Raw genomic sequence first — 72,089 nt, forward strand, 5'->3', positions numbered from 1 at the left:
AAAAACGGAATGAGTTGGTTTGAGTTAGTTTTCCCACTGCACTAAATGAATCCTCCCTCCGTCTCCAGGTTTCTCTAACGGACCGGTTCTACCGGATACGGACGGCATGTGAAGAACAGTCTGATTACGGGGATAAATCTGTGGTTCAACCTTTAATAGTTTGACAATATGTTCTGTAAATGACCTCATTTTGTTGGACATCCTCCATATAAAATCCAAACCACTGCCAGATTATTGATCCAGCTGTTTCTCTCCAGAACTAAACCAGTTCATCTGATTCCTCTTCAGTTTCCGTCATGCATTCAAGGGTGTTGGATAAACCATACTCGCAGTGAATGTTTTATTTGAACAACAATTTATACTCGATGGTTGTGATATCACCATTTTAACTATTGTAAATTTAAAATATTGCGATACATCGAGTATACTCGATACATCGGCCGGCCCTATAGCGAGGGCATCGTGCTTCTCTGGGGTGTTAACTATTAGCAACCGAGGTTGGAAATTACAGAGGCCAGCTGGGAGGAAGCTGCAGGGCAACTAAAGAGACGTATTAATGTTATTAATGAGTTATTAATACGTTATTAATGTGAGAATGCATTAACGCCTCATTCTGTCTGTTTTCTGCGTCTGGAGCTTCAGGTTCTCCAGTGTCTCTGTGATTCTGAACAACCTGCTTTGGGCTTTTATGTTTCCTCACACTGAATAGTTTCTCTCCTGTTGTTTTGGCTTTTTTTAAAGATACTGAGCTAAAGAGATGACTTAGTTTATTCTGTTTGCTGGTTTTCCGCATAAGAACCGGCCCACTTGTTGTTCAGAGACAGTAGAAAAATTGCAGTTAGCTGATGTTTGTATGTGCCTGGTTCTGCTTCTGGGCTCTATAGGACCATTAGAAGCTGCAGTCGGATCCAGGCGGTTGTGCTTCAGCCAGAACCATGAAGATTAACTAACCCTGACTTAACCTGCAGAAGGTCCAGGATTTCAGGAACATGAGATGTTCCTGTAAACATGTGATCCACTGAAGGCTCCTGCTGACCAGAGCGTCTGGACAAGAACACATGGAGCTCTGGACGGGGGATGATTCTCTGAAACCCGGTCTGGTCCAGTCAGAGAAACTCTCTGTGACCTCACTGTGGCCAGCTCCCTGTGACACACACACACACACACACACACACACACACACACACACACACACACACACACACACACACACACACACACACACACACACACACACACACAGAGGGACAAAGAGGCAGTGAAAGATCAGCACATTAGTTAATTAGCCTGCTGAGCTGAAGGGGAGAGGTCGACAGATGGACCGCTGGCTGTGTGTGTGTGTGTGTGTGTGTGTGTGTGTGTGTGTGTGTGTGTGTGTGGTGTGTGTGTGTGTGTGTGTGTGTGTCACAGGGTTAATTGCTGAACGTACTTTCCTGTGCGTTTCCCTGTGGGGCTGAGAACTTTATTACTGCCCTGCTCTGGTACTGTTCTGGTCAGAACCAGCGGGTTCTGCGTTGATTTTATATTTCTGAGGGGGTTTCAGATGTTGGAGACGTTTTCCGGACCCAGTGCTCCTTGTGGGGGCCGAAGCTCCCATGTGGGGAAACACTGTTTTTGGGTTAGTGGTATAGGACTTCGGTGTGAGTTGGGTTTGGTTTCGCTCAGAGGTAAGGGGTGTAGAAATGAATGGAAGTCTGTGGAAAGATAGAAAGACAAACGTGTCTGTGAGAGGCAGATTGAGATATTGATCAGTTTCTGTCTGATTGTCTCATAAAGCTGCAGGAAACTTGAGCTGGGTTCGATCTCCGACTGTCAGCTACAAACCTTATCCTATCCCTAACCATTACATACCTAACACTAACCGTAACCAAAACTCAATTCACACCTTAGTCCTAAATCTGACCCCTGACCCACAAACAGTGATTCCCCTTGTGGGGACCAGGCTTCGGTCCCACAAGGAGCAGCAGGTCCCCACAGCGGAGTGTCAGGGAAATGGTCCCCACAGACTCTCACAAACAAACTCATGCGCACACACACACCCAACTCTCTGCTGGCAGTGTCTCGGATCGTTTTACTTTCGAATCAGGATTTTGGGTTTGGGTTTTCTGGATCCGGGGTGGTACCTGGTCAGTTTCGGTTCTGTCCCCTTTGACCCATTTAAACACCCAGTGCCAGAACCATGCTGCTGACGGTTCTGGGTTAGGACTCTGTTGATTTGGGTCCATCATAAGAGGACCAAAGGGTTGATTGGTTCTGTTGGGGGTCAGCAGCAGATCCAGTCCGGTCTGGTCCAGATAAAGTCCATCAGTTGAATGTGACCCAGACTGACGGAAACCCGAAGGTCAGCACTGCTGGCTAACGCTAAAGCACCAGGATGATATTTAGTAAAAGCTAATGCTAGAGTGCTAAAGTAGTGACATCATTGTAGTCATGTGACGTTCAGGAACAAATCCTCTGAGCGGGATCTGCTGAGGGCTCACAGCCAGCAGTGAAGATGAGGAAGGTGGGCTGCCTTCGTCCTTGGTTATTGTTTACTCTTAATTTTAGTGGAGTTTCATTTTTCTGTTATTCGTTTCTATTTTGAAAAATGCTGACATTGCACAAAATCCCCATAGAGCAACATGGAAATTTCAGATTTTAGTTTTGGTGTTATACACGTCATTTCATGAAAATATATTTAGTACACTATACAAAAAACAAACTTCTGTCCCTTCAAAATAAGAGTCTGAATATTGTCCAACAGTTTTGAAGATTTCTCAGCAGTTGATGAGACATTTTTCAAAAATTCAAACAGGGTTAGCTAAGCGTGCAAAATGTTTTCAAAGTTATCACAATGTGCAAATCTGTTTAGCAGATTAGTGTAATGTGCTAATCGGTTTCAACAGTGTGAACAAACTCCAGTGGTGTTTGAAGTTCTGGTAACAGAAACAGGACAGATTTGATTCTGATTGGCCCTTCAGTCAGTTAGCTAAGCCGCTAAGCTAGATATTAGCTCTGCTAGCATTACTGGAAGTTCAGCTGGAACCAAACCTGAACCGGTTGGTTCAGGTTTGGTTCTGACCCGGTCTCTCTCTGTGTCTCTGCAGTCATGGATCAGTGAAGCGGATCTTCATCGGACCCGCAGCACCTCCTCTTCCTCTCTTGCTCCACCATGCTCCCCTCCTCTCTCTCCTCTCCTCTTCCTCTCCTCCTGCTCCTCTTCCTCCTCCCGTCCCTCCTCCTCCTCCCGGCCCCGTCCTCCCTGGCGTCGGGCCGGGCCGAGTACAGGGCGCCCGACGCGTCCTTCACCCACCTGGCGGTGCACCGACGGACGGGCGAGGTTTTCGTGGGCGCCGTGAACCGGTGGTGAAGCTGAGCGCCGCCCTGCTGGAGCTGAAGAGTCATGTGACCGGCCCGGTGGAGGACAACGCCCGCTGCTACCCGCCCCAGCGTCCGCGCCTGCGCCCACCGGTCGGTCCCCGATCCGTCCGCGCCGACTCCGGCCTGCCTCGCCCTCTGACCTCTGACCTCTCTGCCCCCAGGCTGGAGAGCACGGACAACGTGAACAAGCTGCTGCTGGTGGATTATACTGGGAGCAGACTGGTGGCCTGCGGCTCCATCTGGCAGGGCGTCTGCCAGTTCCTGCGGCTCGACGACCTCTTCAAGCTGGGAGAGCCGCATCACCGCAAGGAGCATTACCTGTCCGGCGCCAAGGAGCCCGACGGCATGGCAGGTAGGGGACTGTGGGGCAGGCTGGGAAACCAGGCCTTTGGATCCAAACCAGCAACCTTTCAGAATGACGCCGATATCGTGAACTCTTCTCTTGAGATGGGAGTTTCAACGGTCAAACATTTACTTCCTGTCGCTGAGCTGCAGCCGTATCCCTGCGCCTCCTCCTGAGCAGCCGGGTCGGCCTTCCCCGGACGCCCGGAGGTTCTCTAACTCCTTTTCCTCTCTCTCTGCAGGCGTGGTCGTCGGGAAGATGATTGGACGGCGGAGTCCAGGAAGAAGAAGCCGGTGAAAGGCAGCAGCCGGCTGTTCATCGGCGCCGCCATCGACGGGAAGTCGGAGTACTTCCCCACGCTGTCGAGCAGGAAGCTGGTGGCCGACGAGGAGAACAACGACATGTTCTCGCTGGTCTACCAGGACGAATTTGTGTCGTCGCAGATCAAGATCCCGTCGGACACGCTGTCCCCCTACCCGGCCTTCGACATCTACTACGTGTACGGCTTCTCCAGCCGGACCTACGTCTACTTCCTGACGCTGCAGCTGGACACCCAGCTGACCCAGATGGAGGCCGGCGGGGAGAAGTTCTTCACCTCCAAGATCGTGAGGATGTGCTCCAACGACACCGAGTTCTACTCGTACGTGGAGTTTCCTCTGGGCTGCACCAAGGACGGCGTGGAGTACCGGCTGGTCCAGGCCGCCTACAGGCAGAAGCCGGGCCGGCGGCTGGCCCAGGCGCTCGGCCTGGGTCCGGACGACGACGTTCTGTTTGTGGTCTTCTCGCAGGTGAGCTCCTCGCGTCTCTTCCTGTGCTGCTGCGCCGCGGTGCGGGCGTGGAACCGGCAACTCTGACCCGGACCGCCGTTTCTGTGTCCAGGGTCAGAAGAACCGCTCCAACCCGCCCAGAGAGACGGTGCTGTGTCTGTTCACCCTGCATGACATCAACCTGGCCATGAGGGAGCGCATCAGCTCCTGTTATCGCGGAGAGGGACACCTTACGCTGCCGTGGTTACTCAACAAAGAGCTGCGCTGCATCCACACTGTGAGTCGGCGGCAGAACGCGTCACTGAGGTCAAAAACGTTTTGGCAAAGTTTCCTTTTTGCGTAAATTTGATGCTCTAAGGGATTGTTTCCTGTTTTTCCATCGTTTCTGGCCTGATGCAGCAACACGCCGCCTCCATCGTGCGCTGGCGTTCGTCTCACAGCTTCGGGGTCTGATGGCGGTGTTTCTCTGAGTCCAATCAGATTCCCAGATTGTTCCGGATCCGCTCCGCAGGGTTCTGAACTCGGCTCCTTTGTAGGCTAGGAATGAAGAACGGAGCAGAGGGAAACGTGTTCAGTGTGAGCTGCAGTGGGGTCATTTCAGGTCGGGGGTAGACGATGTTCGTATTCACGGCGGTAATGGCCTGCAGTCGTTACCATGGCAACCGGGCAGGGAGCCTCAGGAGCGGCGATCTGGGCCGGCCCGGTTCGGGGCGCAATGGGGGAAGCAGAACCGGCCAATCAGCCTCACGCTGATGAAAGCCATAAAACATCAGGACCTGGGCTGAGCAATGGAGGGTGGGGCCCTGGGGGGCGGGGCCTCTGGTGGGGGCGGGGCGCACGGCCCATCTGACCCGCTTCCTTTATCAGCAGCAGCAGGGTGTGTGAATGTGACAGGCCCATTCTTCACTAAGCGTCTGCAGCACCTTGCTGTGGTGTGTGTGTGTCTGGTGTGTGTGTCTGGTGTGTGTGTGTGTGTGTGTGTCTGGTGTGTGTGTCTGGTGTGTGTGTGTGTGTGTGTGTGTGTGTGTGTGTGTCTGGTGTGTGTGTGTGTGTGGGTTTGGGTTCAGCCGGTGAGGAGCTTTCAGTTCTCCTGGCGGTCTCGCATCACGCTGCTTTTATACTGTTTTATTAATAGTTTTAGTTTGATTTTTCCGGTTACACGAAGCTACAGCCATGTCAAATGCTTTGTCCACTTAGTTAAAGACAGATCTGAAAATCTCGTCCCATAAACTCAGGCGACCAGAACAGTTTCTGTGACTCGTATTAAAACTGGACAGATAGAAATGTTAGAGCTGCTAGAGCTCTAACATTTCTGTTAACGTTTTTAGCGGTTCATTGAATTAAATCTGTTTGTTGCTCCTCTCTGCAGTGCAGCAGGTTGAACTCATCCTGCAGGGCCGGTCCAAGGCTGCATGAGGCCCGGGGCAGAGCCTGACTTTGGGGCCCCTCTTGCTGCTAGAACATCAGAACCTCTAGCAGCTTCTGTTGGATTTAATCTGGGAGATTAAAGTAGATTAACTGGCCAACCTGACAACTATAATTACAGTTTATTCATTTGTATTTGTGAACAAACGGCTCAAACTCAAAGATTAACCTCGCAGCATCAGATTGTTGCTATGGTCACAATCTAACTGTGGATGTTGCTCTTTGAAGTTTTACAAAGTAAACTTGCCAGCTCCTTAAAATCTTATATTTAAATGTTAAACAATTTAAAATATTTTACTTTATGCTGAAACCATTAAATCAACTTTAGTAGCATTTATAATCTCAATAAACAAATGTTCCATTTATACATCTGTGGTTTTTGTTCAAATATGATCATTTATGGCCCCTGAAGCCCGGGGGCCGAGGACCCGCTGCCTTCATGTGGATTAAACACAAGTGCAAATAATTAATATTCATTTAATTGCATTTTTTGATTTGCTGTTTTTTCAGACTAGTTGTGGTTTAAATAGTTTCAGTGGAGATGTTTTCCTGTAACATCCAGTAATATTTTTACATTTCCTGTCTAATCAACATCTTTCATACAAAAACACGGCTGATTGCTGATGTAAAAACTAATTGTGGGTTCCTTCAAGCTTTAAAAACTTATCATAACATCTGCAACCTATTTTTCATTGATATCAATAAATATAGAGACTGTAAGTGAAATAAATGAACAGTCAGACATCATGAGATGAAACTGAGTGGATGGGACCTTAAAGCAGCTGCTGTAGCTTCTGGATTTATTCTTATTTTAATGTGTTTCTGGTTGAACTGAGGAAGTTACTGAAGGTTTTCTGTGGAAGAAGAAGAGCTGTTGCTAAGGTTCAGTTTCCTGTGTGGTGCGGCGCGGCTTTAACTCGGTAATGACAGGGTGTTAGCCGACCTCGAACTGGATCTGCACAGCCTTTAATAACTTGTCTCCTCCCTGCTTCATTCTTTCTGAACTGTGGAAGGAAACCTGAAATTTTCCAGGAATATCATCAGCCTGTTCCTGACATGGAGCTCCAGCTCCGCCTGCAGAGAAGCAGAACCATCTCTGGACGATGGCTTAGAAAAGATGGACTTTGCTTCACTGTTTGACTTGTGAACATGAAGCTGCACAGACCTGGAGGTTCCTGGAGCTCCACTGGTTCCTGATGTTTCACGCAGTCGCTTCATATTTAAACTGATGTTTGTGCTAAAATCAGCCTGGCGTTCACAGAGACTGCTGGACTTCTGGAAAGTGACAGAAATCCTCTGAAATCAAAAACTTAAACATTTAACTTTGGACATGGAAAACATTTAAAATATTCAAAAATAAATAAACAAAAACGGAAACAACAATAATTAAAACAGATTATGAAGTTTGTGTCACCAAACTTTGGTTTTAAAAACATATCATTCAGCCAGAACAGGGAAAACAAGCAAAAGGAGCAGGTAGTGCAAACTCACTTTGAGCAGCGTTTTTCAAAATGGCAGCTATTGATTATAAAATGGGAACATTGCTTTAAGGGTTCGGATCACCCTAACCCTACTCTTAATTGTGGATCTTGTTTTAATTTGTCATGCCATTGATTGATTTATTGGTTATGGTGGCAGGTGGGGGAGGGTCTCTCAGCCTCATGGACGCCACCATGACTCCTCCTAACATCTGATCCTGGTTTCGCCGTCTTTATGTCTCCACAGCCAAAGCAGATCGGGGATGATTTCTGCGGCTTGGTGCTGAACCAGCCGCTGGGAGGCCTGAGAGTGATTGAAGGACAGCCGCTCTACGAGGACCGGACCGAGGGCATGGGCGCCGTGGCCGCCTACACCTATGGAGACGACACCGTGGTGTTCGTGGGAACTCGAAGCGGACAGCTGAAGAAGGTAGGAGGCATGGAGGGACGAAGCCGAATTAATGTCTTCCTGGTGCATTTTAGACTTGTCCTGGAGAAATGTCACGTGGTCTGAGAAACTAGCTGAGGGAGAAGCTAGCCGATTCTCGCGGACAGAGAAGATCCTTCCTTGCTGAACCAGGTTGGCAGAGCCGATGGTTCCAGGTGGATCGGGTCGGTGGTTTATCGCGTTGAGCCGGTCGCCGAACCAAGCGGCTCGACGTCTAGGTTGCAGGTCTGTTTTCCTCCAACTGCTTCTGAGTCCTGCTCAGACCTCTGATGCTCAGACCCTCAGCAGCTCAGCCAGGTTCTGGTTCTGGTTCAACAGAAAATAGTGACAATATTCGGCTGAGGAAGTTCTGCAGGTTCTGGAACTATGCCAGCAACCTCAGAGGAGCAGCAGTCCGAAAGCCGTTCAGGAGTCCTGCAGAATCTGGATCTGGCTCTGATCAGCCGGGCGGCGCCGCAGCGCGTCTCGGGTTCCTGCGGCCCGGTGGGTCTGGCAGCAGAACAACAACTGTCCTTACACTCTTCCTCCTGGGACGCCTGGGCTTCCTGCCCCTCCCATCCTGTGACATCACCCTGCCTGACCAATCAGCTGTCAGATAAGCCAAAACTACCGGTCCATTTTTCATGTCTCCATGGAAATGGCTCAAAGCCGGTCCCGCTTGCTGCGGCCAGGCTTCTTCTGGCGCTGAGCTGGAGACGAACAGAACCTCAGACAGGACATACGATCGGGCCTGGAGCGGTTCTGATCGGAGCTACAGCTCCCCTCAGAGGCTGGAAGAACCTCTGCAGGTCCAGAACCAGAATCTTTCTCTTCATCATCATCCTTACAGTCATGTAGCCGCTGCGTCCGCTTGCTGTGATTGGTTGGTGTCGCTTTTATAGGTAGAACCTGTGGAGTAGAATCAGCTGAGATCTGAGTCTGTTTTTGTTCTGATCCGAAATCAGGAGCCGGGCTGCAGTTAGAGCCGAAGAAGCCATGAACCCGCTCTGATTGGTGGGATTGCAGCAGAAAGTTGCACACCTGGGCTCTTACACACACACTCACACACGCACACACACACACACACCCAGACACACACACACACACACCCACACTCACACCTGCACACCCAGACACACTCACACCTCCACACACACACACAAACAAACACACACACACACACACTGAACAGGAAGCTGTCTCTGCTCAGCCTCCGTTGAGGACCAGCTGGTGTTTTTGTTTTGATCGTATCTAAATTAGATTAGAGACGATTTACTGTTGCCTTGGCAACAGAGCAATCATCCTTAGCCCACCCTAACCCTGGGTTGACGGGTCCAGTCCAAGTTTTTGTCGGTTCTGTAAAAATCCAGCACTGAGGCAGGAAACGTCCTTCTGCAAATAAACAAGAGAATGAAATAAACACGGGAGAAGAAGCTGTTCCTGTGTGGTTCTGGTTCTGTTGGACCTGCTGCTGTTCATTGTTTTGTTGCATCCGATGACAAAAAGAAGTGTTGATGTTCTCCAGGTCTGCTAACCCAGCAGTTTATCTGAATGGCTTCATTCCTTGAATCTGGCAGAGGAACAGATTCGAGTCCAGACTTCAGCTCCAATTCGCCTCCCAGGATCCTAAAGGACTCTGGGAGCTGCAGGTCCAAGCCTAGAACAACTTTGACTAAACCTTGAATAAATCTTGAATAAACCTTAAATGAACTTTGAATGTGTTGAAAATAAATGTACTTGAGTAAGAATAGCACTTAAGAAGTTTCTGTCCAAGAAGTAGAAAGTAGAAAGAAAGTCATTGGGTAAAATGGCCAAAATAACCATTTTATCAGATAAATACTAAGTAACATCTGATTTAATATTTTTAAATTATGTCATCAGTAAAAAAACCAAAGTTATGTTAAGTTTGGTACTGCAAAGACTAAACTGAAAAGTGTTTCGTAATGTTATTTTTACTGTCCACCTGAATGCTGTGATGTGAAAGAGGCTCCCAGATATTTTGAATTTGAATCATGTGGATTGGATTTAGAGCTAGCTTTACTTGTAATTTCTATACAATAAAACTTCTCAGATCTACATAGATAGAAATCTATATAAAAATATTGCCCATGTTTTTGGTCCCATACTGGTAGGACTGGTACCGGTTCTCACTCTGCACTGAAAGCTCCAGCCGTCCTGATGGACGTTTGTTTCTCAGACGGCCGGTGTTAGGAGTGAACAGATGCTTTTGATCCGTTTCCTGTTTTTGGTTAGCGTAAACCTGAAGTCCTGGCAGCTGCATCTCACTCTGCTGTTAAATCGTTAATGCTGCCTAAAAAGGCGAGAGTGGCTCATCTCTGCAGGGTGGAAGATCTTTGTCTCATCATCTGTCCCTGTAAGCGTCTCTGCTCTTAGCTAATGCCTCTGGAGCTGTCAGTGTGCGCCGCAGTGATTTACTCTGTTTACCTGACTGTTTGACCCCCCAGTGTGTGTGTGTGTGTGTGTGTGTGTGTGTGTGTGTGTGTGTGTGTGTGTGTGTGTGTGTGTGTGTGTGTGTGTGTGTGTGTGTGTCTGTGTGGCTGGCTGTCAGGCTCTTTCTGCTGCGGTTCTGTTTTGTGTATGTTTCCAGTAATTATTTAATGCAGTGGCTTGTTACTCTGTTTTCCTTTTTTGCTGCAGCTGCCACAGTAATAAATAGAGGCGTTTTTGAAGCAACCTTTAAACGCCTACATATGTGTGTGTGTGTAGTCATATTATTCATTAGGGCCTTTTCTGCTAGTATCAGTTAACTCCTGAAGGCAGCTGAGCCTTTGGGACCAGAGGAGAAACTTGATGTTTATGTAGCAAAGTCCCATTTCTCAGGTTCTGAATCCATCTTGTGTATTAGATTTCAGTCAGGACTGTACTGGCACTGGTACTAGTTAGGCCCAGATGGAGTTCCTGAAATGAGTGGAAGTCAGTAATATTATGGTTTATTATTATTTATTATGGTTTGAGATACAACTGTGAGTGTGTGTGTGTGTGTGTGTGTTCGTGTGTGCGTGTGTGTTCGTGCGTCTGTGTACTTGTAAATACACCTGTTCGGAGATCGCAGTCATTAAAGGTAATATGAGGACTCTTGTGGATACAGGGACATTTTTATTCAACCTGGTTTAGTTCTGGATGTGAATCACTAAAGATTGAATTTTGTTTTTTAGTCTAATTATCTGATAATAACCAGATAATTAGACTCAACTGGTGAAGAACATTTTAAGTTCTTCACCAGTTAAGTGAAGAACTCAACTGGTGAGTTGAATATTCTAGAATTTCTTTCTAGAAAGAAATGTATTCCTTCTAAAAAAGAAGGAACACAATGCACCAATCTGAAGGTTGAAGAACCTGAAGTACAGATTAAAAATTATAAATATGTTTGTCATTGATGCAGTCAAGTTACAATCTTTCCATCTGCTTCCAAAAGTTTTTTTACAGCCACGTGCAGGTAAAAGTGACTGTGGTTCAATCCTGAAGTCAAGCTTTCTGTTATCTTTTCTTCCCCCCACATGAAGCAAATGTTTAGTCAAATGATGTAATATTTTTTAATTTAACAGCTTTTAAGACCCAACTCACTCACTGTGACTACCTACAGATTTCACATGGCTGTTATTGGAAAGTGTCACCATATCTGGCTACTTAAATGAATTTTTTTTATCTATAAACAGATTGCTGAATAACTCAGACATGGATGTTTTTAAAGATTTGCTTCCTTTTTGTCTTTACATGTAAATATTTTTGGTGAATGAAGCAGTTGAGCGTTATGGATGAAAGAAGATGCATAGAAATGTTCATGGTTTGTTTTCCATCCGAGTGCCACCATGTCGCCTGCTTCCTGTCCTGCAGCTGCTGTTATCACCGTAACACAGATCAAGCTGGCTGCTGCTGGAGGCGGTTTCCTAACATACTTATTTGGTTAAATTGTTTAAATCAGACTAAATCTCTGAAATATTGTCCAGAGTAGGGAAGCCTATTCCAGCGAAATGCTTGGTGCTTGCTATGGATGTGATCATCCTCCTGTTTCACCTTGGGAAATGACTTCATCTCTTTCTGTCATCCCCCCGCATAGCGGCCCCTCCCCCTCTCCCAGACCCCTTGCTCTTATTATTGACTTTGTTTTAGAGATAAATCCATAAGACGGTCTCCTAGGAGGCATTTTAGCTTCACGTTAGACACAAATAGTCACATTAAAACCATGTGGCCTGGATGGAAGACTGCAGGTGGTTGTTAAACCTGTGAGAGATTTAAACGGCCACGCCCGATAAATCAGAGCATGTGTAGAAAACCGCTGCAGAGTGTCATAGCATTCACCTTCAGTCTCCAAATTTCACTCATTCACTTCCTGTTGAGAAATTCCCCACAGAATCCCCACCGGCAGAAATCCTTTGGAAGCAAAGAGTGGCGTGTGGGTATGTGTGTTTGTAATACATTGTGGGGACCATTTTTCTGACACATACTATGGTGGGGGGACCTACTGCTCCTTGTGGGACCAAAGCCTCATCCCTATGAGGGAAACACTGTTTTTGCATCAGGGGTCAGATTTAGGACTAAGGTGTGAATTCAGTTTTGGTTAGGGTTAGGATACAAGTTAGGTTTAGGCTGTAGAAATGAATGGAAGTCGATGGAAAGTCCCCACAAAAGATAGCTACATCAAACAGGTAGCTGTGGGTGTGTGCGTGACCTCTGGTGTCACAGCAATTCAAGCAAATCTTTAATTAGTTCTTCATAATTACTGAAATGTGGAAATTGGATTTTAATGGTGGATTATTTCCAGGTTAGTTTTGCAGAAAAATTAATTGAAAAACAAAAACCAGGACATTTCAGCTGATTTAAAGTATAAAACTGTTTTTTGTGTAAGTCTGAATGAAAAACTGTGTGTATTTAAATTATCTGTTAAATGACTAATGATTCCTGTCAGCCTCCTTCTGGTATCACTGACTTCTTTAGTTACTTTATTAGTAGCAAAGCAGTTTTTTATTGCAATACTTTTTTGAACACATTTAGCTAAGAATCCATGTAAAACTACTATGTTCTTATTTACGTGCATATATATTTACTAATGAGTTCATTAAATTGTTTGGGAAGTTAATTGGGACTGAAATGGTTTCAAGTCAAACTAAACTGTTCTGAAGAGCAGCAGGATATTAGAAAATCATGTGATATTTATCATCATGTTGAATTTTTAAAGACATGTGACTTGCGGTAAATAGATGTGCTGTTTCCCTTCAGAGAGCCTGAATGTACATCTACATGATTATCTGATATTTTACTCCAGTCTAAGACTTTCTGTATGATGAAAGTCTTGTGATTTTTCAGGCTTACTGTTGCCATATTCTCATACAGCCATAGGCGTAAATCCCAGGAGAGCTTGGGGGGCCAGACCCCTCTCCCCTAAACTTGGAAAAGTCTAGAATCCCCTCCCCCCAAAAAAAAAAATTATCAAAGAAATGTTTGCATGTACATAATATCAATATGAAGAGGCAAATAAGAATACATTTTTAAGTCCCCCCTCACTTTATTAGAACAATGGTTCAGTCCAAAGTGCAGGAGGAGCAACAGCAGCACTGAACAGCTCAGGCTCCGTTAGAGCCACTGAAGTGAGAAGCTAGCTGTTAGCTGTGGCTCTTCAGCTCAAATAAATACCCTCCAGTAAATAAATACTTATAGCAAAAGACATGAAACACATTTATTTACTTTCACTTCTCAGTGGGAAGAAACGCATTAACAATAAAAATCAAACTGCAGTTCATTATTTCATTACATGGGGCTGAATCATGATAAGCTGCCTCATTAGCAAACTGCGTTCATAGCTTTTTTTGTTAAAGGTAGTAAACATTTCATTCATATTTAATTCTTTAACTTTTATTTAATTAGAAGAGTTTGAAACGGGATGGAAGAGCTGAGCAAGTGACCGACAGCTCAGTGTGGGAGCCAAGAACAGAAGAGAACAAAGAAATTTACAAAAAATTATGCCTGGGGCGAGCTGTGGTGGCGCAGAGGTTAGCACGCCCCACGTTTGGAGGCCTCAGTCCTCAATGTGGACGTCGCAATCTTTGCCGCATGTCTTCCCCTCTCCTCGCCTTCTTTCCTGTCTACTGTCAAAAATACGAGGCGCGAGCGCCGCAAAAGCTCTTCGGAGAAAAAAAATGATAAAAAAAAAGCTAAGCCTTTATTAGTCGCTGTCTTCGATGTAAAGTCAATAAAATGTGAATATTTTTCTATATAAATTCTGGTTCTTTAATTGTTACGTTTAAGTTATGATTCTCCCCAGATATTCATTTCCATCTGCCTGCTGGTTCTCTGTCATCCAGGATATTACAAAATAAAGAAACTTAAGTTATAATTTAAATAGGCCATAACTTGTGTTGGGAGCCATTTCGATGTCAATGTTTATGAGAAATTTTATTAAGAGGAGTTACTCATTAAAGCTTTTGAATTTAGAACCTTAAATTTAAATGTTTTTGTAAAGGTGTAGCAGAGATTAGATCAGTCAGACTGAACAAAACTCATATAGAAGCAATATTTGAATTTTAATTTTACTTCTCTGCAGGCTGCTTACTGAGAATAAAACATGTTTGATGTGCATTACTCGTCATTTTTGGTCCTGCAGCTTGAATGTGGTTTAAAAGCTTTTAAAACCATGTTTTACATTCCATTTCAATGGAACCTCGCTGACCCCCCCAAAATTGCTCTTGAGAAATGTTTCTGTTTGTGGTCCCCCAATAATGATATGGGATTTATGCCCTTGCATACAGCCTTACTGTCCTTTCCAGTAACTATGTGCAATCTGAAGATGAATAGAGAAATTATCAAATCTGATGAATGCAGTTTTTTGTTCAAGGGTAAAGTTCTTTAAAACTCATCACTAAAAGTTTCTAACATGTCAGTCGATCCTCTGTAGATCGGGAGATCTTTAATATCTCTGAATAATTGGTGCGTAACCTCTGTCAGTTCTGTTGTCTGTTCTTATCGATCTGTCCCTGTGGTTCAGCGCACGTCACTCCCCATCTATCTTCACCGAGGTTCTGCTGTTGCTCCGATTCTCAGAACCGGCTGCGTTTGGTTGCCTGGTCATCAGGCCACAGAGTCACGGTCAGAGCTGCATACAGTCGGCTGTAATCATCTATTGTTTAGTTACTCAGTGGAAAAGCAGGCTGGGTGCTAATACTTTTTGGGGGTTGGGTCCAGGGTGTTGGGTGCTACCTGCTCTAGTGCTCTAGGGGACGGTAGAGCACCCTGCCAGTGGCCTGGCATGTTAAAATGTTAAAAGTTACTATAATTTAGAGCTGCATAATCTGGCATCATAATCTGGAAATGGCAGCGCTTGAGGCCAACAGGCAGCTGCAGGAACGGTGCAATCAAAACGACCAGATCGATGCATCAGGTATAAAGCTAGCTGACTCAGTCTTCACTGTCTCTACTGTCTGTGAAAATAAACGAGGCTCAGGCTGGCAGGGGACATGTAAAGCCTGATGGGCCCGCCAGGCTGATGGCACACCGAGGGAAATGCTGAATACTTTTTGGGCGCTCGTCCATTATGTTTCTGTGTAAATCTGAGCCACAAGTAGAAAACAGGTTTGTTGTGACGTCTTCAGGGTCAGAAACTGGGAGGAGCCAGGAGGCAGGAATATCAGCATCTCATGGAGCGAGGAGGGGAAATCTGGAGAAGCTTGGATCTAACCCTAACCTTCACATGATCAGGAAACTCCAGGAGATCCAGCTCCAAACTGTCCCCTGGTGGTAGATCAGGCTGGAGAGAGGACGGAGGATGTCTTCATAAGCCGAAGTCCAGCAGGGTCTCGCTGTCATATTTTCTGATTTGGCCTCTGAACACCACGTGTCACTTCCTGTTTCCTTAATCAGCTCAGCTGTGGGATCTGTCTGATTCCAGCAAACCGGCTCTGAAGCCGATATCCAATCAAAACTTGTCTCCAATTAAGCAAAAGAGCACAGACTGCAGTTGAGCCACTAAAAACCAGTTGGCAATGCTTTGCTTTGATTTGTCCAGACCCTGAGAAAGAAACGACTGGAGGCGTCGTCTAAGCATTTTACATTTGACGCAATCGCCAACGTTTGCAATGTACCGGTTCGACAAAGTGAAGCACACCGGAACTCTTCAAATTTATCAGCTTTCCTTTTTCAGCTCACATAAATCTGATCTCAATCTGTGCCCTCAAAATTACATTTACATGATGAAATGACTCCAAGGGTCTGAAGATGTTTGATAAAAATGACATCATATAATGACAAATCTGAAGATTCAAACATATAAATGTTTGTCAAAAGTTATAATTTGATCAAACAAGTGATTTTAGGGGAACTGAAAATCCTGAATATTTTCCTTCTGATAAAAACATTTATGATCTCTAATCTGATTTCTATGTGTTACTGTGAGCTACAATAGAAATTACAGATATATCTTTGCTTTTCTTGTTTCAGCCTGGAACAAAATCCTAAATATTTGAACTTCAAATATTCATAAATATCTTTAAAAATTCACAAATATCTTTCAACGTTTTAATATGTGTTTACAAACAGAAATAATGTTGGAGGAAAATTGTGATAGATATTGCTGATATTAAAGCTAAAGAGGACAACAATATGTAAAAATGATAAATGAAGAGCTGATTCATTCGGAGGTGGTGTGAGTGCAGACCTTCAGCCGGTTGATTATTATTCGATTGCCATGGAGACGATGGAGCGAATCATGCGGCTCCCTGGAGAGTCTCCATGGTATAGTCTCTAATTTCTGCATGGTGACAACAATGGCTGACTGTTTTTCAGTGGATTCAGTGGATCCGCTAAATCCAGAGGATCCGGTGAATCCAGTGGATCCGGTGAATCCAGTGGATCCGGTGAATCCAGTGGATCCGGTGAATCCAGTGGTGTCATTTCCATTTTGTTTGTATTTCCTCTAATTCATGTAAAGGTCTCTGAATTGCCTTGTTGCTATATAAATAAAATTACCTTAGCAAAGCTTAAAGCTGAAACAGTAAAAGTTTTTTTTCCTTCAGGATTTAAGTTTTAGACTTAGAGGACTGACCCAGTTCCATCAGGCCATGAGGCAAAACTCAAAGTTTGAAGCGGCAAATCATAAAGTCCTGAGAGGTCAAAGGTCGTTACAAGAGGTCAGGTGGTTCTGCAGAACTTCCTGTCCTCAGAACCAAAAACATAATCTTCTAATTTGTCCACATTATTGAGAAGAGAAACAGCAGCAGCTGGATGAAACCTGAGAGCAGCCTGTGTGTGTGTGTGTGTGTGTGTGTGTGTGTGTGTGTGTGTGTGTGTGTGGGTGTGTGTGTGTGTGTGTGTGTGTGTGTGTGTGTGTGTGTGCGCTGTAGTGAAAGCGGTGCAGGTGTTGAGTTTCAGGCCTTGCTAATGTGTTTGTGAATGGCAGTGTGAGGCAGACAGATGGAATGAGCTGAATGGGTCGCTAACAGATACTAATGGTTCTGATGCAATCCGATTTCCTGAAGAAAGCCCAGGTCTGTTCTGAAGGACTGTTCTTAAAGGGCCGGTATCGTTGGTTTTCACTGCCATGCTGCTTTGATTCTTTTATGTTGGAGAATTTCCTTAATTTCCATGGCAACCTTTCAGCTGTTAAAACATCTGGGTGGACCTAGCCCCGCCTTTGAGGTGCAGCTCCTCCCCTCGGCTCCTTCAGACTAGCCAGCAGCAATTAGCAAACAGCTGAGCCCATCATAGAATCTGCTGCTCAGAGCAACACTGGTAAAGATGTTAAAGGGTTAATAGAGGATTCATGTTGGGATGACTTCCTGGAGGCGGAGCTTTAGAGAGAGCAGTTCTTAAAGAGACAGACCCAATTTCAAGGCGTTACATCTGGAAGTCAATTTTATTCAAAGTCATATTTGATATACAAAAGATTTCATAACAACTGAAGGTAAAAATGATTGTGCAGGAGATATAAAATGGGACTATGTGCCTGGAAAAGCGGCCTGGTGCTGCTCCTTTAAAAAAAATCATGATACAAAATGAGAGAAAACTTCAGAGGCAGAAAGTCTGAGTCAGTCTTTTGTCCATGTCAGACCTCTGGATGGAAACTGAGGCAGCATCATTGCCACCAGCTCTGTCCTGTCCACTTTAACCCGACTTCGGTTCATGTGCTTATAAAATCCGATCTGGTTGTTGAGGTGTGAATGCTAATTGACCTCTGACCTCTGGTCCTCCAACGCCAAGCAAACCAGAGACCGCTCCAAAAGCAGGAAGTGGACTACAGCGTAGGGCATTCTGGGTAACCAAAGCTAACATGCTAGCCTAGCACTAGCAGCAGAAATGGCTCCTGGTCTTCAGCCAAAGACTAAGGAGAAATCACTAAACTCTGACGCCTCCATCTTGTTTCATCTGGTGAAGCAGGAAGTTGCTCTCAGTGTCTTCAGAGGTTTTAGTGTCGTTTCCTGCAGTGGTGCAGGCTGATTTGACTCAGAATCACAGCAGCTGGAGGTGAAGCAGATGTTCTGGTTCCAGTAGAACCGGGTCGACTGGACCATCAGAAGGAAAACATCCTATTTGGAGCAACTTCAGAAGATACCATAGAATTAGCTTATTGTAGTTTCTGTGTTTTGCTGTCGTTTTTCTATCTTTAATGGCCTTCTGGCCCAGATTTAGTCTCTGATACATCAACCTCAATTACAGACAAATAAAATCTTTGGAAACAACTTTTAAAAAATTGCAGAAAACAATATTTTTTTGGGGAAATACCAAAAATAAATCTATATAAATGTCTCATTCAATGGATCTGCTGTAGTCCAGTCAGTACAAGACTGAATCTGTGTATTATCAACTGAAAGCACCCACCCAACCACACACACACACACACACACACACACACACACACACACACACACACACACACACACACACACACACACACACATACAGAGGCCAGGTATGATCAGTTCTAGAGTCAGTTTTTCTGAAATGAGTTGCAGCTTTACTCCAACTACCAGACCTCCCTGTTCCCCCCCCCTTGCCAGCCCCTACACACACTCAGAGGTATTACGTTACACAGGAATGTGTGTGTGTGTGTGTGTGTGTGTGTGTGTGTGTGTGTGTGTGTGTGTGTGTGTGTGTGTGTGTGTGTGCGCGCGCGCACAGTGTCATGTTTCCAGCAGAATGTGACCAGCTGAGCAGAATAAACTTGCCATTAAAAAGCTTGTTTAACTCCAGCAGAACCTGTGACAGCTTTATGGAAGTGAAACTGAAGTGTTTACAGTAGCGGTTCTGATTCTGGAACAGGTGGGGTAGGTTGATTCAAGAAAAAAACAAATTGTTCCTTCAAAAAGTCCTCAGAACCGACCCAGTGACGGATTGTTTGAGCCATGTTTCAGGTGCAAACAGCTGCTGCAGGATGCTAATGCTAATCAAGAGGGCTCTGACCGTTCAGCTCACATGACCCCGACATGTTTCTGTTGGTTCTGGAGGTTCTAATGGTTCTGTTGGTTCTGGAAGTTCTGGAGGTCCGGTCCTCACATGGTGGGTAAAGTAGGAACACAGGAAGTGATCATGAGGACCGACAGCTTTCCAACAGCTGTGCTCTTTATCTGTGGCTGCGAGGTCAGAGGTCATGTGTAAGAGAAGGGCCTAGTGTGTCGGGAACAAAGCAGGTGCTGATGGTTAGAATGCCAGCCAAGGGGTCAAAGCTCAAAGGTCACTTCCTGTACTTCTGCATCACTGAGTTCTTCTTCATCTTCTGCTTTTACTCTCATCCCGTCCGTCTTCACATCTCTGGTCCGGTTCAACCAGGCAGTCCGGCCCGGTCGGGATTGGAAGCTTTTTCCAGAACCTTCTAACTGTGTTGCTGCCGTCTCTCTTGCTGCAGTGTCCTACTTTATCGTTTCCTCCCTGCTGCTCCGACTCTTTGTGTGTGTGTGTGTGTGTGTGTGTGTGTGGGTGTGCATGCGTGTGTGTGCGCGTGTGTGTGTGTAACTCGTCAGCTCTAATTAAGCCGGGCTGCTTAACGAGCAGACAGCTAATTAACTACACACTCGTCCTTCATCCCTTGTCTGACTTTCCCTTCTTACACCGTTTGTTCTCTTTCTTTCTATTGCATTTTTTCTTCCTCAGTATTTTATTCTATTTTTTTCTCTTTTTTTCCTTCCATTTATTTGTTGCCCATTTCTTCTTCCTCTTCCTCGATGGTGTTTTTCTGGGTCAGGGGGAGGGGAGGATTTGGGTCTCATTTTAGTTGCTCCACATATTCCTGCTGTATTCAGCATCCCTCCTCCTGCAGTTCCTCCTGGTGATGATGATGATGGTGATGGTGGTGATGATAGTGGTGATGAAGATGATGATGTGATGGTGATGATGAAGATTATGATGGTGGTGATGAAGATGATAGTGGTGCTGATGATGATGATAGTGATGATGATGATGATAGTGGTGATGATGATGATGATAGTGGTGATGATGATGATGATGATGATGATGATAGTGGTGATGATGATGATGATGATAGTGATGATGATGATGATAGTGGTGATGATGATGATGATGATAGTGGTGATGATGATGATGATGATGATGATGATAGTGGTGATGATGATGATGATAGTGATGATGATGATGATGGATGATGATAGTGGTGCTGATGTTGATGATGATGGTGATGATGATATTGGTGATGATGATGATGGTGATGATGATATTGGTGATGGAGATGATGATGTGATGGTGATGATGATTATGATGGTGGTGATGAAGATGATAGTGGTGCTGCTGATGATGATGATAGTGATGATGATGATGATAGTGGTGATGATGATGATGATGATGATGATATAGTGGTGATGATGATGATAGTGATGATGATGATGATAGTGGTGCTGATGTTGATGATGATGGTGATGATGATATTGGTGATGATGATGATGTTGATGATGATGGTGATGATGATATTGGTGATGGTGATGATGATGATGAAGATAGTGGTGATGATGATGATGATGATATTGGTGATAGTGATGGTGATGATGGTGGTGATGTTGATGATGATGGTGATGATGATGATGATGATAGTGATGATGATGATGATGATAGTGGTGATGATGATAGTGGTGGTGATGATGATGTTGATGATGGTGATGATGATATTGGTGATGGTGATGATGATGATGAAGATAGTGGTGATGATGATGATGATGATATTGGTGATAGTGATGGTGATGATGGTGGTGATGATGATGATGTTGATGATGATGGTGATGATGATGATGATGATAGTGGTGATGATGATAGTGGTGATGATGATAGTGGTGGTGATGATGATGATGATAGTGGTGATGATGATGATAGTGATGATGATGATAGTGGTGATGATGATGATAGTGGTGATGATGATAGTGGTGGTGATGATGATGATGATGATAGTGGTGATGATGATGATGATAGTGATGATGATGATGATAGTGGTGCTGATGTTGATGATGTTGATGATGATAGTGGTGCTGATGTTGATGATGTTGATGATGATAGTGGTGATGATGATGATGATAGTGGTGATGATGATGATAGTGGTGATGATGATAGTGGTGATGATGATAGTGGTGGTGATGATGATGATGATAGTGGTGATGATGATGATAGTGATGATGATGATAGTGGTGATGATGATGATAGTGGTGATGATGATAGTGGTGCTGATGTTGATGATGTTGATGATGATAGTGGTGCTGATGTTGATGATGTTGATGATGATAGTGGTGATGATGATGATGATTGGTGATGTGTGTGATGATGATGATGATGGTGATGATGATGGTGATGATGATATGGTGATGATAGTGAATGTGGTGATGATGATGAAGATGATAGTGGTGATGATAGTGGTGATGAAGATGATGATGATGATTATAGTGGTGATGATGATGATAGTGGTGATGTGATGATGAAGATGATAGTGGTGATGAAGATGATGGTGATGATGATAGTGGTGATGATGATGATGATAGTGGTGATGTGATGATGATGATGATGATAGTGGTGCTGATGTTGATGATGTTGATGATGATAGTGGTGCTGATGTTGATGATGTTGATGATGATAGTGGTGATGATGATGATGATATTGGTGATGGTGATGTGATGATGATGATGGTGGTGATGATGATGGTGATGATGATAGTGGTGATGGTGATGATGTTGATGATGATAGTGGTGATGGTGATGATGATGATGAAGATGATAGTGGTGATGATAGTGGTGATGAAGATGATGATGATGATTATAGTGGTGATGATGATGATAGTGGTGATGTGATGATGAAGATGATAGTGGTGATGAAGATGATGGTGATGATGATAGTGGTGATGATGATGATGTTGATGATGATGGTGATGATGATATTGGTGATGGTGATGATGAAGATGATAGTGGTGATGATGATGATGGTGATGATGATAGTGGTGATGATGATGATGTTGATGATGATGGTGATGATGATATTGGTGATGGTGATGATGAAGATGATAGTGGTGATGAAGATGATGGTGATGATGAAGATGAAGTCGTCGGGCCGACTCTGGAACTGGATCCAGTCTTTTTCTGTTGAAAGGTTCTGGTACCCAAAGAAATGGGTCTGTGGAGAATCTGGACCCAGTTCTGATCTGGTTCTGTTTCCTTCATCATGTGTTTTGTTGTTCGGTCGGGCTCACGGTTCTGCTCCTGTGTTTCAGATCCGAGTGGACGGCGTGCCGCCTCCGGCCCAGAACGCCTTGCTATACGAGACGGTGGCGGTGGCGGAGGGCCAGCCCATCCTGAGGGACATGGTGTTCAGTCCGGACCACCGCAGCATCTACCTGCTGAGCAACCGACAGGTAAGGCCCGGTTCTGATCCCCCAGAACCAATGGCCGGGTCCAGAGGTTCTGCTCGCTGTGACAAACCGGACCTTACAGCCATAACAGAGTCCATCCTGAATGCTATTGCTAGTTCTGGTTCTGTCTCCAGGTGACCAGGCTGCCGGTGGAGAGCTGCCAGCAGTACAGCAGCTGCTCCGACTGTCTGGGATCAGGAGACCCGCACTGCGGCTGGTGCGTCCTCTTCAACAAGTAAGATCATTCTTCTTCTTCTACTACTCACTGATTCATCACAGGGGCTCACCTGGAGGACCTGGAACGTCCTGGAAGGTCCAGCAGACTGGTTACTTTGGATGAAAGTCAATGCAAAGACCTCATGAAGATAGAAAGACCCACTGTGTGTGTGTGTGTGTGTGTGTGTGTGTGTGTGTGTGTGTGTGTGTGTGTGTGTGTGTGTGTGTGTGTGTGTGTGTGTGTGATTCCCTTAGGCGTCATTAATGTTGCTCTGAATTCTCCAATCTCTCATCTCGATGTTTGATGTTCAGCATCGAGATCATGCAGGAAGTTCCTGTTCAGAGCTCCATCAGTCAGCTGTTCCTTCAAAGTAAAAGCCTCAGCCACAGGGCTGAGAGCAGACCCAGGAGGCGGCTGGTTGGGTCTCTGAGTGTTTCTCTGAGTGTTTCTGCCAATATAAACTGGAGAGTCTCGGCTTGAAGGTTTCCTGAAGCCATGATGTCCTGACACTTTACTTAGCGACGCCCTCAAGGCTCCGTCTGTTTCCCCTGACAGTAGCTGGTTCTGGTATCCAGCTTTGCTCCTCTTCCTCCTCCTTCTCTCTCTGCTCATCTGCTGTCAATTAAAAGTAAACATATCAGCACTGCTGGTTGGAGATGCTGCTTTCTGCAGACTTCACCTTCACCTGTCAGCTGCTCTGCCTCCATCGCCGCCTTCTCGGTTATCAGGAGATGATAATCAGACAATCAGAAAAAGAACCTGAAGATGGATGGATGGATGGATGGATGGATGGATGGATGGATGGATGGATGGATGGATGGATGGATGATGGATGGATGGATGATGGATAGATGGATGGATGGATGATGGACGGATGGATGGATGGATGGATGGATGGATGGATGGATGGATGGATGGATGGATGGATGGATGGATGGATGATGGATGATGGATGATGGATGATGATGGATGGATGATGGATGATGGATGGATGATGATGGATGATGGATGGATGGATATGGATGATGATGGATGGATGATGGATGGATGATGGATGATGGATGGATGGATGATGATGGATGGATGATGGATGGATGGATGGATGGATGGATGGATGGATGGATGGACGGATGATGGATGATGGATGGATGGATGGATGATGGATGGATGGACGGATGATGGATGATGGATGGATGGATGGGTGATGGATGGATGGATGATGGATGGATGATGGATGGATGGATGGACGGATGATGGATGATGGATGATGGATGATGGATGATGGATGATGGATGGGATGGATGGATGGATGGATGGATGGATGGACGGATGATGGATGGATGGATGGATGGATGGATGGATGATGGATGGATGGATGAATGATGGATGGATGGATGATGGATGGATGGATGATGGATGGATGGATGGGGATGATGGATGGATGATGATGGATGGATGGATGATGGATGGATGGATGATGGATGGATGGATGATGGATGGATGGATGATGGATGGATGGATGGACGGATGATGGATGGATGAATGATGATGGATGGATGGATGGATGATGATGGATGATGGATGGATGATGGATGGATGGATGATGGATGGATGGATGGATGGATGATGGATGGATGATGGATGGATGGATGATGGATAGATGGATGGATGGATGGATGAATGGATGGATGATGGATGGATGATGGATGGATGGATGATGGATAGATGGATGGATGGATGGACGGATGATGGATGGATGGATGGATGGATGATGGATGGATGGAAGGATGATGGATGGATGATGGATGATGGATGGATGGATGGATGGATGGAAGGATGGATGGATGATGGATGGTGGATGGATGGATGGATGATGGATGATGGATGGATGGATGGATGGATGGAGGATGATGGATGGATGATGGATGGATGGATGGATGATGGATGATGGATGATGGATGGATGGATGATGGATGATGGATGGATGGATGGATGGATGATGGATGATGGATGATGGATGGATGATGGATGGATGGATGATGGATAGATGGATGGATGATGGACGGATGATGGATGATGGATGGATGGATGATGGATGGATGATGGATGGATGGATGGATGGATGATGGATGGATGATGGATGATGATGGATGGATGGATGGATGGATGATGGATGGATGGATGGATGGATGATGGATGGATGGATGGATGATGATGGATGGATGGATGGATGGATGGATGATGGATGATGGATGGATGGATGGATGATGATGGATGATGGATGGATGATGGATGGATGGACGGACGGTTTAAATGTCTGGTGACCTTTAACCTCTGCAGGTGTTCCAGGAAGGAGTCATGTGACCGGTGGGAGGAGCCTCAGCACTTCAACACCCGTCTGGACCAATGCGTGTTCATCTTGGTTTCCCCTAGCAACATGTCCGTCACCTCTCCTCCCACTCAGGTGAGTGGCCACACCCCCCGACCCACCTGCGGCTTGGGCTGTGTCGGCTCTAAGCTCAGCCTCCTCCCCCTTTCATCCAGCTGACCATCAGGGTGCAGAATGTCCCGGAGCTTTCGGGCGGGGTCACCTGTGTGTTCGAAGACCTGACGGAAACACCTGGACAGGTGCAAGCAGAAGGTCAGGTGGTGTGCATGTCACCGTCGCTTGAGGAGCTGCCAGCACAAGCTCCTCCTTATGGTGAGACACACACAGTGTGGGTGTGTGAAGGTCGTGTGAAGGTTGTGTGAATAATAATAATAATAATAAATTTTATTTGTAACGCACCTTATATTTCAAAGAAATCTCAAAGTGCTACAGAGATTAAAAAGTTAAATTGTAAAGCTTACAGTAAAACATAAATAATACATACCACACCAAGTGGTACCAAAATAACAGGTTTTGTGAAGGTTGTGTGAAGGTTGTGTGAAGGTTGTGTGAAGGTTTTGTGAAGGTCTGTGAAGGTTGTGAAGGTTTGTGAAGTTTTGTGTGAAGGGTCTGTTTAGGTTGTGTGAAGGTTTTGTGAAGGGTCTGTGAAGGTTTTGTGAAGGTTTGTGAAGGTTTTGTGAAGGGTCTGTGAAGGTTGTGTGAAGGTTTGTGAAGGTTTTGTGAAGGGTCTGTTTAGGTTGTGTGAAGGTTGTGTGAAGGTTTTGTGAAGGGTCTGTGAAGGTTGTGTGAAGGTTTGTGAAGGTTTTGTGAAGGGTCTGTTTAGGTTGTGTGAAGGTTTTGTGAAGGGTCTGAAGGTTTTGTGAAGGTTTGTGAAGGTTTTGTGAAGGGTCTGTGAAGGTTTGTGAAGGTTGTGTGAAGGTTTGTGAAGGTTTTGTGAAGGGTCTGTTTAGGTTGTGTGAAGGTTTGTGAAGGGTCTGTGAAGGTTTTGTGAAGGTTTGTGAAGGTTTTGTGAAGGGTCTGTGAAGGTTGTGTGAAGGTTGTGTGAAGGTTGTGTGAAGGTTTTGTGAAGGGCCTGTGAAGGTTTTGTGAAGGGTCTGTGAAGGTTTTGTGAAGGGTCTGTGAAGGTTGTGTGAAGGTTCTGTGAAGGTTTTGTGAAGGGTCTGTGAAGGTCGTGTGAAGGTTGTGTGAAGGTTTTGTGAAGGATCTGTGAAGGATGTGTGAAGGTTTGTGAAGGTTTTGTGAAGGTTTTGTGAAGGTTGTGTGAAGGTTGTGTGAAGGGTCTGTGAAGGTTTTGTGAAGGGTCTGTGAAGGTTTGTGAAGGTTTGTGAAGGTTTTGTGAAGGGTCTGTTTAGGTTGTGTGAAGGTTTTGTGAAGGGTCTGTGAAGGTTGTGTGAAGGTTTTGTGAAGGGTCTGTGAAGGTTGTGTGAAGGTTTGTGAAGGTTTTGTGAAGGGCCTGTTTAGGTTGTGAAGGTTTTGTGAAGGGCCTGTGAAGGTTTTGTGAAGGGTCTGTGAAGGTTGTGTGAAGGTTGTGTGAAGGTTTTGTGAAGGGTCTGTGAAGGTCGTGTGAAGGTCGTGTGAAGGTTGTGTGAATAATAATAATAATAATAAATTTTATTTGTAACGCACCTTATATTTCAAAGAAATCTCAAAGTGCTACAGAGATTAAAAAAGTTAAATTGTAAAGCTTACAGTAAAACATAAAATAATACATACCACACCAAGTGGTACCAAAATAAACAGGTTTTGTGAAGGTTGTGTGAAGGTTTTGTGAAGGTTGTGTGAAGGTTGTGTGAAGGTTGTGTGAAGGTTTTGTGAAGGGTCTGTGAAGGTTTTGTGAAGGGTCTGTTTAGGTTGTGTGAAGGTTTTGTGAAGGGTCTGTGAAGGTTTTGTGAAGGTTTGTGAAGGTTTTGTGAAGGGTCTGTGAAGGTTGTGTGAAGGTTTGTGAAGGTTTTGTGAAGGGTCTGTTTAGGTTGTGTGAAGGTTGTGTGAAGGTTTTGTGAAGGGTCTGTGAAGGTTGTGTGAAGGTTTGTGAAGGTTTTGTGAAGGGTCTGTTTAGGTTGTGTGAAGGTTTTGTGAAGGGTCTGTGAAGGTTTTGTGAAGGTTTGTGAAGGTTTTGTGAAGGGTCTGTGAAGGTTGTGTGAAGGTTGTGTGAAGGTTGTGTGAAGGTTTTGTGAAGGGTCTGTGAAGGTTTTGTGAAGGGTCTGTGAAGGTTTTGTGAAGGGTCTGTGAAGGTTGTGTGAAGGTTGTGTGAAGGTTTTGTGAAGGGTCTGTGAAGGTCGTGTGAAGGTCGTGTGAAGGTTGTGTGAAGGTTTTTGTGAAGGATCTGTGAAGGATGTGTGAAGGTTTGTGAAGGTTTTGTGAAGGTTTTGTGAAGGTTGTGTGAAGGTTGTGTGAAGGGTCTGTGAAGGTTTTGTGAAGGGTCTGTGAAGGTTGTGTGAAGGTTTGTGAAGGTTTTGTGAAGGGTCTGTTTAGGTTGTGTGAAGGTTTTGTGAAGGGTCTGTGAAGGTTGTGTGAAGGTTTTGTGAAGGGTCTGTGAAGGTTGTGTGAAGGTTTGTGAAGGTTTTGTGAAGGGCCTGTTTAGGTTGTGTGAAGGTTTTGTGAAGGGCCTGTGAAGGTTTTGTGAAGGGTCTGTGAAGGTTGTGAAGGTTGTGTGAAGGTTTTGTGAAGGGTCTGTGAAGGTTTTGTGAAGGTTGTGTGAAGGTTGTGTGAAGGTTTTGTGAAGGATCTGTGAAGGATGTGTGAAGGTTTGTGAAGGTTGTGTGAAGGTTTTGTGAAGGTTGTGTGAAGGTTGTGTGAAGGGTCTGTGAAGGTTTTGTGAAGGGTCTGTGAAGGTTGTGTGAAGGTTTGTGAAGGTTTTGTGAAGGGTCTGTTTAGGTTGTGTGAAGGTTTTGTGAAGGGTCTGTGAAGGTTGTGTGAAGGTTTTGTGAAGGGTCTGTGAAGGTTGTGTGAAGGTTTTGTGAAGGATCTGTGAAGGTCGTGTGAAGGTTGTGTGAAGGTTTTGTGAAGGGTCTGTGAAGGTCGTGTGAAGGTTGTATGAAGGTCGTGTGAAGGATGTGTGAAGGTTTGTGAAGGTTTTGTGAAGGTTTTGTGAAGGGTCTGTGAAGGTTGTGTGAAGGTTTTGTGAAGGGTCTGTGAAGGTTGTGTGAAGGTTTTGTGAAGGTTTTGTGAAGGGTCTGTGAAGGTCGTGTGAAGGTTGTATGAAGGTCGTGTGAAGGTTTTGTGATGATCTCAGCCATGTTTCCTCCAGGGGAGAAGCGTGCGGTCCAGCTCAGCCTGCGCTCCACAGAGACGGGTCTCCGGTTCATCTCCACCAGCGTAGTTTACTACAACTGCTCTGTGCTCGGATCGTGAGTCTCCTCTTCCTCTTCTTCATGTCAGCTGATGTGACCTTTGACACTCGGTACCAATAACCGGTACCTGGGAATCACTACCAGTTTTCGATACTTTTTCATGTTTTGTTTCTTTCTTTTTTTTTACATATTCATTTTTTAATATATCAAAAATATTTTTTACAATTATATCTTTATTGTTTCCCAAGAAAGCATCCTGTACATCACAGTGGGCATTTACATCTCCAAATTAACTACGACATTTGAAATAAGATGTACAAGTAAACCATTGACTCACAACAGTAACATCAAAGTGTAACTGCACTTCCCTGAGAGGGATTTTAAAGTGATTACAAAGAGAGAAAGAGTTAAAAAAAAGAAAGAGAGGAAAACAAAGCAAAACAAAAAAAAAAACAAAAAAAAACAAACACAAAAAGCATACAAAAATATAAATTACCTGCGAAGTATAGCTATCGTTGGAGAGTGGATTGGTAAGAACGTCCATCAGGTCTCTTAATGCTGTACATAGTTCACCCAGATCTGCCACCAGTGATCGAATTGTTCAGTCCTGTGACTGAGAGAGGCTGTTATTTTTTCCATTTTATATATATTAAATGTTATATCCATCCAGTCATTTAAAGTAGGTTTATTGTGTGATATGCATTTTTTTGTAATATTTTTTTTACTTGTTGTTAATAATATAGCCATCAAATATTTGTTTCTTTTTAACAAATATATCAAGACAACATCCAGCTATATATTGTATCATCATAGCTGTGGCACAAATTTCTTTAAAGATAAAATTGTTCAGAGCAACTAATGGAGTATTTTGTCTTTTTGCACAAATTAAAGTCCAGCTGCATGTTTTCCTGTCTGTCACTTTCTGTCACTTGCGTCGTAAATCAACACGTCCTGAACACAGATGCAGGCGAGCTAACGGAGGCTAATGCAGCGGAGGAATCACGCTCTCTTCAGCCTTAATGAAAATCTTGTGCTTTCTCAAAGCAGACGTGTTTCCACCGCTGATCCACCAATCAGAGTCTCCCTCTCTCCTCAGGTGCACTTCCTGTGTCAGCAGCAGCTTTCCCTGCCTCTGGTGTAAATTTCGCCACATCTGCACCAACAACCTGAAGGACTGCTCCTTCCAGGAGGGCCGGGTCAGCAGCATGGAGGTGAGGGTCTTCTGCAAACATGGTGGGAACAAACAGGTTGGATGTGATGTTACTGTGCAAACAGTATCGTGAGAAAAGTTTTGCGATTTGTGGAAACCGGGTCAGTCAGGAAGTTTCAGGATGGACATCTTCTAAACTGGGTCAGAACTGAGACAGAACTGAGACAGAACCCCTTAATCTTTGAATGCGTCTCTGCAGGGCTGTCCCCAGATCCTCCCCACCGCCGACATCCTGGTTCCGGCTGGGATGGTGCGTCCGATCACGCTGCGGGCCCGGAACCTGCCGCAGCCGCAGTCGGGTCAGAAGAACTACGAGTGCGTGTTCAGCATCCAGGGCAAGGTGCAGCGCATCCCCGCCGTGCGTTTCAACTCTTCCTGCATCCAGTGCCAGAACACCTCGGTAAGCGGGCCCGACCCGGGAAGAACCGGTCCGGGCCTGACCCACTGTCCAGGTTCTGCCCATTGGTACTGAAGAGGCAGGCAGAGTTCTGTTTCCTGGTCCTGGATCTTCAGAAACTGAAAATGTCTCCAGGTCCTTGTTGGGCCCGTCCTGGTCCACCGTCTGGACCTCAGTCTTCACCAAGACGGGTCTTCTGAGCGACGACGACACAGACCGTCTATTTCTGAAGATGCACAACAAATGTCGTCCGTCTGCTCATTTGCTCACACACACACACACACACACACTCACAGAGACACACACAGAGACACACACACACACAGAGACACACACACACACACACACAGCATGGTGTGTCTCTCTGTGAGTGTCTCTGTGAGTGTCTCTGTGTGTGAGTGTCTCTGTGAGTGTCTCTGTGTGTGTCTCTGTGTGTGTGTGTCTCTGTGAGTGTCTCTGTGAGTGTCTCTGTGTGTGTGTGTCTCTGTGAGTGTCTCTGTGAGTGTCTCTGTGTGTGTGTGTCTCTGTGAGTGTCTCTGTGAGTGTCTCTGTGTGTGAGTGTCTCTGTGAGTGTCTCTGTGAGTGTCTCTGGGTGTGTGTGTCTCTGTGAGTGTCTCTGTGAGTGTCTCTGGGTGTGAGTGTCTCTGTGAGTGTCTCTGTGAGTGTCTCTGTGTGTGTCTCTGTGTGTGAGTGTGCGCCTGCACACAGACCCTCTGTGTGTCTTTAATTAAATCTCGGCTCCTGGTGGAAATTGTCCATTTAGCCGTAAACTCCCAGAATTCCTGCTGGTTCCGACTCCACAACTAAGACCCGTCTCTCAGCTGGAGTGGAACCAGAACCAACTAAATGCTGCTGGTTCTGCTCAGCCATGGTTCCGACTGTAAATGATCATGTGTAATTTCTGATGTGAAGTCTCGATGTTGAAGGAGGTTCTGGTTCTGGTTCTGGTTCTGCAGTACTGGTACGAAGGAGACGAGGCTGGAGACCTCCAGGTGGACTTCTCCATCGTCTGGGACGAAAACTTCCTGATTGACAAGCCCACCTTCATGAAAGGTATTCCTCCTTCGTCACCATTCAGCCGATTATTGGTGATTATTAATCTGGGGGACAATTAATTTCCAGAACCGCAACAGTGGTCCAGAAGTCGGTTCTGATTCTGCCTGTTGGACTTGTCCGCAGCTTTGCTGTACAAGTGTGAAGCGCAGCGCTCCAGCTGTGGCCAGTGCCTCAAAGCGCCCCCTGTGTTCGAGTGCGGGTGGTGCGTGGAGAGCAGGAAGTGCCTCCTGCGGCAGCACTGCCCCTCGCCGGAGCAGAACTGGATGCACCACGGCCGCCACAACCTGCGCTGCAGCCACCCGCGCATCACCAAGGTGGGTCTGCCACAGCGCCACCTCAAGGTTCCGCTGGGCGCTTCTGACCCGCCGTCTCCTGCAGATCGACCCGCTGACCGGACCCCGCGAGGGCGGCACCCGCGTCGCCATTGAGGGCGAGAATCTGGGTCTGCAGGTCAAGGAGATCACGCACATCCAGGTGGCCGGCGTCCGCTGCAACCCGGTGCCGTCGCTGTACGTCAGCGCCGAGAGGTCAGTGGCGAGTCCAGGTCAACGCGCTAGGAAACAGGCTAGCACACATGTTAACCTGTTAGCTAGCCTGCATTAGCAAACATGCTAAGGAACATGGTAGAAAACATGCTAACACATGCTAAGCAGGCGTACCGCTGACTCTGCCGGGTCTGCAGGATCGTGTGCGACATGGCCGAAGCCCTGCTGCCTCACTCGCCCGGCGGGCCGGTGGAGCTCTGCATCGGCGTGTGCAGCGCCGAGTACCGGACCTTGTCCACCCAGACCTACTCCTTTGTGGTGAGTCTCTGCTGGGCCCACTTAGCTTCTCTGATCCTGGTTCCAGTTAGCTTCCCTTGTAGCAAGCTCAGTTAGCTTCTTAGGTTTAGAAGACAAAAAACTTGGACAGAATTCTGGTCAGAACCGCCTATCCAATCCGTTTCTTGGTTAAACTGATTCCCCGTTTCCTCAGAGCCCAAGCTTTACCCGGATCCGCCCGCTGATGGGGCCCGTCTCTGGAGGAACCCGGCTGACGGTGGTCGGGCGACACCTGGACTCCGGCAGCAGCGTCTCCGTGTTTGTCCACAGGGAGGAGTGTCTGTTTGTGAAGTGAGTGCATCTGGGAAGCTCCAGGTTCTTGAGCAGACGGGAAGCCGGCCCAGAAAAGCTCCAGACCGCCGGCGGGTTAACGGCGTCTCTCCTCCTGCAGGCGCACCAATCGGGAGATAGTCTGCATAACGCCCGCCTCGCCGTCCGGCGCCGGCCCTGCTCCCGTGCGTCTGATGATCGACCGGGCCGAGGTGACCAACGCCGAGGTCAGCTACAGCTACAGCGAGGACCCGACCGTCTCCGGCATCGAGCCCAACTGGACCATCCTCAAGTGAGATCGGTTTCACTGCTGCGCCGCAAACACAGCAGAAACACGGCAGCCAGACGTCAGTAGAGTTTACTGTGAAAAACCAACATGATGGTTTGAATCTGGGAAGGAAAAGATTCACAATTTAAGCAGATAAAAATCTGAAAAGTGCGGTGTGCAAAACGTAGATGTTAGGAACATCTGGACCAATCAGGGCTCTGTTGGAGCTGATCATTAATCAATGTCCAGTTGTAGATGGAAAGCCAGCAACTGAGCCCTCAGAACCAGAACCGACCCAGAACCCTGACCCGTCCCTGTGTGTTTGTCCAGCGGCAGCACGCTGATCACGGTGACCGGGACCAACCTGCAGACCATCCAGGAGCCAAAGGTCAGGGCCAAGTACGGCGGCGTGGAGACCAGCAACGTAAGACGCCGGCTGGAGCTGTGCCTCCTCTTCATCGTTCTTCCTCTTCGTCCTCTTCATCCTCCTCTTCCTCTGCAGTACTGCACCGTGGTGAACGACAGCACCATGACCTGCCTGGCTCCCGGCCTCATCTACAACAAGCCCGACCCGCCAGAGGGGGCGCTGCGGCCCGATGAGTTCGGCTTCATTTTGGACCAGGTACCGGCTGGGTTCTGATGTGCTTCCGACCGGGTTCTCACCGGGTCGTGACCCATTTCCGATCTGGTTCTGTGTGGACTTCATGCCAGCTGTCTCTGTCCTCCACCTGTCCAGGTGTCGTCGCTGCTGGTCCTGAACTCCACCGCTTTCACCCACTACCCCAACCCGACCTTCGACCCACTCGGCCCCGCCGGGATCCTGGAGGTCAAGCCGGGCTCTCCCATCATTCTGAAGGTCAGAGGTCACGGGGGCGATGCGAGGCGTGGCCGGGCTTACCTGCGGCTCACCAGGTGTGTTCTGGTTCTAGGGGAAGAACCTGATCCCGGCGGCGCCCGGCAACGCCCGGCTGAACTACACCGTTCTCATCGGGGAATCGCCCTGCCTGCTCACCGTCTCCGAGAACCAGCTGCTCTGCGACTCCGGACCTGACCGGGGAGCAGCGGGTCGCGGTGAGTCCTGACCGGTTCTGATCGGACCGCCCAGGACGAGGACCCACTGTCCCCCGTCCGGACAGTGGGTTCCGTCCGGACGGGCCCGTCTGGAGCTTTTAGGAACGTTCCCGACGCGTCGCAGGTCCAGTTGGGACCGGTTCTCTTTGAACTGGGACCGGTTCCTCACACCTCCTGCTGGTTTCCCTCTGTGACGCTGGGACCAGTTTGGAGCTCCATGATGAAGACATGCAGATGCTAATCAACCATCATCATCATCATCAAGGGGTCCCATATTTACACAAACGCTCCACGTCGAGTTTAGCCTGAAACGTCGCGCCACATCAGATTCTCTACCACGCAAAATCTCTGAGAGAATATTTCACACAGTCAGGACCCGACCCGCAGCATGAAGCAGGTCGGTCCTTCATCGGAGGAAGAGGAGGGAGCTGTAAAGGTGAAAGTTGTTAGCTGTAGCCACAAGTGAGGCTATTTGGAGCTAATAAAGTTAATTGGAGCAATTTGAGTTAATGAAGCTAATTGGAGCTAATGGTGCTAATTAGAGTTAATGAAGATAATTGGAGCTAATGGTGCTAATTGGAGCTAATGGTGCTAATTAGAGTTAATGAAGCTAATTGGAGCTAATGGTGCTAATTGGAGTTAATGAAGCTAAGTGGAGCTAATGGTGCTAATTGGAGTTAATGAAGCTAATTGGAGCTAATGGTGCTAATTGGAGTTAATGAAACTAATTGGAGCTAATGGTAATTGGAGTTAATGAAGCTAATTGGAGCTAATGGTGCTAATTGGAGTTAATGAAACTAATTGGAGCTAATGGTGCTAATTGGAGTTAATTAAACTAATTGGAGCTAATGGTGCTAATTGGAGTTAATGAAGCTAATTGGAGCTAATGGTGCTAATTGGAGTTAATGAAACTAATTGGAGCTAATGGTGCTAATTGGAGTTAATGAAACTAATTGGAGCTAATGGTGCTAATTGGAGTTAATGAAGCTAATTGGAGCTAATGGTGCTAATTGGAGTTAATGAAACCAGTTGGAGCTAATGGTGCTAATTGGAGTTAATGAAACTAATTGGAACTAATGGTGCTAATTGGAGTTAATGAAGCTAAGTGGAGATAATGGTGCTAATTGGAGTTAATGAAGCTAATTGGAGCTAATGGTGCTAATTGGAGTTAATGAAACTAATTGGAGCTAATGGTGCTAATTGGAGTTAATGAAACTAATTGGAGCTAATGGTGCTAATTGGAGTTAATGAAACTAATTGGAGCTAATGGTGCTAATTGGAGTTAATGAAACTAATTGGAGCTAATGGTGCTAATTGGAGTTAATGAAACCAGTTGGAGCTAATGGTGCTAATTGGAGTTAATGAAACTAATTGGAACTAATGGTGCTAATTGGAGTTAATGAAGCTAAGTGGAGCTAATGGTGCTAATTGGAGTTAATGAAGCTAATTGGAGCTAATGGTGCTAATTGGAGTTAATGAAACTAATTGGAGCTAATGCTGCTAATTGGAGTTAATGAAGCTAAGTGGAGCTAATGGTGCTAATTGGAGTTAATGAAGCTAATTGGAGCTAATGCTGCTAATTGGAGTTAATGAAACTAATTGGAGCTAATGCTGCTAATTGGAGTTAATGAAACTAATTGGAGCTAATGGTGCTATTTGGAGTTAATGAAACTAGTTAGAGTTAAGAAAGCTAATTGGGGTTTTTTGGAGTTAAGGAAGCTAATTGGAGCAATTAATTGCAGCTAATTGCTGTGATGTCAGAACCTCGCCAGATAAATTCTCCATCAGATGACAGAACGTAGTTTCAACATCTCAATAAGATCCAGAAAACCACTGTAGTTATTATAGAGCTGCAGATTCCAGATTGTGAACCTGAATTCAGGCTTCGCTGGCAGCTTTTGATGCATTATGAACATCATCAATTATTAGACATCATAGTGCCGTTATTAATTCATCGGTTTGTTCAAACTGGATCAATATTTACTCTGCAAACAGGAAACACTTTAATCAGCTGAGATAAAGACTCACCTGAACGCCAGCAGGAGCGCAGAGTTTTATCAACTGGAAAACTCCGTCAATCTTTCATGAGTCGTTAATTATTTGAATGCTTATGTAAAATTTTTTATCCAAACAGATTTTAATAAAGTTAAAGCAAACAGCATGTTTATATTTTGTTCTGCACAAGTGATTTTTTTTTCAGTTATTAGCCGAAAATATCCGTAACATAACTAAGAAATTTACTTCTGGATATAATAATAATGCCTTATATGTACATCTATGTATATACATATAAGGACATATTAGTCAGTGTATATTCTTAATATTTTGCACAAAATGCTGTGGTGGCACAAGGGTTAAGCCCAGTGGACATATGGAGGCCTCAGTCATCAACTCGACCGTCGCAGGTTCGATTCCCGGCCTGGTGACCTTTGCATTGCCCTCTTGCTGGTCAATTCACTATCAAATAAAGGCCATTAGAGCCAATAAAAAGAGAAGACATTCATTTAAAATATTCCCATGAAATGAATTTAAGGCCTGTTTTTACAGACAAACCTGAGGTCACATGACCCTTGACCCTAACCTGCCTGTTCTCTTGTAGATCCAGGTGGGCGGTCTGGAGTACTTCCCGGGGATTCTCCACATTTACTCCGACAACACGCTGACGCTGCCCGCCATCATCGGCATCGGCGCGGGCGGCGGCGTTCTCCTCATCGCCATCATCGCCGTGCTCATCGCCTACAAGAGGAAGACCCGAGACGCCGACCGGACGCTGAAGCGCCTGCAGCTGCAGATGGACAACTTGGAGAGCCGGGTGGCGCTAGAGTGCAAAGAGGGTGGGTGGTCGCTTGTCTCCATCGCCCTCGGTTCACTGGTGAATATAACTTCCTGTCCGTCCCGCAGCCTTCGCCGAGCTGCAAACCGACATCCAGGAGCTGACCAACGACATGGATGGAGTCAAGATCCCCTTCCTGGAGTATCGGACCTACACAATGAGGGTCATGTTCCCCGGCATAGAGGAGCATCCGGTGCTCAAGGAGCTCGACGTACGTACGACCGCCAGTTCGGCCCAAACCCTCGCTCCGGCCGAGCCTCGGACTCCGGCCGAGCCTCGGACTCCGGCCGAGCCTCGGACTCCGGACGGTCCCGACACGAACCCGGCCGGTAACGCTCCTCTCCCCCTGCAGTCTCCAGCCAACGTGGAGAAAGCTCTGCGCCTCTTCAGCCAGCTGCTCAACAACAAGATGTTCCTGCTCAGCTTCATCCACACGCTGGAGGCCCAGAGGTCCTTCTCCATGCGGGACCGAGGGAACGTCGCCTCCCTGCTGATGGCTGCTCTGCAGGTACCAACCCAAAGTCTGGGACCGACCCAAAGTTCTGGGTCTGGCTCTGCTTAGAGCTGAAATACATTAGAATCATCGATTCAAATTCTTCTTTCTTCTGCTTTGCTTCCGTCTCTGTGCCACAATCTGCAGAGGTCTCATGTCGCCCCTAACAAGATAACGCCCTGGGTGGTTGCTCATATGGCCCATGTCAGAAACCACCACTGTCTGAACCGTTAAACACAGCAACCATGACAACGCAATAACGTTAAATAGCCAACTATGAACTCCGTCCAAGAAGTAACCAGTAAAAGTAACCCTTGTACTTTTCTGCAAATATCCATACTTATCAGGCCAAACCATATAGTGCAATATCATATCACTGGTCAATCTATCCGCCAAATTCCTATATTTCTCTTGTGTTGCATTTATATTTTTTATTTATATTTTACTTATATTCTTATTTCTTGCTTATTTTTGCTTAATTTAGGGTTTTGGCTACTCACATTTAGTGTGTACCTCTGTATTTAATTTGTATTTGTTGTATTCTTTTGTATTTTGTGCACTATGTGCACAAAATACAAAAGATTTTGTGCACAGTGTATTTTGTGCAGCTTCAATTAAGCAGCTTAATTGAAGTTAAACTGCTGGTAACTTCAAGTTCCTGAGGGAGTCTTCCCAAGGGATCAATAAAGTACGAGTCTAGTCTAAGTCTAGTCTAAGTCTAGTCTAAGTCTAGTCTAGTCTAGTCTAAGTCTAGTCTAAGTCTAGTCTAAGTCTAGTCTAAGTCTAGTCTAGTCTAGTCTAAGTCTAGTCTAGTCTAAGTCTAGTCTAGTCTAAGTCTAGTCTAAGTCTAGTCTAAGTCTAGTCTAAGTCTAGTCTAAGTCTAGTCTAGTCTAGTCTAAGTATAGTCTAGTCTAAGTCTAGTCTAAGTCTAGTCTAGTCTAAGTCTAGTCTAAGTCTAGTCTAGTCTAAGTCTAGTCTAAGTCTAGTCTAAGTCTAGTCTAGTCTAAGTCTAGTCTTAGTCTAGTCTAAGTCTAGTCTAGTCTAAGTCTAAGTCTAGTCTAAGTCTAGTCTAAGTCTAGTCTAAGTCTAGTCTAAGTCTAGTCTAGTCTAAGTATAGTCTAGTCTAAGTCTAGTCTAGTCTAAGTCTAGTCTAGTCTAAGTCTAAGTCTAGTCTAAGTCTAGTCTAGTCTAAGTCTAGTCTAAGTCTAGTCTAAGTCTAGTCTAAGTCTAGTCTAGTCTAAGTCTAGTCTAGTCTAAGTCTAGTCTAAGTCTAGTCTAAGTCTAGTCTAAGTCTAGTCTAGTCTAGTCTAAGTCTAGTCTAAGTCTAGTCTAAGTCTAGTCTAAGTCTAGTCTAGTCTAAGTCTAGTCTAGTCTAGTCTAAGTATAGTCTAGTCTAAGTCTAGTCTAAGTCTAGTCTAGTCTAAGTCTAGTCTAAGTCTAGTCTAAGTATAGTCTAGTCTAAGTCTAGTCTAAGTCTAGTCTAGTCTAAGTCTAGTCTAAGTCTAGTCTAGTCTAAGTCTAGTCTAGTCTAAGTCTAGTCTAAGTCTAGTCTAAGTCTAGTCTAAGTCTAGTCTAAGTCTAGTCTAGTCTAAGTCTAGTCTAAGTCTAGTCTTAGTCTAGTCTAAGTCTAGTCTAGACTAGTCTAGTCTAGTCTAAGTCTAAGTCTAGTCTAAGTCTAGTCTAGTCTAGTCTAAGTCTAGTCTAGTCTAGTCTAAGTCTAGTCTAAGTCTAAGTCTAGTCTAAGTCTAGTCTAAGTCTAGTCTAAGTCTAGTCTAGTCTAAGTCTAGTCTAAGTCTAGTCTTAGTCTAGTCTAAGTCTAGTCTAGACTAGTCTAGTCTAAGTCTAGTCTAGTCTAGTCTAAGTCTAGTCTAGTCTAAGTCTAGTCTAAGTCTAGTCTAAGTCTAGTCTAAGTCTAGTCTAGTCTAAGTCTAGTCTAAGTCTAGTCTAAGTCTAGTCTAGTCTAAGTCTAGTCTTAGTCTAGTCTAAGTCTAGTCTAGACTAGTCTAGTCTAGTCTAAGTCTAAGTCTAGTCTAAGTCTAGTCTAGTCTAGTCTAGTCTAGTCTAAGTCTAGTCTAAGTCTAGTCTAAGTCTAAGTCTAGTCTAAGTCTAGTCTAAGTCTAGTCTAAGTCTAGTCTAGTCTAAGTCTAGTCTAAGTCTAGTCTTAGTCTAAGTCTAGTCTAGACTAGTCTAGTCTAGTCTAAGTCTAAGTCTAGTCTAAGTCTAGTCTAGTCTAAGTCTAGTCTAAGTCTAGTCTAAGTCTAAGTCTAGTCTAAGTCTAGTCTAAGTCTAGTCTAAGTCTAAGTCTAGTCTAAGTCTAGTCTAAGTCTAGTCTAAGTCTAGTCTAGTCTAAGTCTAGTCTAGTCTAAGTCTAGTCTAGTCTAAGTCTAGTCTAAGTCTAGTCTAGTCTAAGTCTAGTCTAAGTCTAGTCTTAGTCTAGTCTAAGTCTAGTCTAGACTAGTCTAAGTCTAGTCTAGTCTAGTCTAAGTCTAAGTCTAGTCTAAGTCTAGTCTAGTCTAGTCTAGTCTAAGTCTAGTCTAGTCTAAGTCTAGTCTAAGTCTAGTCTAAGTCTAAGTCTAAGTCTAGTCTAAGTCTAGTCTAAGTCTAAGTCTAGTCTAAGTCTAGTCTAAGTCTAGTCTAGTCTAAGTCTTGTCTAAGTCTAGGCACAAGGAGACCTGCTGTGTGTTTGCACAGATAGGCCACCAAACAAAGAGCAATGAACATTCTCTTTGTGTGATCTTACAATCCTGTATTTTATTTATTCTGTGATTCAATAAATATATATATTTAATAAAATAGAATAATAATAATAATAGCTACTGCAGAGTACCAGAGCATTACATAAAGAACGGCTCTCAGTCCAGAATAATCGGATCGTTCATGAACGTCGCATCACTCGATGACAGACAGTCACAGCATCATTGCACATGTGCAACACGTCAGTCAACAAGCGCAGCATTTATCATGCAACATGTGCATCCTGTACAGCTAGCTTTGCTAGCATCACCTCAGAGAGCTCAACTTTCTTTTCAGCTTCTTTTCTAAGTGACGATAAAAGTTGGACATAGTCCAGCGTTGCTGAATTCACACGTCATTATATGGCGTCTCATGATTTATGTTGGGAAATTTATTCCCGACGATGAGACGGGCATCGTCTCCCGCTCCGAGACAAACTGAGACTCACTGCATGTCTGAGCGCCGTGAGCTGCAGGGGAGGTGAAGGGTCACAGCGGGAACACTTTATTGCTTGGCGCAATGTATGTTTTGCATCCAGTGGAAACAAATATGCTGACAAATAAACTGGATAATATTATGGCAATTCAGGGACATTTCTACAGTTTTGGCCTTGAAGTAAAATCCAGAGACTCAGACCATCAAGGAGTAGTCGCGAGACCAAGACCGGTCTCAGGTACTACCACACTAGCTGAACCATGGAGCGCAGAACCCTGAGGGACACCGTACATCAGTCAGTCCCAGATATGATTCTGAGCTGTGACCTCTGACCTTCCTCCTCAGGGTCGGATGGAGTATGCCACAGTGGTGCTGAAGCAGCTGTTGGCAGATCTGATAGAGAAGAACCTGGAGAACCGGAACCACCCCAAGCTGCTCCTCAGGAGGTTCGCTCTGACGCCCACAGCACCACACCAAGTCGCTTCCTGTGTGACCTTTGACCTCTGTCTGTTTAGAACAGAGTCTGTTGCTGAGAAGATGCTGACCAACTGGTTCACCTTCCTGCTGCATCGCTTCCTGAAGGTAACCCCGCCCCCGGGCCGCCGCCCAATCGGATCACTGCTGATTGAAGAGTTGGACGCTGATGGCCCCGTGGCCCCCACCCCGGTTGTCTCTGTTGCCCCCACCCCGGATGTCTCTGTTGCCCCCACCCCGTATGTCTCTGTTGCCCCCACCCCGGTTGTCTCTGTGGCCCCCACCCCGTATGTCTCTGTTGCCCCACCCCATATGTCTCTGTTGCCCCCACCCCGGTTGTCTCTGTTGCCCCCACCCGTATGTCTCTGTTGCCCCCACCCCGGTTGTCTCTGTGGCCCCACCCCGTATGTCTCTGTGGCCCCCACCCCATATGTCTCTGTTGCCCCACCCCGGTTGTCTCTGTTGCCCCCACCCGTATGTCTCTGTTGCCCCCACCCGGTTGTCTCTGTGGCCCCCACCCCGTATGTCTCTGTTGCCCCCACCCCATATGTCTCTGTTGCCCCCACCCCGTATGTCTCTGTTGCCCCCACCCCGGTTGTCTCTGTTGCCCCACCCCATATGTCTCTGTTGCCCCCACCCCGTATGTCTCTGTTGCCCCCACCCCGGTTGTCTCTGTTGCCCCCACCCCATATGTCTCTGTTGCCCCCACCCCGGTTGTCTCTGTGGCCCCCACCCCGTATGTCTCTGTGGCCCCACCCCGTATGTCTCTGTGGCCCCCACCCCATATGTCTCTGTTGCCCCCACCCCGGTTGTCTCTGTTGCCCCCACCCCGTATGTCTCTGTTGCCCCACCCCGGTTGTCTCTGTGGCCCCCACCCCGTATGTCTCTGTTGCCCCCACCCCATATGTCTCTGTTGCCCCCACCCCGTATGTCTCTGTTGCCCCACCCCGGTTGTCTCTGTTGCCCCCACCCCATATGTCTCTGTTGCCCCCACCCCGGTTGTCTCTGTGGCCCCCACCCCGTATGTCTCTGTTGCCCCCACCCCATATGTCTCTGTTGCCCCACCCCGGTTGTCTCTGTTGCCCCCACCCCGGTTGTCTCTGTGGCCCCCACCCCGTATGTCTCTGTGGCCCCCACCCCATATGTCTCTGTTGCCCCCACCCCGGTTGTCTCTGTTGCCCCCACCCCGTATGTCTCTGTTGCCCCCACCCGGTTGTCTCTGTGGCCCCCACCCCGTATGTCTCTGTTGCCCCCACCCCATATGTCTCTGTTGCCCCCACCCCGTATGTCTCTGTTGCCCCCACCCCGGTTGTCTCTGTTGCCCCCACCCCATATGTCTCTGTTGCCCCCACCCCGTATGTCTCTGTTGCCCCCACCCCGGTTGTCTCTGTTGCCCCCACCCCATATGTCTCTGTTGCCCCCACCCCGGTTGTCTCTGTGGCCCCCACCCCGTATGTCTCTGTGGCCCCCACCCCGTATGTCTCTGTGGCCCCCACCCCATATGTCTCTGTTGCCCCCACCCCGTATGTCTCTGTTGCCCCCACCCCGTATGTCTCTGTTGCCCCCACCCCGGTTGTCTCTGTGGCCCCCACCCCGTATGTCTCTGTTGCCCCCACCCCATATGTCTCTGTTGCCCCCACCCCGTATGTCTCTGTTGCCCCCACCCCGGTTGTCTCTGTTGCCCCCACCCCATATGTCTCTGTTGCCCCCACCCCGGTTGTCTCTGTGGCCCCCACCCCGTATGTCTCTGTTGCCCCCACCCCGGTTGTCTCTGTTGCCCTCACCCCGTATGTCTCTGTTGCCCCCACCCCGGTTGTCTCTGTGGCCCCCACCCCGTATGTCTCTGTTGCCCCCCCCGTATGTCTCTGTTGCCCCCACCCCGTATGTCTCTGTGGCCCCCACCCGTATGTCTCTGTTGCCCCCACCCCGTATGTCTCTGTTGCCCCCACCCCATATGTCTCTGTTGCCCCACCCCATATGTCTCTGTTGCCCCCACCCCGTATGTCCCTGTGGCTCCAGGAGTGCGCCGGGGAGCCGCTCTTCATGCTCTACTGCGCCATCAAGCAGCAGATGGAGAAAGGGCCGATCGACGCCATCACCGGAGAGGCGCGCTACTCTCTGAGCGAAGACAAGCTGATCCGGCAGCAGATTGACTACAAGCAGCTGGTAAAGGTTCTGGTTCTGGTTCCCAGTGGAGCTGAGGGCCCACTTTTCAGAACCAAACTTTTGAACCTCAATAGTTTTACTGTTTACCAAGAACGGCCTGGATCGCTGAGCCGTCTCCATAGCTACAGGTTTCCGTTAGGAAAACGGTTTCCCCACTGAAAGTTCAATGCTTGTGGATTAACAAAGAACCGGTACAGAACCGATCCGGAACTGATCCGGAAATCGGCAGAAAGACAGGAGCTCACAAAAGAAAAGGTTAGCTCAGTGTTCAGAACCGAGCCAACGGGCCCAGCGGGTCGCAGGGCGGTTCTCTCGGCAGACTGAGGGTCCGGAGGCCGCGGTCTTCGGTTGTCCTGGTTCCGTTCCCAGTTGATGTATTTTGGATATTTAAAACATTTTCCAGTTGAATGATCTTCAGAACGTTGAGAGGATTTTCCCTTTAGCATATCATCATTTATCGCAATGAATCCTGGGAAAATCCGGACAGACGCGTTATTATCAGGTCTGCCTGATGCAGAGCCTTCCGTAGTCTGCCGGTCCAATCAGAACCTGCAACACATTACTCTGAAATGTTGCATGACTCCCAGCGATCCCATCAACTGGTTCTGACCCGGCATTCTGGTTTCAGAGCCCAATATGAGCGTTCAGCCAGAACCCAGTCCTCTCTGGTTGCTGATCCCAGATCTGGGACAGAACCGGGTCAGAACTGAGTAAGACGTCGGGCTGGGGTCCCACTGGGCTCCTTAACTGGACCTTGAGCGTTTCCAGGCAGCAGGCCAGATCCAGAGATGTTCTGGATCTGGCCTGAACATCTCTGGCCAGATCCAGAGCAGGAGTTTTGTAGAAACGGAGCGTCTCTTCCTCAGACGCTGATGTGCATTCCTCCGGAGGGCGAAGCTGGAACCGAGGTACCGGTGAAGGTTCTGAACTGCGACACGGTGACCCAGGTCAAAGACAAGCTGCTGGACGCCGTCTACAAAGGAATCCCGTTCTCCCAGCGGCCGCAGGCCGACGACATGGATCTCGGTACCGCACCGCCACGCAGCCCGGTTCTGGTGGCCCTGTCCGACCCGTTTTGACCAGTTCTGTTAACGGTTCTGTGTTCTCAGAGTGGCGGCAGGGCCGGCTGACCCGGATCATCCTGCAGGACGAAGACGTGACGACCAAGATAGAGAGCGACTGGAAAAGGCTGAACACGTTGGCTCACTACCAGGTACGGAACCGGCCCCACCAGAACCGGCTCAGAGGATAGTACTGGTTCTGGTGCTGAACCAGGTCCAGTTCTTGCTCAGAAAATCTGGTCGGGTGAAGCCAACTGATATGTGGTTCTGGTTGCCAGGTGACAGACGGCTCGCTGGTGGCGCTGGTCCAGAAGCAGGTTTCTGCCTACAACATCGCCAACTCCTTCACCTTCACCAGATCCCTCAGCAGATACGGTGAGTCGGACCGGTCGCTGCAGTCGGGTCGAACGGGTTCGGCTTCAGCTACTGAATCCAGATCCAGGACTTCTGCCTCATCCGTCCTTAAAACCAGCTGTGGAGAAAAGCTGAACGCTTCCAGGCTGATTGTTGTTTTATTTATGTCACCATAAACATCTCATGTGTTCGTCTCTGCCATCAGAGTCCCTACTGCGGACGTCCAGCAGTCCCGACAGCCTGAGATCCAGAGCTCCAATGATCACCCCAGACCAGGAGACAGGTACCACAGAAACATCCCAGGTCATCATGGAGTCGACCCGGGAGTCTGTTGGAGCCGGGTCCGACTCGGTACGGATCTGGATTGGACTCTGCTGACGCCACATCGTTGTCTGTTTCCAGGAACTAAACTTTGGCACCTGGTGAAGAACCACGAGCACAGCGACCAGCGAGAAGGAGACCGGGGCAGCAAGATGGTCTCCGAGATCTACCTGACCAGACTGCTGGCCACCAAGGTAACACCTTGAGACAGACCGCTGGTCACCATGGTAACGCCTTGAGACAGACCGCTGGTCACCGAGGTAACGCCGTAAGACCTGATCATCAGGGTTTGTGTGAGATCCAGAGTTAGGGTTAGAGCAGGACTCTTGACTCTTGACTCTTGACTCTTGGCTCTTGACTCTTGACTCTTGGTTCTTGGCTCTTGGTTCTTGGCTCTTGACTCTTGGTTCTTGGCTCTTGACTCTTGGTTCTTGGCTCTTGACTCTTGGTTCTTGGCTCTTGACTCTTGGTTCTTGGCTCTTGACTCTTGGCTCTTGACTCTTGACTCTTGGTTCTTGGCTCTTGGCTCTTGGTTCTTGGTTCTTGGCTCTTGACTCTTGGTTCTTGGCTCTTGACTCTTGGTTCTTGGTTCTTGGCTCTTGGTTCTTGGTTCTTGGCTCTTGACTCTTGGTTCTTGGCTCTTGGCTCTTGACTCTTGACTCTTGGTTCTTGGCTCTTGACTCTTGGTTCTTGGCTCTTGACTCTTGGTTCTTGGTTCTTGGCTCTTGACTCTTGGTTCTTGGCTCTTGACTCTTAACTCTTGACACTTGGCTCTTGGCTCTTGGCTCTTGACTCTTGACTCTTGACACTTGGCTCTTGGTTCTTGGCTCTTGACTCTTGACTCTTGGTTCTTGGCTCTTGACTCTTGACTCTTGACACTTGGCTCTTGTCTCTTGGGTCTTGGCTGTTGACTCTTGACTCTTGACACTTGGCTCTTGACTCTTGACTCTTGGTTCTTGGCTCTTGACTCTTGACACTTGTCTCTTGGCTCTTGGGTCTTGGCTCTTGGCTCTTGACTCTTGGCTCTTGGTTCTTGGCTCTTGACTCTTGGCTCTTGACTCTTGGCTCTTGACTCTTGGCTCTTGACTCTTGACTCTTGGCTCTTGACTCTTGGCTCTTGGGTCTTGACTCTTGGTTCTCGGCTCTTGACTCTTGGTTCTTGACTCTTGGTTCTTGACTCTTGGTTCTTGGCTCTTGACTCTTGACTCTTGGCTCTTGGCTCTTGACTCTTGGCTCTTGACTCTTGGCTCTTGACTCTTGGCTCTTGGCTCTTGACTCTTGACTCTTGGTTCTTGGCTCTTGACTCTTAACTCTTGACACTTGGCTCTTGGCTCTTGACTCTTGACTCTTGACACTTGGCTCTTGGTTCTTGGCTCTTGACTCTTGACTCTTGGTTCTTGGCTCTTGACTCTTGACTCTTGACACTTGGCTCTTGTCTCTTGGGTCTTGGCTGTTGACTCTTGACTCTTGACACTTGGCTCTTGACTCTTGACTCTTGGTTCTTGGCTCTTGACTCTTGACACTTGTCTCTTGGCTCTTGGGTCTTGGCTCTTGGCTCTTGACTCTTGGCTCTTGGTTCTTGGCTCTTGACTCTTGGCTCTTGACTCTTGGCTCTTGACTCTTGGCTCTTGACTCTTGGCTCTTGACTCTTGGCTCTTGGGTCTTGACTCTTGGTTCTCGGCTCTTGACTCTTGGTTCTTGACTCTTGGTTCTTGACTCTTGGTTCTTGGCTCTTGACTCTTGACTCTTGGCTCTTGGGTCTTGACTCTTGGCTCTTGACTCTTGGCTCTTGACTCTTGGCTCTTGGCTCTTGACTCTTGACTCTTGGTTCTTGGCTCTTGACACTTGGCTCTTGGTTCTTGACTCTTGGCTCTTGACTCTTTGACACTTGGCTCTTGACTCTTGGTTCTTGGCTCTTGACTCTTGGCTCTTGACTCTTGGCTCTTGACTCTTGACTCTTGACTCTTGGCTCTTGACTCTTGACTCTTGGCTCTTGACTCTTGACACTTGTCTCTTGGCTCTTGGGTCTTGGCTCTTGACTCTTGACTCTTGACACTTGGCTCTTGGTTCTTGGCTCTTGACTCTTGGCTCTTGGCTCTTGACTCTTGGCTCTTGGCTCTTGACTCTTGGCTCTTGGCTCTTGACTCTTGGCTCTTGGCTCTTGGTTCTTGGCTCTTGACTCTTGGCTCTTGACTCTTGGCTCTTGACTCTTGACTCTTGGGTCTTGACTCTTGGTTCTTGACTCTTGGCTCTTGACTCTTGACACTTGACTCTTGACACTTGTCTCTTGGCTCTTGGGTCTTGGCTCTTGACTCTTGACACTTGGCTCTTGGTTCTTGGCTCTTGACTCTTGGCTCTTGGCTCTTGACTCTTGGCTCTTGACTCTTGGCTCTTGGCTCTTGACTCTTGGCTCTTGGCTCTTGGTTCTTGGCTCTTGACTCTTGGCTCTTGACTCTTGACTCTTGGGTCTTGACTCTTGGCTCTTGACTCTTGGCTCTTGACTCTTGACTCTTGGCTCTTGGCTCTTGACTCTTGGCTCTTGACTCTTGGCTCTTGGTTCTTGACTCTTGGCTCTTGACTCTTGACACTTGCCTCTTGACTCTTGGTTCTTGTCTCTTGACTCTTGGCTCTGGGCTCTTGACTCTTGGTTCTTGGCTCTTGGCTCTTTTGCACATGCTTTGCCACATAGTCAGAAAATCTTGGCAAAGACTTGCAGTGGAGTCTTTGGTCCCACTGGATCGAGTCGATGGGTAGACTGGGGTCTGACTGTTGATCGCTCTGCAAGCTGCAGATGCTTCATCTGATTTGTCTTTTAGAACTCGGATTTGATTTACTTAAAGGTTCCTGTGGTTATTTAAGTGAACAAATGGTTTCTCCTCTAGTTTCTGGAGACAGAATCTTTTCTAAAAACCCACCAAAACACAAAAAATGCCCAGGTATCATGAACTTGTCTGTGTTCATTTTTGGGTTTTTTTGGGTCTGTTTAAGATTTATTTTGACTTTTGATGTCAAATATTTCATTGTCGTTCTGACTTAAATTATCCATTGATCCTTCCACCACCAGGGGACACTGCAGAAGTTTGTGGACGACCTTTTTGAGACCGTGTTCAGCACGGCCCATCGTGGCTCCGCACTGCCTTTGGCGATTAAATACATGTTCGACTTTTTGGACGAGCAGGCCGACAAACGGTCAATCACCGACCCAGATGTCCGGCACACCTGGAAGAGCAACTGGTGAGCCAAGACCCCATGAATTTTGTCCCTGGGCATCTTCCTAGGATCCGTCTGAGTTAGCCTCCTCTGTGCGGTCTGCAGTCTTCCTCTCAGGTTCTGGGTCAACGTCATTAAGAATCCGCAGTTCGTCTTCGACATCCATAAGAGCAGCATCACAGACGCCTGCCTGTCGGTGGTGGCGCAGACCTTCATGGACTCGTGCTCAACGTCCGAACATCGGCTCGGCAAAGACTCGCCGTCCAACAAGCTGCTCTATGCTAAAGACATCCCCAACTACAAAAGCTGGGTGGAGAGGTAGAAAAGCAGTTTCCTTGGTCGTCTCTTTGGCCTTGTCACATGTTAATGTTTCACAGCTTTGCTGCCTGAATTAGATGAAACACTTTATTGATAGTTTCTCCACAACAACCAGATGAGACGTGAGTTCAGGTAACAAACCGCCTGAGGTCACCAGATGGGTCATGAACACCGTTAGTTCTTTTTTATTGAAACAACATTGTCTGTCAATGGCTTTACTTTCACAATCAGCCTTTATTGTTGTTGTACAAAGAAGCACAATCAAGTATGTGTAAGTGCAGCCCATCTAAAGAACAAAAAAGACAAATGGCAAAAGACATGGGTGGACAGGTTCCTGAGGTTGCAGCCATCATGGAGGCCAGAATAATAATCCTGCTGGACAAACACCCGGTCCACAGCGGAGTCCACTGTGGGGTCCACAGCGGAGTCCACAGCGGGGTCCACTGCGGAGTCCACTGTGGGGTCCACTGCGGAGTCCACTGTGGGGTCCACTGCGGAGTCCACTGTGGGGTCCACAGCGGAGTCCACAGCAGAGTCCACAGCGGGTCCACTGTCCACTGTGGGGTCCACAGCGGAGTCCACTGTGGGGTCCACTGTGGGGTCCACTGTGGGGTCCACTGTGGGGTCCACTGTGGGGTCCACAGCGGGCCCCATCGGGCCGGACGGCTCTGCTTTGACCGGTCTTATAATTTGGTCAACTGCACTGAAACACCAGCTGACCAGATCCAGCTGGAGGACATGCAAAGAGCAAAAGCAGCGCAGATGGGAGATGCAGGAGAGAGAAAAGTGCCACTTTCACTGCTTTGTTTCCGCAGATTTCCAGATCACATTTCAAACCATAGCAGTCTAATATTTGGAAGTTGCTGATTTGTTCTCACTGTTGGGTTTTTATAGATTTCATTGGAAAATGTGGCTTCTTATAACAAATTACTTTCAGAAACTCAAAACAGACCCGTATGATTGGGCCACAAATCCTCAAAGGCATTTGAAAAGTCTAAAATCTGTTTGACTGAACAGATCCGGATTGTTCAGTTCAGAACCAGAAGCTGATGTTTCGGTTCTGAGCGGGTCTCACCTGTCTGCCTGTCTGTCATGAAGGTACTACAGGGACATCTCCAAGATGCCCAGCATCAGCGATCAGGACATGGACGCCTACCTGGTGGAGCAGTCCCGTCTACATGGCAACGAGTTCAACACACTGAGCGCGCTCAATGAGCTCTACTTCTACATCAACAAGTACAAGGAAGAGGTGAGGCCACTGATTTTCCTGAAACACTTCAGTTTGGTTCTCATTCCAAGATGTGGAGGCTTTTGGTCTCCTGCCAAAACCTCCTTAAAGAGGCTGATGAGTTGTGGAACGTGTGGAGCTCCTCAGGGTGCAGTACTTGGCTCCACCCTGAGGAGCCAAGTACTGCATTTATAAAAGTAAATGCACCTACAGCTGCATTTTATTTTGAAGGGATATGTAACTGTTACCTTAGCGACCAGAGTCGGAGAGCGTGAGGTCAGAGGTCGAGAGAAGAGGAGATGTGAGTTTTAGGTCTGGTTCACGGTTTAAGGATCGTTGGCCGTTTTCCACCACCTACACACCACCTACACACCACCACCTATACAACACCTACACAACACCACCTACACAACACCACCTACACAACACCACCTACACACCACCTACACACCACCACCATACAACACCACTATACAACACCACCTACACAACACACCTACACACCACTACACACCACCACCTATACAACACCGACACACCACCACCTACAACACCACCTACACACACCACCTACAACACCTACACACCACCACCTATACAACACTACACACCACCACCTACACAACACCACCTACACACCACACAACACCACCTACACAACACCACCTACACACCACCACACCACCACCTATACAACACCACCTACAACACCACCTACACAACACCACCTACACACCACCACACACCACCATACAACACCACACACCACCACCATACAACACCACCTACACACCACCACCTATACAACACCTACACACCACCACCTATACAACACCACACACCACCACCTACACAACACCACCTACACAACACCACCTACACACCACCTACACACCACCACCTATACAACACCTACACACCACCACCTATACAACACCTACACAACACCACCTATACAACACCACCTACACAACACCACCTACACAACACCACCTACACACCACCACCTACACAACACCACCACACACCACCACACACAACACCACCTACACACCACCTACACAACACACCACACACCACACACCACACCTATACAACACCTACACACCACCACCTACACAACACCACTACACAACACCACCTACACACCACCTACACACCACCACCTACAACACCACACACCACCACCTATACAACACCACACACCACCACCTACACAACACCTACACACACCACCCCACACACCACCTACACACACCACACAACCACCTATACAACACCACCTACACACCACCACACACACACCACCACACACCACCACCTACACAACACCACCTACACACCACCACCACACACCACCTACCAACACCACCTACACAACACCACCTACACACCACCAACACACCACCTACACACCACCTACACAACACCACCATACAACACCACCTACACACCACCACCTACACACCACCACCTACACAACACCACACAACACCACCTACACAACACCACCTATACAACACCACCTATACAACACCACCACAACACACCTACACACCACCTACACAACATCACCACACAACACACCTATACAACACCACCTATACAACACCACCACAACACCACACAACACCACCACACCACACCACCAACACAACACCACAACACACCACCACCTATACAACACCTACACACCACCACCTATACAACACCTACACAACACCACCTATACAACACCACCTACACACCACCACCTACACACCACCACCTACACACCACCACCTACACAACACCACCTACACACCACCTACACAACACCACCTACACACCACCTACACACCACCACCTATACAACACCTACACACCACCACCACACAACACCACCTACACAACACCACCTACACACCACCTACACACCACCACCTATACAACACCTACACACCACCACCTATACAACACCACCACACACCACCACCTACACAACACCACACACACCACCTACACACCACCCACACCACCTACACAACACCACCTATACAACACCACCTACACACCACCACCTACACACCACCACCACACCACCACCTACACAACACCACTACACACCACCTACACACCACCACCTATACAACACCACCTACACAACACCACCTACACACCACCACCTACACACCACCTACACACCACCTACACAACACCACCTATACAACACCACCTACACACCACCACTACACACCACACCACACAACACCACCTACACAACACACCTACACACACACCACCTAGACAACACCACCCAACACACCACACACCACCACCTACACACCACCACCTACACACCACCACCTACACAACACCTACACACACCACCTACACACCCACATACACACCACCACACCACCACCTACACAACACCACCTATACAACACCACCACACACCACACACACACCACCACACACCACCACCACAACACCACCTACACACCACCTACCCAACACCACCTACACCACCACACACCACCACCTATACAACACCACCACACCACCACCTATACAACACCACCTACACACCACACCTACACAACACCACTACACCACCACCTACACACCACTACACACCACACAACACCACCTACACAACACCACCTACAAACACCACCTACACACACCACCTACACAACACCACCTACACAACACCACCTATACAACACCACCACACACACACCTACACACCACCACCACACACCACCACCTACACAACACCACTACACACCACCACACAACACCACCTACACAACACCTACACACCACCTACACTACAACACCTACACACACCACCAACAACACCACCTACACACCACACCACACAACACCACCTACACACCACCACCACACACACCTACACACCACCTACACAACACACCTATACACACCACCTACACACCACCACCTACACACCACCACCTACACACCACCACCTACACAACACCACCACACACCACCACTACACACCACCACCTATACAACACCACCTACACAACCACCACCCACACCACCACCACACACCACCTACACACCACCTACACAACACCACCTATACAACACCACCTACACACCACCAACACCACCACACAACACCACACAAACACACTAACAACCACCACCTATACAACACCACCTATACAACACCACCTATACAACACACCTACACACCACTACACACACACCTACACAACACCACACAACACCACCTACAACACCACCCTATAACACCACCTACACAACAACCACACACCACACACACACACCACACAACAACACCTACACACACCACCATAACAACACCTACACACCACCACCTATACAAACCTACACAACACCACCTATACAACACCACACACACCACCACCTACACACACCACACACAACACCACCACAACACACACACCACTACACCACCAACACACCACCACCACAACCACCACACACCACCACAACACACCAAACAACACCACCTACACACCACCACCTACACACCACCACTTACACAACACCACCTACACAACACCACACACAACACCACCATACAACACCACCTATACAACATCACCACACCACCTACACAACACACCTACACAACACACCTACACAACACCACCTATACACACACAACAACACCACCTACACACACCACACACCACCTACACACACACACAACACCACCTACACAAACACCACCTACACAACACCACCTACAACACCACACCAACACCACACACCACCACCTACACACCACCTACACACCACACAACACCACCTACACACCACCACCTACACACCACCACCTATACAACAACCACACCACCACCACCTATACAACACCACCTACACAACACACCAACACCACCTACACAACACCACCTACACAACACCACCTATACAACACCACCTACACAACACCACCTACACAACACCACCTACACAACACCACCTACACAACACCACCTACACAACACCACCTACACAACACCACCTACACAACACCACCTATACAACACCACCTACACAACACCACCTACACAACACCACCTACAACAACACCACCTATACAACACCACCTACCCTACACACCACCTACACAACACCACCTATACAACACCACCTACACACCACCTACACAACACGATGTTGTAAATCTGTGGTAAAGGAAAAATTGGGGCAAACAGGCTTTAGCAGAAACACCAGCATGGAGAAGCATCATCTGATGCTCCCCCTCCACCCTCAAGCCGCAGCAAAATTGACAAGTTTGACCGTAAAAAAAAAAGTTTGGCGACCTCTGATCTGACCTCTAACCCTCCATCTCTCCGTCTCTCTGCGTCTCCAGATCCTGACGGCGTTGGACCGGGACGGTTACTGTCGGAAACACAAGTTGAGACACAAACTGGAGCAAGCCATCAACCTGATGTCCGGCAGCAGCTGAGACCCGGCGCCGGACCGATGAGGGGGCGGGGCTTGGGAAGGATGAGGTTCTGCTGAACAGCCGGACCGGACCGCATCACCAGCAGTCAATCTGTCAATTGATTTATTGGTCAGATGGATTGATTGGACCCAGAACCCAGCGGAGCAGAACCTTTCCTGAGACTCGTGGAGCCAACCGGACCTCAACAGGTTCTACGGCAGAACCGGACGGTTTGGATCGGAACCGCTACAGCCCGAGCTCAGAATGTAAAATGAAGAGTTACAGAAGCCCGTCCCGGGCCTCCAGATCAGAACCGGGGTTCATCTGGACCTCACAGCGATCCGGTTCTGATCCAGAACATGTATCGGATTCTGGACAGTTTGAAGCTTTAATGAAGGAGGCGGAGCCAAAACGAACGTCAGGTGTCGGTTCTGTTCCGGTTCTGTGAACAATCAGCGCAGCACTGAGCCCGATCCGTTTGGCCCCAACGCTTCCTGGCCCCGCCCCCAGCTCCTCATTGGTCGGTCCGCTGGCCGGGAGGACGCACTGCCTGACCAACCAGACTGTGGACAGAACCTCTGAATACATTCCAGCACAGCGACGCCGTCCGGGTCAGAACCAGAACCACCTGGGATCTGGACCCGATCTAAACTGGACACACAGCTAACGGCGCCGGTGGGGAAATACTGTGCAGAGCTACAAACCTAGTGCCATGCAAAGACCGGATCAGAACTCCCTCAGGACTGGACCGGACTTGGACCAAATCCAGTCCAGAACCAAGGGAGTGGAGCTGAACCGGGCCGGACTCCTAGAACTTTTGAGACTCGTGGCCATAATTGTAAAGATGAAAAAAAAATGAAGCTCAAATGATAAAATCTAAACAAAATGTTCACATGTAATCAGAACCTTTTGGACTTTACCGACCAGAACTTGTATAAAGCTGAACATTACATCTGAGTCTGACGGTACCGACAGGCCCAGAACCCTGCAGACCGGCCCGGACCGAGCCACAACAATCCTGCTCTGCAGATGCAAACGGGCTATTTGGTACTTTTTTAACAAGCGGAACCGGAGCTCAGCGGGTTTGATGGCTCGGTCCGAAGAGTCGCTCTGTCTGTGTTCTGGAACATTTACACATCACAGCGCTGGTTCTGGCCCGCTCAGAGGTCCGGTTGCTCTCCGATATCAGATAGCACAGCTGGTTCTACCAGAATCTGGTTCCGGTTCTGTTCCAGCTAAATCGTTTCCACTGGGGTCCAGAAACCCAGTGGACTTCCTCCCTTCAGGTCCGGTTCCACATCGAGTTTCTGAACCGATGTTTGGGGAAAAAGGATGAAAATTTAAATTCAAATTTTTATAAATGTTTAAATTATTATAATGATAATAAATGTTGGAGTGTAGCTGCTGCCACCTGGTGGTCGGGTTGGGAACAGCAGCTGCAGACGGCTACAGGTGGAACCGGTGACCTCTAGATGACCTCTGGATGACCTCTGACCTCTGCGGGCCGTAGCCTCCAGGTGCTCATTGTGAAATGTTGCAGCTCGGCTGAAGCCGTTTCATCTGTTTGGGCCCAAAAGGACCAGATGGAGGGCGGGTTCTGAAGCCACTAGCGTACCAGCACCACTGTTCGCCCCCACTGGTTGTCTGAGCTGACCAAACCAGCCAATCACTGATCAGATCTGCAGCTCCGCCCACTTCCTGTTCTCGCCTAAACCAGACCCGCAGCTTCTCAGAGATCTTCCTCCACCAAACTTCTCCACTTCCTGCTGAACTTCATGAAGGAAACGTTCTGTCTCCTTGGTAACGAGCTCACCAATGATGAGCCTCTTTTCAAAAGCAGATTTCAAAGCTGATCAGTGATTCGCTGGGATTCCAATGTGGGAGGGCCATGTCTAATTCCTGAAGTCTACAGCAGAGACCTCCAGATTTTATGCATCCTTGCTCCAACATGCCCCTACCAATGAGTGTCCCACTACCGGACCGGTACCGGGCCAGTGCTGGACCGGTACCGAATGGGATGGGGGATGTCTAATACAGGTTTTGCAAAACCTGGAGAATTGGAGCTGACAGCTCCTAGCCCAGACTCCAGGAAGTAGACCCGGCCCGAGTCACACAGACACACAGTGGTGGGATATTTATTATTTTAATTTATTTTTGTGATGGATTTTATTTATTGTGGGAGGATGAAGACGTTCGTCAGCAGCGATCTCTCTCGTGTCCCACCTGGGGGACGGACCGCCATCACGTCCAGAACCGCTCCAGAGGGCGGAGTGCCTGGTGTCTCAGGTCAGGGGAGGGTCAACGGCGCAGCTTTTCAGACTCCGCCCCTTCCCCTGCTGTGCTGCAGCACTGCCTTTGATTGGTCGATTTCCCTCAAGTGAACTCTGACATCAGAATCTCCTCCTCCTGTTTCAGCCAGCTGACCTGGCTGCTGCGACCCCATCGATCAGGTGACGTGGTTCTAGCACCTGATTCGCTGCCTGCGGGTCACAGCGCCACCATCAGGCCATCCATTGCTCCTCTTGGGAACATCTTTATTCCCCGAGGCGCAGCCAAATCCGGGAAGTAGTCGGGGCCCGTCATTGGTTCCATTCGCCATTGCCTTGTTTTTTTTTGTGGTCTTGCTGATTTGAACGTCGTTGCCTAAAATGGCCGCCGTCTGTTTTTCTATCATTGCCTTCTGCTCAGTTTGTATATTTGTGATTTCACTAAATGTAAAGAAAAAAACTTGTCTGGTTGTTTCTGATCACATGACTTTAGCCCCTCCCACCAAGGGCCTGGCTAATTAATGGAGACCAATGCTGTCCATTATCTAACCTGAACCACTGGTTGTTCAGCAGTTTTTAAGGTCCGGGTTCTGGAGCCAGAAGAACTGAACCAACCCGTTGGAACCGGTCCTGTTTGGACCTCCTGCCCACCAGAACCTGCAGTCAGTGAAACCGGGTCACAGAACCGGTTTGACATTGTGCATGAAAATTGCAAATGTTTTAACTTATTATGTCAAAGTGTGCCATAAAACTTAACAAGCCATAAAGTTAGTGATGAGGGAACGGCTTCCTGTTCCCTCAGGACCGTGGGACCTGAACAAGGATCATTTGTCCAGAACTTTACCCGACCCAGTTATAGTTCGGATGCCTTCCCAGTTAATTTTTCCAGATTTCCTCAACAGTTTTTTTTTTTACTCTTTATTACTATTATCAACATATACATTAAACATGTAATCGGCTTCAAATGTACATAAAATCTGAAAAACATGATGAAGCCGATCTCAGCTGCTTCCATACAGACAAAAAGGAGGAACAAAAATAACAAAACAAAACAAAAAGACATACATTAGGGTGTTTTCCAGCAATTTCATGATGATTATCATATCATATAGTTCTGTATCTTGACCTTTGTTCATGAATTTCAGCAATAAGAAGAGGTGGCAGAGATCCTGATGAAAAAAGGAGAAAGATGGTTTGGTTTTAAGGAAACGACATTTGTGTATGAAAAACTTGCCCATAATAATTATGACATTTAACAGAGTTTCAAATTTCTTTTCTTTTCTCATAGTCCCAAAGATAATATCATTCTTGGAAAAGTCCGGTAAGTTCGGGATTTTAGGAAAAGCCAGTAGAGAATATCATCCCACAATGCTTTGCAATACACACAATCATAGAAAAGATGTTCAGTCGACTCAATATCACCATTACAAAATAAACAAGTGTTATCATCAATAGCAAATCGAAGTCTAAGGAATTCCTTAGAAGGATAAACGCCTGAAAAGATTTTGAAGTGGACTTCCTTGGCTTTTGAAGGAATGGGAAGCTTTAAATAATTTGTTCTAATTTTTTCCTTCTGATCTTTTGAAAAGAAATGCGATATAAAATTTGGATTGGATATAAACGGAAATAGAGAACTAATAAAGCATTCCCGAAGTTTTTTGTTTTTCAATTTCTTATCTGTGATACTGAGCCCATTAATCAATAGACCAGGAAGCTCAGCGGTTCTGCAATCGGATCTCATACAAACATTTGGCTGTAGATAAAATATTAGGGGGAATAGCTTTAATAATCTTTTGAAATACACTTTTATTTATTTGTAGGTTATATTTACCACTGAATTCTTCAAGAGACATAACCTTCCCATTACTTAATAAATGCATGACAGACCAAACACCTTGTTCTAGCCAATTATGTATAAAGATTGATTTATTATTAATTTTTACGTAACAGCAATTCCACAGAGGAGTATTGTGTGGGCTATAGTTATGTTTATAGATTAACTTCCAATATAATAAAACTTGCTGGTGAAAGAAGGAACGTTCAACAGGTAGTTTTTTAACGTCAAAGTCACATCTAAGAAGAAAACTAACTCCACCCACATTTGAAAATATTTTACTCGGAATATGGAACCATAAAGCCCTTTGGTTTGTTAGGAAAGACCGAAGCCAATTCATTTTTAAAGTACTGTTCATGCTGTCAAATTCAATAGCTTGCAGTCCTCCATCTTCAAACCTTTTGATTAAATTACCTTTCCTGATATAGTGAGTTTTCTGTTTCCATATAAAATCAAAATTCATCCTATTGATGGATTTGATAGCTGAAGTGGGTATTCCTAATGTATATGCAGGATATATCAGTCTGGAGATACTTTCTATTTTGGTGAGAGCTATTCTTCCCAGAATAGATAATTCTCTGTGTCCACTTATTTAAATGAGTTTTACAATTTTGAATTTTAACGTCTAAAAATTCGCTGTAAAAAATTCAACGTCTAAAAATTCGCTGTAAAAAATTCAACGTCTAAAAATTCGCTGTTAAAAATGGCAAGGTTACTTCAGGTCACAGACATGCGCAATGGACCTCAGATTCCAACACCCAGCCAATCACAAGACGCCACGTCATTTAGAAGAAATACCAGCATCACGGAGGCTGGCGACTATGGAGGCGAACGCTAACCCAAAGGTGAGTTTAATGCTTTCATATTTCTGTAGTACATTTCATTTTGCGCCTGAGGTTTGATACATTATCTTAAAGCTCGATTTAAAACACGGGTTTGGTCCGTTGTTAATCTTACAGCATGTAGCGCAGGCATATAACGTCTCGCTACCTCCTAGCATCCAGCCCCTCCTAGCCTCCTAGCATCCAGCCCCTCCTAGCCTCCTAGCATCCAGCCCCTCCTAGCCTCCTAGCATCCAGCCCCTCCCCGCTGTCCCTCACCCAACTTCCCCCGTTTTATTTAAAAAAGAAAGAAACTTGGATCTTTAAAGAGAACTGATGGGTGGTTGTTTGTATCTTGTCTTGGGTGAGACTGAGACAGGCGGTCTTAGTAAAGTCCAAATTTTTCAGGAGATGCTACTGCTCTCCACCATGGCTTAGCAAAGATACATACAGGCTTCAGATAGAAGACGCGCATCCCAGGCTGAACAGTGTCAATGAGGATAAATGAAAGCATCATTAGTTATTACATATTAACTAATGTAATAAGTTAATATGGCTGTCTTGTGAGCTTCAAGGAAGGGCTGTGAACACTTCCGACATTAACTATACCCACAACCCCATTCTGTTCAGCTACTGTACTGTTAATGTGACTTCATTTATGAATGAATTAATGAATTTATTGTCATTACGACATTATAAAAAATACTAGTTACCTACCAAACTGTAGATTTACTTGTGTTTGATATAGTTTCTACAATTTTAACGGGAGAAGAGCACAGTAAGATTGTCATCCTTTTCGTAAAGTACGGAAGAATTCACTTATGAATGAAGCAATACATTTATTGTCATTATAACATCATCCAAAATACTGCTTTTCTTATCTGACGAGTATTGATATAGAATATTAATTGCTACAAAACGTTGTCCTGTTACCTAGTAACACTATAAACAATCCCCTTTGTTTTCTCGGTTCATTTTAACTCATTTTGAAGAAAACATGCTTCTAAGTATGTCAGCTAACTAATTTTAGATTAAATATCATAAATTAATAATTGTGTCTGTTTTGTCAAGTAAAGCACTTTAAAATGTTTTGTATATTAAATATGCTACACACAAAAAATGTCCCAGTCTAAGGAGAAATATTTTTGAAATTTACAGAGGAGGTGATAAAAGTTTTTGTTTTATTATTGCAATATTGTATTTACATAAAATTTCGACAGAATTTTATTAATTGTAGCTGAGTCATCAATATTAGTCTATAGAAGACTCGGGTGCAATTAAAATTCCCACTATTTTGTATCTCCACAATATATTTTTGGTGACAAAGAATGTTTGAGCTTTGCTAAAATTTGTCATTTTTGTTGTATTAATTGGCAAATCTTTGTGTTTTCCAGGGTGTACAAATTCCAGAAATTGTATGGAAGGACAGCGGGTTTCCTCTTCACGAGTCAAACGTCACAGTACCAAACTCTAATTTGCAACTGACTGATGAACAAATGGCAGCCTAAAGAAATGCAGTAAACCCAAAAGCCACATCACATCTTCTGAATGTGACATTTATATTGCTGCAGTTCAGTTTTGTGAGCAGTTTTTTACTATGTGAAAGTTGTCTTCAAAATAAGACTTCCGCTCTACAAAATGAATCATGCTTTGAATTTAATTATTTTTCACGTTACCTTTTTGTAATTATGTTCAATCAAGTTAAATTCTGTGTATAATAATTGTATAAATTGTGCTTAACATCTGACTGTATATAGGTAACTAATCATAATCAGGATTTTGTCTGTGATTAAATTCAAAGCATGACTTGTTTTGAAGAGCGGAAATCTTCACATTTATAAAATGTAAAGGAAAATGCTGATTATGTTACCATAAATGTGAATTTTAGTGCTTTTATGGAAGTTGTTACAGAACTAAAGTGTTTAAAATTTATAATTTGATTGTTTTTTTCTTACCTCAAAAGGAAGCTAATAGGTACATTTGTCCATTGTTGTAGTACTTTAAATTTCTGGCATCATAAGAATCAGAAAGTTAGTTTGTCTTAGGTAATTTATTTTGTAATACTTCAAGCATAGATGAACTCATGCAAGTCAATAAAATTTTGCATAAAAATAATTTCAGTTTCATATTTAAAACTGCCTGTACAAACAGTACAGGACAAATGAAGTATCTACTCTGAACATTGTTATTCTAATTCCTCTAGTTTTGTCAAAATCAGATATATGATTTTGACAAAACTAGAGGAATTGAGAGTACAAATAATATACATGATTATATGAGTATGCAGAGCCATGTCTTTTTCTGTCTCTTAAGTCCATCTTCAACAGCCAGGGGTTCTCCGTTGCAGGTTTTTGGAGGAGATGGTCTGCACAGCGAGAAAAGGCCTTTGAAGCATCGCATATGTTATACCAGTCTAAGAGAAAAAAACATAAGTTAATGTAGTTACAGGAAAAAGTTCAAATTTCATATGGTAATTGAAGAGCTAGTGCATCAAAAACAAATACCAAAGTAACATCAGGGTAAAAAAATAATTTTTTAAAAACGTGTTTAATACAAAGTAAGCTTTAAAACATGCCAAATTCCTTTGGAAGAAAATTTCTGTGTAGCTGAAGTCAATGCTTAATGACTATCACTATTTGTGTCCTAAATGGACATACATAAGCCTGGAGTGTCAAAGTCCAGTCCTGGAGGGCCGCTGCCCTGCAACTTTTAGATGAGCCTCTGCTGCACCACACCTGGATATAATAATTAGATCATTAGCAAGGCTCTGGAGACCTGATCTACACAAGGAGGAGGTAATTAAACCATTTCATTCCAGCGTTTTGTAGTGTGGCACATCTAAAAACTGCAAGACAGCGGCCCTGGAGGTCTGGAGTTTGACACCTGTGACATTAGCACCAGCTATCAACCACTCACCATCACTGCCTGAAGAATAGAATGTAAATGGCCCAAGCACTGTTTCAGTCACTTCTTAGTTTTCACCCAAGACAAGATACAACCACCCATCAGTTCTCTTTAAAGATCCAAGTTTCTTTCTTTTTTAAATAAAACGGGGGAAGTTGGGTGAGGGACAGCGGGGAGGGGCTGGAGGCTAGGAGGCTAGGAAGGGCTGGAGGCTAGGAGGCTAGGAAGGGCTGGAGGCTAGGAGGCTAGGAAGGGCTGGATGCTAGGAGGCTAGGAGGCTAGGAGGGGCTGGATGCTAGGAGGTAGCGAGACGTTATATGCCTGCGCTACATGCTGTAAGATTAACAACGGACCAAACCCGTGTTTTAAATCGAGCTTTAAGATAATGTATCAAACCTCAGGCGCAAAATGAAATGTACTACAGAAATATGAAAGCATTAAACTCACCTTTGGGTTAGCGTTCGCCTCCATAGTCGCCAGCCTCCGTGATGCTGGTATTTCTTCTAAATGACGTGGCGTCTTGTGATTGGCTGGGTGTTGGAATCTGACGTCCATTGCGCATGTCTGTGACCTGAAGTAACCTTGCCATTTTTAACAGCGAATTTTTAGACGTTGGATTTTTAACAGCGAATTTTTTATCACTGAATTTTTTTACGTTGAAAATTCAGAGGCATTTTTTATTAAAATCCTGATGGCACATATTTACTTCCATAGCTTTTTCAAAAGGACGATACAAACCAAACGGAGAGACGACAGCATGAAATGTCCCGACGTTCTGACATCCCGCTGATGAAGAATGTCCCAGAAAAGCTTTTTCCTTGCTTTGCTCCATCACACACACACACACACACACACACACACACACACACACACACACACACACACACACACACACACACACACACACACACACACACACACTCAGCCACTCTCCCAAATTAACTGTTAATCATAAACGATAAGAGCTGAGTCATGCGATTCCTCATCTTTGCTGCTCTCTCTCTCTCTCACACACACACACACACACACACACACACACACACACACCACACACACACACACACACACACACACACACACACACATTGTGCTGAATTTCTCTTTTCCACTCTCAGCATGTTTTATTTTCTGCTGATGTTTGTGAGTCCAGATTATTTTATTTCGGAGTGTCTCTGGATGGGACGGATTGTTCTGCAGCGTCCGTGGAGGTTGACCTGAGGAGCAACTGCAACTGATGGTCAACCTGCAGCTGGCAACGCGGCAACCACAGAGTTGAATTCATGCTAACTGATGGAGCCCTCAGACTGGACCTGCTGTGCCAGTCCAGCTCTAAAGGTGATTCATTGCAACACCAAAAACTCAATATGAGCCTTAAGGTTCCAAACTACAATATTTATTCATTTTCAATATAAATCCAGCAAAGAAACTGGATGAAAACAAAACTTGTTTAATAGTTCAGCAAATTACTCCAAACATTAGCATGCTAACCCTTCAGGCTTCCCATCAGCCATTTTTCAAAATGGCTGCCGTTCTTGAGCTTTTTAAACCAGATACATAAATATGTTTTCACTGATGCTCTTTAAAAGTGTATACATGTGATGTTGGCTTATTCTAAGAAAATGCAAAAGAAATGTCACCTCATGTTCACTAGGGGGCGCCATAGTGGCCTACCTGGGCAGCTGTACACACCACTGCTAGCAGATATTCAACCATGGCAGCCATTTTGAGCCATCAAACAAAGAAAACACAAAATCAAGACAAAAAGTCTTTCTATGTTCCAAAACAGAACTTTAAGCAGCGACTGACGGCTGGATGATCAAAACATGATGAACTGAATTATGTCAACTTGCTGCTGATGGGCCTGAATTTTCCCACTGTGGTCAGAAAAGGACATTTCTTTTCTTCCCTTCCTCCTCCGGTTCCGTCTGGGTTTGGGTCCAAGCGGATCATCGTGACCAGTTTTTGTCCAGGTTCTGGTCCAGATGGGTCCTGCCATGCTGAGGTGACTGCAGCAGGGCACAGATATGATGGGAGAAGGCCTTTATGCTGGAGGACCATGCTGGTCCCCAGTTTGGAGAAAAGGTTTCACTGGGTTCTTCCCAGTCAGAGTTTCTCTTTTCTCTCACATCTTCACCGTCGGCCTGGGATTCCTGATGTCCTACCCAGGGATTAGACCGAGCCCTTAATGGCGCGCTGGAGTCCCTGAGAAACAACCAAACTGAAATTATCTTTGTTCTTATTGTTAGAGACTCTGCTCATCTCCACACAGCTAAAACTACAGAGATCCAGGGATTAGTCAGTACCCCAGGCCCTCATTGGACCCATCTATTCTCATATGACAAATCAAATCAACCCTGCAGGCACATCTGCTATGAGACTCGGCGATGGAAGAAATTAAATCGGCAAATCATTTTAATCTGACCTGGAAAATAAAAAGGTCATTCAGATTCTCCAGGCCTGGAAACAGGCTGGAGAATCTGCAGTCTGATCACTGGGAACTCTGGGATGCATCTAAAGCCTGGATTAGAAAAGTTGGCATCCAACAACAGGTGTCCTAACAATCTGTGCTACCCAGCCATCGATCCGTCCTACCTTGTGATGCTACGTCACAATCTGCTAACTTTTAAGAATTAAAATGAGGAATATCTTGATTTAGCTCGTTAATTCATTCCTCTTTTTTCCCGAATTCTTGTGTCTGTATAAATATGCAGGAGAAAGAGCAATCATACGACGTCAGACTTCAGATATTCAGAGTTTTATCCAAAGAATTTAATGCAATACATAATGTTACAACAAGCATCTCACCTAGATTATCAAAAGTCCAAGACATGACAAAACAGAAACAATGAACTGAGTAAAAAGACAAAAAATTAACAGAAGATGCATCTTCTGGGAAACTCTCACTCAGCACAAAGAGATTCGAACTCCTGCTGTGAAACAAATCATTTTTATAGAATGTGTATTCTCCTCATTTAAATATATGCATTAGGAGGTGTGTTTTCCTTTGTGTGGGCTGTCTTAATGTTCATTTTATTACCTCTGAGACCCACTGAAACACCCAGTTCTTCTCCTACCAGCCTCTGGCCAGACTGTGATTTACGTGATATATATGTGATATATGTAATGCTTAATAATGACTATAAGTTGGATCTAAAACTAACTAATTAAAAACATGCTTTTTAATGCTTAAAGAAATATACCAATATGTTTGATTATATGTTGTAACAGACTTCTATAGTTTTTAATGTTTGCCTGAACTATTCAACCCTGAGTAAAGAATTTATTGCCCTGATAGCCGATACACTCCCTGTCTGAAATGTTCCTTAAGGAGTATAAGACTGCTTTCTGATTAGAAATTATGTAAGGTCAGAGAGTCACCAGTTGTCTTAGTTTGGATTTGTATCTAAGTTTATCTTAACCTAAAAGTTAACTTATGTACTATTGTGCTACTTTAAAATTCTATTTCAACATGACTCAGCAGGTTTCTTACCTCTGGAAGTTTGGTTTCGTGTGTTTCATTAAAGGTAAGGTAGTTTAAGGTAAGCTTTATTTAATTTATTTTATTTACACCTGGCTTTATGTACTTTCAAATATTTGATCTTAATTAGTGTTTTTTATTGAACTTTGCTCATAGATGTTGGCAGCGATACTATGTGGGATTGAAGCCGTGTGATATTAGTGAATATTGATCATATTATCAGTTCGGTGACACTTTGTGGCTGCTGCTGATAACAGACATAAAAAGTATTAATGAGCATAAAGGAGTTGCAGTGATCTGGATTTGTTGATCTCTTTAAATACATTTCCATAAAAAGCTGCTGGCTGCTGAGGATTTATCCTTACAAACATTTCAGTTTTTGAATATTTCAACAGGCAGCATATTTTAATAATCAGAGCTGCATCTGCAGCTTTCCATTTTAAGCGGTAGGATAATCAGATGAAGGAAGTGATCTTCTTCTGGTTTTGTCATGATTTAAATTGTTTCAATGCTAAGCTAACCAGAACGGCTAAGCTTCCACTTCAGTCACTCAAATATTGTTATGCAATATATTTAACACAAACATGATGGAGCAGTTTTAGACAGGTAGCACCAACAGATAGACATAGCCATCTATCTGTGCTACGGCAGGAAAATCTGACGGTAGCACAGATCGTCAGAACACTGGAAACACTGGAAACTCCCGTTGATCAATGACTAAATATGAAAGTCATCGGACACACACACTCCTCAGCGAAGCTCCAGCCAATTAGCTAATGGCTCGTTAAGATTGACGTTCCTTACAGCGCCTAATCAATCAGTTAAATTTAATGAACGAGGATTTAATTGATCTGTTTGAGTTAGGGAGTTGATGATGTGGTTCCTATGGCAACTGGATGGGATGCAAGTGATGAAGAAGCTGAGTCAGCAAAATCAGAGAGAGCCAGATCCAACAGGACAGTCATCATAAAATAAACATGCAGAATTATGAATGTATTCATTGAGTTAATGAATACAAAACAGACTTTAACAAGGAGCAAAATCAGGACAAGTTTCTATATTTAATATTGATCACCTATTAGTGTGAAGGCATGGGCGTAAATCCCAGGGGGAGGAGTGAGGACAGGTTGGGGGCTTGGACTCCCCAATCTTGGAAAAGTCCAGAATGCCCTGTCCCCAAATCATGAAGGAAACCCTGGCATTTAAACAGTAGCAATATGAAAAGGCCAAAGAAACAAACAAAGTAAATCTGCTTTTCATCTAAGAAAAAAATACAAATTATTTTTTAGTTTCCCCCCATTATTAGAACAATTGTTCAGTCCAAAGTGGAGCAGGAGCAACAGCAGCTGAACGCTATCGGCTCAGAGGAGCTAGCTGTTAGCTGCTAGCTAGCTGTTAGCTGCTAGCTAGCTGTTAGCTGTGGCTCTGCAACACAAACATAAACCCTCCACTAAGTAAATACTGACAGCAAAAGACATGAAACACATTTTATTTAAATTCACTGCTCAGTAAGAAGAAACACGTTAACATTAAAAAGTTTATTTCATTCCTTGTCATCAGGATAAACTTCCTTGTTATGCCATAATTAAAAACTAGCTAAACTGCTACATTACTTTCATAGACTTAGTTCTTTTTCTGTCCAAAGTAGCCAATATTTCAGTTGTATTGAGCTGTTTAACGCTTACTTCAATAAGAAGAGTGAAAGTGGAGCAGCTGAGCGTTAGCCGCTAGCCGCTAGCTCAGTATGAGAGCCGAGAGCAGAGGGGCTACTGCAGAGCAGCTGATGGTCAGCCAGAGTCACATCAACAGTAAGTCCCCCAGCTGCTGAGTTAAAATGCTAATCAAACCCGTTATCTGTGCCTGTAACGTTTGCCACGGGCCAGGACCATAAGCACAAGCAAAGACTTCCTTGTTTAAATCAACCTCCATATTAGCATTCATCATATAGTTATTATCACCAGTATTATTAATATTATTAGTATTATAGATTAGTAATATAATTAGTATAATTATAATGTTTCAGCACAAACAGTAGCAAAAAAAAAAAAAGAAAGCAACTGTACCAGCAGCTGCAAATGCCGCCTGACATCCACAGCAACTCACACACACACCACAGCGAAAACACACAAACACACAACGGGGTCAACTCACAGGAAGAAAAAGAAAAGCAAATATCTTAACAAATAGAGATGAAAGGAGGAAAACACAGAAAAGTATAAGAAAGGACAGACCGTACGGTCGCTGGCAACAAAGAAGAGGCCCAATACACCTCAAGTCGGCTTATATCATACAACCAGTTTGGGCACTATTTGCCATGGGGAGGAGGCCTCTCCCAATTTAGCCTAAATCACTTCAAGCCTGAGTCAGGGCTTTAGGGATTCACCTTTCAATTTAGAGGTCCTTCCGATCCAGTCCACAACTGGAACGAGGTGATACAACCCAAACTAAATTCACTGGAAACCCATCCTGATACTTCAGGTCCGTTCGGAGCTGAAGTATCAGGCAGATTCACGCCTTTTCCTAACTTGTACCCTTCCACTGGCTTTTTTGAGGGCAGTAAGTCCTACAGGAAAAGCCACCCCAGCTACAGGCGCAAATCTCGTCAAACCTGCGGGAGGTTCGCCACGACCAACTGCGGTACACACAAGCTTATCTAAGGTTCTTCACATAAAACACCAAACACAACAACACAAACAAACCGCACATCAACCAAGATCAGTCCGCGGGAACGCAAGGAAGCCGCGCTGCAGATAGCGCCTGCCGCTCTGGCACCCCGGACTGAAACCAAGCACACAAGCTCCCACTGCAACACACAGAGACCCAAAGATCCGGACGGAGCCCCCAAATTGTTAAAACTTAGAGGAATAACTTCACTTTGCTCGCTAATTTTCCTCTAGTTTCCCAGATTCAGGACTCTGCATGTGCAGTGGAAATAAAGAAACAACCATTCAACATCAAACTTCAGATACATCTAGAGCTTTATCCAGAGAATTCAATGCATTCAGAATGTTAGATCAGCATCACACCCAGATCATCAAGAAGTCCAACACATGACAAAACATAGAATTACCTGCAAAGAGTTGAAAAGGAAAGACAAAAATGCATTTTTGGGAATTGCTCACTTGGGCACAAAGCAATTCAATCTTCTGCTGTAAAACAGACCTTTTTATGAGGATGTGTATTCCCTTCATTTAAATATATGCATTAGAAGGTGTGTCCTCCCCTTGCAGGGCTGTTTAATGTTAATTTTATTACCTTGCTTAAGACCTGCTGAAATCCAAAGGCAAATATATGGAGAGCACAAAGGTCATCATCAACCAGTCTTCCCGTACCAATCTCCTTTTTTACATTCCAGACCAGAATTTATAACCTGCAACTAGACCTGGTGGTTTCTGCCTCAGTGATTCAACCAGAAACTGATTTCAATTTTAAACAAACTGGCACAAAAATTTATTTCCAAATAACTATGAGATTGGATCTAAAAACTGCAGGATTGTCTACTTTTAAAAACTTTTAGAATACCTGAAATATTTTAGAAGTAAAATAGTTTCCTACACAGCCAAACCAGAAATTTTAAGAGTGTTTCTCTCCCTGTTGAAGTCAGGTTCATGCAAGAAACTTGTTTCCACACTGTACAATGGTATTCTATTGTCTAAACAAGGTGACACAAACTACATAAGAAACAAGTGGATAAAAGAAGGACATTTATCTATCTCATTGGAAGTCTGGGAACAGATTAACAAATTACACTGGACGACCTCGAGCTCCAATACATGGAGGTTTTTTTGTTGGAAAAACTCCGTTCGATATTTTGTAACTCCAGTGCAGAAAAAACATCGGGAAGCGGCGAGTCATGCTGGAGACTCTGTGGAACCAATGAAGCAAATCATCACCACATCTTCTGGGGTTGTCCGGTGATCAAAGCTTTTTGGGAACAAATATCTTCCCACCTAAATAATATCTTTACTGAAAAAATCCCTTATAAATGTGAATCCCTATACCTGGGAATCATTTCATTTGATAACTGGACTCCTGAAGATAAAAAACTGCTGTTAGTGCTTCTGGCAGCAAACAAAAAGAAAATCACAAGAAAATGGTTAAAGCCTGAAGCTCCTACAGTTGAAGACTGGGTCAACATTGTACAGGACATTTACATTCTGGAGAAATTGTCTTTTTCTGTTCAAGGTCGAAGGGAATCATTTTTCAGGATCTGGTCAAAATGGACTAACTATGTCAAATCTGTAATTCCTGTGGACTAAAGATGTCTATCACATGCATGTTAGGAGGTGCTGCATAGAATATTCTGGCTCAGGATGGCAAACTAGACTCCTGATTGTGTCTCTTCCCCAACCCAACATGAGTAAACCCAGACTGGACCCACTCAACCCCCCACTCACTCTGTTGTTATGTATGTTATGTTATTATATTTAAAAAAACCTGGTTTGGCTTATGTTATTTTTTCGCATATCCCCATTGTGATGGAAGCTAGATTGTATATGTAATTTTACCCTGCCTTTCCAAATAAAAATTTAAATATATAAAAAAAAAAAAATAGTTTCCTAATCCTATTATATTTCAGTAATATAAAATGGTTAGAGACTAACTAATTCAGAACGTGCTGTTAATGCTTAAAGGAACTATGTTAATACATTTGATTATACTGGTAGAAGACTTTTTTTTAAGTTTTAGTGTTTACTGAACTCTTAAACCAACACCAAAGAATTTACTGACCCTGATAAGAGATTGACTCTGTGATAAAGGGAGTTCAATAAAAACCCTCGCCGCCTCTCTGCAGACCCTCCTTAGAGATTTATGTGAGTTCAGAGAGTCAGCAGCTGTTTTCCTTTGGATCTTTATCTAAGTTTATCTAACTTAGAATCTACTGAAAATGTTCATGCTACATCTATATCATATGCACAAAGGTTGACTGTCTCTGAAGTTATTCTAACCAAACTTATATGCTCAACAAAACTCGGTGCCCTTTCTTTTTGTTTCACATCAAAAAGAGATTTTTGATCCATAAAGATCCGTCTCTCAGCACTTTGACATATTTCACCTTACCAACCAGTGAGTTAATTTCTTAAGTTATTTTAATTGAAGGTCACACCTTCTTTGACTGTTTTCAAGACTATTTTATATTCTGTCATTATGACTATTTCTCCTTCAGCCTCAGACGGAGATCATTCTATTTGTTGTCTCTATTTTTTGCATTTGTTTTTAGGGTATACCATATTCCTTCATTTCCTCCACCATCATAATCCTCATCCATTTCAGCAAGATCACTTCCTGATATGTCATTTCCCTCTGACATCTTTTCGACCATTCACAGCCCAGCCGTGCCTCACCTGCCACCTCCCTGCTACGGAAGCCACCATGGATTAAAACTCCAGTTCAGTGACAGAGCCACCTTTTGCTTCCTCGCTCTCTCTGCTTCTTCTTCTAGCGCCAGAGAACCTAGCAATCCGGTTGGCTGGAGCTGGTCGCATGGACTACACATCAATGTGACCCTTCAGAATAAGAGATTTTTTTATCTCACACCTGACCATTTTAACTGCTGACAAAATAAATCTGTTTCATACAGTTTCAAACCAAACAAAATATCAGAACATGAAATAAAGCATTTGCAATGTCTGTAATTATTAACTTTTTAAAATATTTTTTATTTCTTATTTTAAACTATTTAAAATCCTATTTATTCTGCATCTATTTCCTATTTATGCATTTTATAGCTATTTATTATGAAAAGGCTCTTATTTAAGTGAAGGCTGTTTTAACCTGGGCTGCACAGTGGCGCTGTTGCCTTGCAGCAAGAAGGTCCTGGGTTCGATTCCCGGCCCGGGGTCTTTCTGCACGGAGTCTGCATGTTCTCCCTGTGCATGCTGGGTTCTCTCTGGGTTCTCTGACTTCCTCCCACCGTCCACAAACATGACAGTCAGTCTATTGGTCTCTCCAAATTCTCCCTAGGTGTGTGTGTGTGAGTGTGTGTGTGTGTGTGTGTGTGTGCATGGTTGTTTGTCCTGTTTGTCTCTGTGTTGCCCTGTGACAGACTGGCGACCTGTCCAGGTGACCTGTCCAGGTGACCTGTCCAGGTGACCCCGCCTCTCACCCAGAACGCAGCTGGAGAGGCACCAGCACCTCCCGACCCCGTTAGGAAGAAGGGTGCTCAGAAAATGGATGGATGTTTTAACCTGGGTTACACATAGGACGAAATCCACACTTGTATTTTTTTTTTTCTTTTTTTCAATGTTTATTGAGTCATTTCAACAGTAAAATTTACAATAAAGACAACATTAACAATAACAGAACTTTAAAGTATATAGCATTGGTTATTTATACATAATAGGACTTGGTTTTAACATTTTCTCCCTGAACCTCCCAGTCTTCCCCTGTTCCCCCTCTCAGCCAACAGAAAAAAAAAAAAACGCACCAGACATTAAATAAATAAAAATAAACTTAAATATAAATAAAGGGTTCTCACACACACAGTGTCTTTATTTTGAACCAGTAATATTTGGGCCTTTCCTCTCTGGTTCTAAGAACGGTTCCCACATATTCTGATATACTTCAAATTGGTCATTTATTTTGTGGATGAGTCTTTCGTAAGAGGCAGTCTCTACGAGTGCCGCATACCATTCCGTACAGGTAGGGGTATTTTGACCTTTCCAATGTCTTAATATAATTCGCCTTGCCGTGGTGAGGGCTATTTTTAACCATTGCAATTTTCTCCTTTCAATTTGGGCTTTGTAGTCTAGGAAATTAAGAAGTCCCAACGTCGGTGTCAGTATTAACTTTGACTTTAGGGTGCTGTTAATTTTATCCATAACCTCCTGCCAGTAAGTAGTTAGGTTCGGGCACATGAGGAACATGTGTAGTAAAGTTCCCCGACTTTGTTTACATCGCCAGCAAATATCTGAGTTACTTATCTTAGCTCTACATAATTTAACAGGTGTCCAATATAAGCGATTCAGAATTTTGAATTGTATCAATTTGGAGCGCGCATCTCTCATGGGCTTCATGATCTGTTTGACTATTATACCCCACTGCTCCTCTGTGAACTTTTTGTTTAATTCTGATT

The 72,089-nt window shown here is 45.6% G+C and overlaps 1 protein-coding gene across 1 annotated transcript; it reads left to right on the forward strand.

The window, feature by feature from the left end:
• The first annotated feature begins 3,067 nt into the window (after positions 1 to 3,067).
• LOC129357049 (plexin A3-like) lies at positions 3,068 to 57,056 on the forward strand. Its single transcript, XM_055026573.1, is given in 41 exon segments — positions 3,068 to 3,341; positions 3,344 to 3,422; positions 3,424 to 3,450; positions 3,522 to 3,712; positions 3,945 to 3,956; positions 3,959 to 4,491; positions 4,583 to 4,747; positions 7,621 to 7,803; positions 22,499 to 22,639; positions 22,771 to 22,871; positions 25,194 to 25,317; positions 25,398 to 25,554; positions 28,490 to 28,589; positions 29,629 to 29,743; positions 29,942 to 30,142; positions 31,096 to 31,192; positions 31,319 to 31,509; positions 31,574 to 31,722; positions 31,878 to 31,998; positions 32,171 to 32,307; positions 32,408 to 32,578; positions 32,885 to 32,978; positions 33,057 to 33,176; positions 33,291 to 33,410; positions 33,484 to 33,593; positions 33,595 to 33,625; positions 36,225 to 36,459; positions 36,527 to 36,669; positions 36,811 to 36,966; positions 40,465 to 40,565; positions 40,635 to 40,701; positions 42,613 to 42,759; positions 43,626 to 43,785; positions 43,869 to 43,972; positions 44,099 to 44,195; positions 44,380 to 44,457; positions 44,577 to 44,689; positions 47,560 to 47,729; positions 47,811 to 48,023; positions 49,122 to 49,272; positions 53,636 to 57,056. Coding segments are annotated over 41 exon segments (5,691 nt in total). The 5' UTR covers positions 3,068 to 3,151; the 3' UTR covers positions 53,732 to 57,056.
• The last annotated feature ends 15,033 nt before the right edge of the window (positions 57,057 to 72,089 follow it).

This window comes from Poeciliopsis prolifica, unplaced genomic scaffold (assembly GCF_027474105.1).
Source record: "Poeciliopsis prolifica strain line A6 unplaced genomic scaffold, Auburn_PproV2 SCAFFOLD223, whole genome shotgun sequence".
In the NCBI taxonomy this organism is placed as follows: domain Eukaryota; kingdom Metazoa; phylum Chordata; class Actinopteri; order Cyprinodontiformes; family Poeciliidae; genus Poeciliopsis; species Poeciliopsis prolifica.